This window comes from Quercus lobata, chromosome 6 (genome assembly GCF_001633185.2).
Source record: "Quercus lobata isolate SW786 chromosome 6, ValleyOak3.0 Primary Assembly, whole genome shotgun sequence".
NCBI lineage: Eukaryota > Viridiplantae > Streptophyta > Magnoliopsida > Fagales > Fagaceae > Quercus > Quercus lobata.
This window is the reverse complement of record NC_044909.1, coordinates 48,476,350-48,541,021: the sequence shown is the minus strand read 5'-3', so window position 1 is coordinate 48,541,021 and position 64,672 is coordinate 48,476,350. Positions and strand designations below refer to the sequence as shown.

At 35.6% G+C, this 64,672-nt stretch overlaps 4 protein-coding genes and 1 long non-coding RNA gene across 9 annotated transcripts in view; 1 reads left to right on the top strand and 4 right to left on the bottom strand.

Annotated features, from left to right (window-relative positions):
- Nucleotides 1–4,863: 4,863 nt before the first annotated feature.
- LOC115995406 lies at nt 4,864–6,017 on the bottom strand. The gene is made up of 2 exons (XR_004093347.1): nt 5,488–6,017; nt 4,864–5,378 (listed from the first exon to the last, which is right to left on the bottom strand). It is a non-coding gene; the product is annotated as an uncharacterized LOC115995406 (long non-coding RNA).
- Nucleotides 6,018–23,328: 17,311 nt separating this feature from the next.
- Nucleotides 23,329–26,901, top strand: LOC115995435 (F-box protein FBW2-like). Of its 3 annotated transcripts, XM_031120005.1 has the most exons (4): nt 23,332–23,424; nt 23,687–23,745; nt 24,938–25,262; nt 26,048–26,901. In XM_031120005.1, the coding sequence occupies exons 3-4, from the start codon at nt 24,955–24,957 to the stop codon at nt 26,697–26,699; spliced, it is 960 nt and encodes a 319-aa protein (XP_030975865.1). In that variant the 5' UTR covers nt 23,332–23,424; nt 23,687–23,745; nt 24,938–24,954; the 3' UTR covers nt 26,700–26,901. The 3 variants fall into 3 exon arrangements, with proteins under 3 accessions (XP_030975867.1, XP_030975865.1, XP_030975866.1); XM_031120007.1 differs by lacking the exon at nt 23,687–23,745 and having other exon boundaries at nt 23,329–23,424; XM_031120006.1 differs by lacking the exons at nt 23,332–23,424; nt 23,687–23,745 and adding an exon at nt 23,766–24,630.
- Nucleotides 26,902–29,260: 2,359 nt separating this feature from the next.
- LOC115949671 lies at nt 29,261–38,334 on the bottom strand. 3 transcript variants are annotated; one of them, XM_031066961.1, is made up of 14 exons: nt 37,623–38,334; nt 37,450–37,515; nt 37,226–37,298; nt 36,586–36,731; nt 35,787–35,888; nt 35,264–35,335; nt 35,063–35,166; nt 34,742–34,823; nt 32,176–32,268; nt 31,557–31,621; nt 30,932–30,944; nt 30,755–30,835; nt 29,685–29,793; nt 29,261–29,591 (listed from the first exon to the last, which is right to left on the bottom strand). In XM_031066961.1, the coding sequence occupies exons 1-14, from the start codon at nt 37,743–37,745 to the stop codon at nt 29,494–29,496; spliced, it is 1,227 nt and encodes a 408-aa protein (XP_030922821.1). In that variant the 5' UTR covers nt 37,746–38,334; the 3' UTR covers nt 29,261–29,493. The 3 variants fall into 3 exon arrangements, with proteins under 3 accessions (XP_030922821.1, XP_030922820.1, XP_030922822.1); XM_031066960.1 differs by having other exon boundaries at nt 37,220–37,298; nt 37,623–38,333; XM_031066962.1 differs by lacking the exons at nt 37,226–37,298; nt 37,450–37,515; nt 37,623–38,334 and adding an exon at nt 37,169–37,202.
- A 14,205-nt stretch (nt 38,335–52,539) lies between these two features.
- Nucleotides 52,540–54,474, bottom strand: LOC115950407. Its single transcript, XM_031067612.1, has 2 exons — nt 53,572–54,474; nt 52,540–53,472 (listed from the first exon to the last, which is right to left on the bottom strand). Exons 1-2 carry the CDS (start codon nt 54,472–54,474, stop codon nt 52,540–52,542), a joined length of 1,836 nt encoding a protein of 611 aa, XP_030923472.1.
- Nucleotides 54,475–61,573: 7,099 nt separating this feature from the next.
- The window catches only part of LOC115949672, a 6,018-nt gene continuing 2,919 nt past the window's right edge, over nt 61,574–64,672 (bottom strand). Inside the window, exons 7-12 of the mRNA XM_031066963.1 lie at nt 63,374–63,466; nt 63,026–63,090; nt 62,627–62,639; nt 62,452–62,532; nt 61,991–62,099; nt 61,574–61,891 (exon numbers count right to left, since the gene is read on the bottom strand). Coding sequence (XP_030922823.1) covers nt 61,794–61,891; nt 61,991–62,099; nt 62,452–62,532; nt 62,627–62,639; nt 63,026–63,090; nt 63,374–63,466 — 459 coding nt within the window. The 3' untranslated portion in view covers nt 61,574–61,793. The remainder of the gene's footprint in view (nt 61,892–61,990; nt 62,100–62,451; nt 62,533–62,626; nt 62,640–63,025; nt 63,091–63,373; nt 63,467–64,672) is intronic.

Genomic DNA, 64,672 nt, shown 5'->3' with positions numbered 1-64,672 from the left:
TCAAGAAAAGAGGTAATATTAGGGAGAGGGTGGTGTTGTTATCTCAATGAGCTTGAAAATTATGTTGTGGAATGTCAGGTTTCTAAATGATGAAATACGAAATTGAATTTATATTTCATGACCAATGATAAGAAGTTTATAAGGTTATCATCACATTGATTGATTATATTTGGGGTTTGCTATGGCCTGATTGGATTGAAGGGAGAGGGGGGTGGAGGGGAGTATAATAAAGTTGGCCAACAATAGACTAATTTTTGACCAACTTTACTTTACTCTCATTTACTCTGCTTCCCTCCCCATCAATCCTAACGAACCATTAGGGCTTGGGGGGTTTTATTAATGTAAGATTGGAGGGTGGTTGAGAAGGTGGATGAGGTAGTGGGCAATTATCATGTTTCTTGCAAATTTAAGAATGTGGCAAATCAATTTGAATAGGCATTCACTTGAATTTATGGGAGAAAGGTTGATGGCAAAAGGAATAAGTTGTAGACAAAATGAGTCTTATTGGTTGGTGGGATACACCTTGGTGTGTAGATGGGGACTTCAATGTAATTTAATTTCCTACAGAAAGGGTAGGGCCTAATTCCTTTACTTCAGCAATTCATAATTTTTTTCTATTTTATTTCTACTCATGGATTGATAGATATTCTGTTAGAATAAGGCAACCTCACTTGGTCAAATACTCATGAGTTAGTCTCCATGTCTAAAATTGATAGATTTTTGTTCAAGCTTGATTGAGAGAAGTGTCACTCCTATCTAGTTCAATAAAGATTGTTTAGAATATGCTTAGACGACTTGCTTATCCTATTGGAATGTGGTAGCAATCAGAGGGGTAGAAGACCTTTCAAATTTGAAAATACGTGGCTAAAGGTAGAAGGATTTAAGGAAAGGGTCAAGGCATGGTGGAACTCTTATCAATTCCATGGTATTCCAAATTCTTAATCAACAAATTGGAAGCCTTGAAAGAGGATTAACGAAATGGAATGAGGATGAATTTGGCAATGTGATTTTTAAAAAGAATCAATTGACTATTGAACACAATGAATTGGACTCTATGGAGGAAATTAGGCATCTTAGTGATGAGGAGATGCAAAAACAGGTTCAGACGCAGGTTGAGCTTGAAAAAATATATTCTTATGTAGGAGATTAGTTGGAGGCAAAAATCAAGAGCCCTATGGTTGCAAGAAGGGGACAAGAACACTAAATTCTTTCACATATTAGCAAATTCACATTGTAAGAATGATACTATTAGTCATATGCTTATTGATAGGGTACTCATATGCTTATTGTTTAGTTCTATGCAAATTTATTCAAAGAGGATGCTTATAGGTGACCTCTCTTCTAGATGGATTACAATTTTCTTTTATCACCGCTGAGGATGCTTGTTAGTTAGATAAACCATTCGAGGAGGATATAATTCTAAATGTGGTAAAGGACACTACAAATGGTGATAAAGCCCTAGGACCGAATAGTTTTCCTTCGACTTTTTTCCAGAATTTTGGGACATAATGAAACAGATTTGTTGGCGATATTATAAGAATTCCATGGGCATGGGTGATTAATTTGAAAAGAGCCTAATGCAACATTTATATCCTTAATCCGCAGTTGGCAATGTTTTGAGAATTCCATGGGCATGGGTGATTTGAAAAAAGTCTAAATACAACATTTATATACGCAGGAAAAAAAAAAAAAAAAAAAAAAAAAAAAAAAAGCCATCAAACAAGTGGGTCAATTGGTCATATGGGTCTCATTTCAGCAGGTAGGATATGTAGAAATAATAATTTAGATACGTCAAATTAATATTTCTCAAAAAAAAAAAAAAAAAGATACGTCAAATTAATATTTTAATAAAATACTTGCCAATAGTGCACACTATTTACCATATAAACATTTTATGTAAGTGAGATGATGATAAAAACTAAATTGGCTGTAAGTTTTTTTTTATAGAAGGACCAACTTGAACACTAAGAAGATGCGAGGATCAAATTGAAAGCACCCCTTAATACAAGAACAAAAAATACAATTTTGCCAATACAAATTTGAGAGAGAGAGAGAGAGAGACCTCCGGGTTTATGCAGATGTTTTATGCTTTTCTAAATAACTTATTGATGGTAATTGGGTTTGATTACCAGTTATGTATTAAAGAAAAAAAAAAGTAAAATCAATTTATTTACATTAATTACAATTTACAAGTTCTCTCTCTCTCTCTCAACATTAGGGCAGTAAACGAGCTGGACTTTGTCAAGTAGTACATGTTCAAACTTGACTTGTTAGAAAAAGTCATAAGCTCAAACTTGGCTTGAACTCATGACAAGCCTAAGAATAGTGTTTGAGATTGAGCTAGTGGGAAAGCTAAAAAGCTTGAGTTTAGCTTGGTTTGGCTTAATTAATTAGTCAAGTCAAACTCAAACTTAATATCAAACTCAAATTCAAGCAGAGGCCAAGCTTTTGAGATTGAGATCTAAAAAAATTATATTATCAAATACTTAAATCTCTAAAATTAAGAAAAAAAAAATAGTATACTCATTTTATCATATATCAAGTCCTACTTATGATTAGTCATTATTCAAATTAAAATTTTACATGATTAAATTCATTTATTCATCATTCCCTATCTATAGTTTCAGCAATTATTCAAAATACAATTTTTACATTTACGTCAAAAAGTGAAGAACAGGAAAAATACTTGTTTGTAACTATTATAAATAAATAAAAAATGCTAATATATTTCATAACTTTACTTTAGATGATTGATAGAAAATGATAATATGTGGCCAACTTAATTAATTAATTTATTTTTAAATGTAACTATAATCTTAAGTGGTTCTTTATCAATTTAGAAGGTAGGAAAATATTAAGGTAATAAGTAGTTGTTTCATGTTGATCATGTCATTATTAAGATATATGTAATGAGTATATTTAGCTAATACATATAAGCTTATAAATGAGTTTATGCTTGAATTGTGTTGTATCAAACCTAATAACTCACAAGCTTGTTCGTAAACAAATTTTTTTGCTTGGACTCAGTTTGTTTATTAAACAAATTAACATGGACAAACTTTTTATCAAGTCGAACCCAAATTGTTCATGATCGGTTTGGTTCATTTATACTCTTACTCAACTTTTACATCCTACCTCTCAGCGTGGCAACAGACTGCACCTTACCCTTCCCTTCGTATAAATAATTACTGTATATTTCTATACAAAGCCTTGTCGATGGAGAGGGTTGTCCGTTGTCCTTCTCTTCTCTTTTGTTAATAAAATACATTTTTTTAGAAGAATCGGCCAGCCAGAATCGAAGGTCTAGTTGTTTTCATCTTGGAATCGAGTTTAGTCCTGGAACTATATATTAATCTCTCTACACCTAAAACTTTGGTGCCCTAGCCTCTAGGTGTAACTAGAATGCTAGATTCCTCAACTGTAGAGGTACTTCTCATTTCCTCACCCTCTTTGATCCCAATAAAAACACAAAGGCCAAAAAACTAAAAATCTGTTTAATGTTGAAACAAATCTTAGGATTGCTATTACATACGTTAAGGTTGGAATCTGTCAAGTCCAAACTCACACCCAAGTCTAGTTTTAGGGAACAAAACCAGATAGTTCAACTTCAAACTAGAGCAGCAGTGTCACCAGTTGGTAACAGTACAGTGCATGTTGGAGATTATTAATAAGGAAAGAATTTATTTAACCATTCATGTCTGGAATCATTATTACCAAACCCAAAAACAAACAAAAAATTAAAATTATCACCAAAATAACCTTCAACAGTTCGACATCACCACTTAGGTGCTGAGGTATTTTCGTCATTTCAATTGGGATTGCTACAGTAAGCAGAAGATATGACTTTATGATAGAGGATCCTGGTACACTGACATAGGTGAAGACTTATAACAAAATATAAATATAAAAAATACATAGATGATGGGCCATGTAAAATCCCTAGAAGATAGAGGAAGAGAATAACAACAAAAACGTTTGGAATCTAGCTAGTAGCTAGGGACAGCAAGACGAGTAATAAAAGCAAAAAATTATCACTTACAAGCAATCACTTACAAGCAATAGCAACCATAAGATCTCCTTGCAAAATAAATACTAAATCCAAAAATAAATAAATAAAGAGACGCATGAATAAAATTTTAAAAAGTGACACAATTTTTATTTTAAAAAAATTTCCATTAATAAAATATTATTTTTACATGAAAATTTTTTACAAAATTAATAAAAATATTTTTATAATGATATTGAAAGAAAACTTACCCGAAATTATAATGCTTAAATAAAGTTATATAAAACTATAAGATTTAAATCAAAAATTTTAGAAACATGGAGGTTTAAATAAAACATTTTGAAAGTTTGTAGTTTAAATAAAACACACCAAAAACACTAAAGTTTAAATTTTGTTTCATATTCTTTAAAATTTGTTAGATAGTATTAATAGTACATACAAAGTGAAAGAGGATTTTATAGATATTACAAATTTTATTCCATAAACTTAACAAACTAATACCTTATCAATTAAAAAAAAACGTAACTCATTTTGGTTTAATTTATTTTTGAAATCTACCCATTACAATTATTGTCATGTTAATTTGTAAAAGTTATTTAATAAAATTTGAAGGATTTCCTACCATTAAAACTTGCTAACTTCTTGACAAATTTGTGAAAAATAAAATACTAAAATTATTACAAATTTTACTACAAATTGAGATGGTAAAATTCGATTGGTAACACTCATAATAAAAAAAATATCCTCAAAAAAGGGCACCCGTACAAATTTTAGAAAAAAAAGTTTAAAAACACAACGACAACAACAATAAGAGGGGGAAAAAGAAGAAGAAAGAAGAGTAGGAGGAAGGAAGGAGAAAACAAATTAAAGCGTACAATACTTAGTCAGATTAAGGTCTGTAGCGATTTCTGTACAAATTACAATGTATAAAATTTCAGTGTATACAATTAATGCTGACACCATATTGACGTAGCTAGCCTATTAATTTCTAAATAAATGGAATTTCGGGGATCCTCTAAACAAAATGAAAAATTCATAAGAAAAACCCAAAAAGATGAGGATCAATGACATGTTACAATTAAACCTAACACCATTAAACTTTGGCTTTGCGACTTCATTTGTCTAGCTAGGGGTTGAAAAGGTGGTTTTGGCAGCTGCATTTCCAACCCAAGGGCTTGTAATTGGTTCGAGGTGATGGATCAAAGATCTCCATGGGAGTGGTTCGAGCCAAACGAGTCAAACCTGGTTGGACCGGGAGTCTGCTTGGCATGGTAGGCACTTGGACCGCCATGCATGGATGGCACTTTTTACACTTGTTGTGGCAGCTCGGAGGGGTCGAACCCAGCCTGTTTTTCTCCTCAAATAACAAGCCCTACAGACAGCACCCAATTCCATTCTAATTATAATCAAACAAAGAAACATGTTGACCCCATAAAATCATAGCTGGCACAAAAAACTAACACTAACTTTTCATGACTTACCCTATTAGAACTTGGAGGCTGTTGTTGCTGATTAGAGCAAGAGACTGGAGAGAGATTATTATATAGAACCATGATGATAATAACTAATGAAGTAGTGGTGCAGAGAAGATAAGAATTAAGTGAATTCATTATGGTCATGAAAGAATATCATGTCACCATGAAGTCATGCATGCCTAACCAAAGCAAGAAAACTAGAAACTATAATAAAAGCCCAAGTGCTTGTCCTGCAGAAACCACCACTACCAGAAGCAACCAGACCCAGATCGAGTGAGATATGAAGTTATGACTTTTCAAATTTTATTTTTTTTCTCTCTCTTTTCAATGGGACTGAACTGAATAAGTGAGAATATGAAATATCTCTGTATCAAGCAAGGGACGGTGCATAAATTAGGGGGTGGGGTGGGTGGTATGTGTAAACAGAAGGGACACTGACAAAGGTACAGATTGCAGCAGACAATGAAAGTAACAATGCGAAAGAGAGAAACAAATTCTGAGAATCCACATCAGAAACAAGGGCCCTTGAGCTTGACTCACAATCCTATCAAGCCTGGCTTCTTTTCTTTTATTTTTTCGGTAGCTGGATAGAAAGCTAAAGGATTGTATTTTACTCGTCAGTATGGGTAAAATTGAAAAAAGTCATGGTAGTAGTTAAAATGGGCATTTATTATGGCAGGCTCACTTTTGTTTGTTTCAGTGTTCAGAATTCAGAACATTTTCATTTGGGTTTGACTGCGACTGATCTAACAAATATAGAGCGAGAAACAGGATGAGAAATTTTATCAGTCAAACGGTGTGTGTTTGGTGTGTCTAGCTTTTAATTTACTTTGCTTTAAAAACACCTTTTCTTATGCATTTTTATAGGTTTTTTGGATTAAATACAGTCAATAGGGTAAAATGAGTATTGGTAATTGCTTAAAATTATATTATTATCTTAGTTATCACATTTACTTGTGTTTATTCCTAACGCTTACATGTAAATATGAGAATTTGTTAGTTTTTTTTAAAAAAATAAACACTACTCTTATAACAGATATGCAGGCAAGAGAATTCAATGGTCAAAATCAATTGAAAAATGGTTTTTGAAGCATTTAACAAGTCAAAGATATGTGAAAATTAAAAGGTAAGAGATAAATTAAACAAAGTTGGAAAAAACCCTAATATGAAAATATTATGAGCAATTTTGGTATTTTGGCCATATCTCTTTACTCCGATGTTGGATTGACTTGATTCTTATTGCCACAAAAATTAGACTCGTAGATCTACAACTTTGTAGTTTACCATAACTTCAAAATCGACCTTTTTGAAGGCCAAAGCTAATTTGGAAGTTGACTCATCATTGAAAAACATGATTTAACCTTCTTTTTTTCTTTTTCTTTTTTTTGGGATCATGTGTTTCAGAGTTTTGGAGGTTATAAATATTAAGAGTATATAAGAGCAAACATGCTTTTTGGCTCCTAGAAAACCTTTTTTACATATTATTATTTAGAAATTTTATTTTCTATGGAAGTTTAAAAACTTAAGTTAGGGTTAAGGGTGAATCCTTAATATTGTAAGTTGTTCACTTATCAATCCGAACATGTTTTTAATGTTTTAATTATTGAAATCAATTGTTCTATTTTCATAATTATTCTATTAGATTGATGTTTAGTTCATAATTCTTTCATAAATCGGTTCTTGAATCTTCTTATTTTTAGAATAGAGTCTTATAATCTCTCCAGCAAAATATTGTAATATTTTTGGATATTACTTTTGTCATAGCATTGCTTCTAAGATATGTGATGTTCCTAAGTTTTTCTAACAAAATTATTCTTTTTTAGACTAATTCTTTGGAAAAATTAATTGATAGAATCAACCAAAGAGAGTGTTAATAATAAAGCTTATTTCTAAATCTTTCAATCGGGTAGTTTATTATTTTACTTGCTCATTTGTGTGCTAAAATTGGATTGGTACATAATGGATGCTTAATGATATTGGTGGACAAACCCTAACATCCTAGTGATTTTAAATATTAAATTTTACCAAACAACTTTCAGTCATATTTTTCTATATATTATTGGTACTTTTGACATGTTATTGTTTTCCTTTTCTCCATGGAATGACAAACTTGGCTATACTATACTTTTCGTCTCAAAATTGGATGACATCAAGTATTTTTTTTGATGAAGACATCAAGTATTATTTGTTTTTTTTTTTAAGAACCATTAAATTTAATCATGTAATTTATTAATCAATGCAGCAATATAAATAGATTTAATTAATAAACTTAGGATTCATCATCTAAAAAAAATCAAGGTTTTTAAATTAACAAAATTTTATCATATCCAAAAGTCTTTTTTTTAGAAAGATATTCAAAGTCTCAAAATTATTTCTAATTTTCAAAATGCCTTTATTTTGGAAGGCTAGTTTCGGACAATGTCATGGTTGCATTAATTAGCATATAAGACCAAGAATTACATTAAAAACAAAATGAGGGGAAGGCTAATCTATACGGCTTTAAAGCTAGATATGAGTAAGGCGTATGATGGGTTGAAATGGGGTTAACTGATTAAATTATGTGAAAGATGGTGCTTTGTAGCAAGTTGGAAAAGTTCATAATGGGGACAACAACAATTAAGTGCTCTATTATAACTAACGGGGACCAAAGGGTACATTACCCTATCTTAGGGTTTGATGCAAATTAAAGGAACCAATTTTCTCTTATTTATATGTTTGCAGGGCTTGTCTAGTCTTATACAATAGGTTGAGAGGAATGGGTACTTACACAAGGTTTCTGTCGATAGGGGGACCAAAACTACCCCACCTATTTTTTTTTTGCATATAATTCCGTGTTATTATATAGGGTAACAATAATGGAAGGGGAAATGATCCAAGTCATTCTCAAAGAGTACAAAGAGGCCTTAGGAAAATAATCAAATTGAGACAAGACTTTCCCTATTCTTTAGTAAGAATACATATCAAGAGGTGAAGGAGCAAATTAAAGCCAATTTACAAGTTGAGGTGATACGTCAACATGATAAATATCTTGAATTACCCTCTTTGATTGACTCCTCGAGTAAAAAGCTTTTGCTAAGATAAAGGAAGGGTCTAGAAGAAGATGCAGGGATGAAAGTGAAATCTACTCTCCAGAATAAGCTCTAATCAAGGCAATTATTCAAACTATTCCCACGCATGCAATAAGTAGTTTCAAGTTTCCCATTACTTGTATGCAGGGGCGAAGGGAGGGGGGAGGGGGCAGGTGCCCCCTCTGAACTTTCAAAAAATTTCACTAATAATATTATAATGAACTAAAATGCCTTATTTGCCCTCAAACACAAAAAACTAAAAACAAAAAAAAAATAATTATTAGTTCACAGTACCTTTTCTCAGTAGACTTCTCTTCCTACTATAATTCTAATATATAAAACCAATGGATCCCACTTAGTAATGATTTAAAAAAAAAAAAAAAAAAATTGAATAGGATAGGAGTTTGAACACACTATAAAGTAGCTTGATGGACTTTTAAAAACAAAAACGTACAACTATAATATAAAACCATGGGTCCCACTTGGTAATTATTAAAAAAAAATATTTCATATCCATTAGTTTACTCATTAGTGACTTTGACATTGATCTTACTAGTTGCAACAACTATTGTTGAAATAGCTTTTTCAGCAATAAACATAATTAAAAATCGATTATGCAATCGAATAGGAAATCAGTGGATGAATGATTGCTTAGTCACATATATTGAGAAAGATATATTCAAGACTATTGAGTCTGAAAAAATCATACAGCGGTTTCAAAATATGAAAAATCGTTGAAGGCAATTGAGTAAAATAAGCTAGGTGTGAAAAAATAAATTAGAGTTTACATTTTATGTTAGATTTTGTATAACAATTACATTATTATATAGTAGTTTATTTATTTTGTTATTAATATTGATTAATTTTTTTAGATTAATTTTTTACTTTCAATCTTGTCTTTTAATCTTACCCCCCTGACCTAAATTCCTGGCTACACCACTGCTTGTCTGTAATGAGCTAATGAGGATGGAAAGTCAATTATGGTGAAAGAATGGAATGGTGGGGAGTGGTACACATTGAGTGAGGAGGGACAACTTGTGTCAACCAAAATCTAAAGTTGGAATGGGCTTTCAAGACCTACATGCTTTCAATATGGCACTATTGACAAAACAAGGTTGGAGAACTATGCATAAAGCCTACAATCTATTACTTTGAAGTTGAGTGAGCTAACAAATGACGAGTTAGGAGAGTGGGAAAGCGGGAGAGGTTGGAAGAAATCTTTCTTCCCCAAGATGTGGATTTTATCACTTCAATGACTATTAGTAACTCACTGCCTCCAAATCAACTCGTATGCACTGAGAATACAAGAGGAGTTCTAACAGTAGTTACAGTACACAATGCGTACGTACCATGTTTCCGTGCGTGACAAATTAATGGAACAAGAATGTTAGGGAAAGCTCAAACACTAAAAATCGTCAACGCCTTTAGAGCTGTCTTTAGTGATGCCCTGTACCAAGAAAAGTGAAGGTTTTCATGTAGAGAGCTGCATGGATGATTATCAACAATTAATCAATAAATTAATTTGTACAATACTTAACCCAACAAAACTTACTTAATTAGTAAAGTCTATCATCGAATAAAGGATTTGAGATTAAATCTTATCTATAATAAAAAGAAATCTATGGATATCTTGTTAAAGGTGCTTTTTGTCTCACTTTTAAGCAAATAAATTGATCTATCTCCATCACATATTTTTATGTAATTTTAATCTAATTAAATATTGCTTATTTCCACTAGTTTATTTACATGATGTGAGATGAAAAGTTAAATACTTGAAAGTTATATTATTTAAAATAAAATTGAGATAAAAAGTAGTGCATGACCCATAAACAAAAATTAATTAAAGCAAAAATCTAGTTTTTAATCGATTGTCAAAACACATATTTAGTGTCTATTTAAGAACAACTTATTTAGTTTTTTTACTGAAAGTATACTTATATCTTAAAAATTTTGAAAAAAAATACAAAAAAATATAAAAAAAAAAAATTTTAAAAACTGTACATAAAAGTTAAAAAATAAAACTAAACTTATAAATCGATGCCAAACTCACTATTAAATGCTAGCTTATTTGTTGATTAAAAAGTGTGGGAAAAAACATTTTAAGGAAATATATATTTTTAATACTTTAAACACTTTTTATGTCACCGATTTTATAAACAAGGCAACATAAAATCATTGCATTTTTTCTCCTAAAAAAAAAAGAAAGAAAGAAGAAGAAGAAGAAATAAAGCTATTTCATAACCACGATGGCGATGCCTGATGAAGAATTAATACGTAGAAACTTGTCTGCCATAAATATAATACCTGGGTATTCAGAGCATTCCTTTGTTGCTATTACACTTTTCCATGTTTGCTGATTTGATGCGGTGATTTTTACAGATGGCAGTTAGTCAAAGCTGCCAAATGCCAACAAATTGAAAAATGAGAGTACCAGTGACAGTGGTGACTGGTGAGTGACCCAACGTAACACGTTTTTCCAGTGAAAAAAATTAATATTAAAAATATAAAGGACAAGAAACAAAGACCACGCAACAAAGTCAATAAAGTTTTTACGATAAATTAAAAAAAGTTATTAAAATAATTAATTCTTTTTTATAAATTTTTTAAAAAAATAATTTATTAATATATATATATATATATTTTTTTTTTTTGAGAATCTTATTAATATATACTTAAGAGTACGCGTCAGTAAAACCTTTATCTTTTATAGTTTTGTCATTTCTTCACGGGCCATATAAGTAACAGTAAGTCCAAAGGCATAATATTAAAAAATTAAAAATAATAAGTTGTTATTTGTTATTCATCAGTTATTAAAAAAAAAGGCACAAATAGTTTAGATGATAATTCATAGAAATTTGTTAATTCAACTAATAAGAAAATAGTTAAGTCTGTCCAATTACTCAATTAAGCGATACTCATCAAACTTCACAGGAAAACAAAAGCAAATCGTTAAATTATTGACTATTTTTGTTTTTCAATTTATTTGATTATTCTACTATTAACTTTGTTAAGTTGATCCTGAACCATTAATTTATTTTAAATTTTCATAATTAATTTAATTTTATCTATATATTTGCTCTCCATAGACTTAACAAAAAGATAATCAAAGTTATAGTTGATTTGATTAAACGTTAATGGATGAAATTGAAACAATTAATAGTTCATGAGTGGAATTAAACTTTGTTTAATAGTTATAGCACCAAAGAACAAATTAGTAATTTACTTTTAAAAAAATGAACAGAAAAAAAAAAAGGTTTTAGGACATAAGTTAGTAAGTTATTTTAGAAGAAAAAAAAATTAGAAGAAAGTTAAAAAGTTCACTTTTTTAATAATTTTTTTAATTTCTCATACAAATTCATAAAAAGTTTCTTGAAAGAAAAAATTAACAAAACAAATTAAAAGGGGTAAAAGAGATTTTTTTTTCCTCTTTTGAGGTTTCCATTAGTAAAAGGGACATCAATTCCACTTATACGTGTGTTTAGTTCCAATTTAAAAAATAAACTTATTTTATTATTTAATTTATTTTTATTACTATTCATAAGTCTTACTGTACTTTTTTATACTATTCATGAATTTTGCGATATTATTTCATCTAAATTTTATCTTTATCTACCAAAATATTTTCAATTCCTACAAAATAATCAAGCCTAAGCAAACCCACGTACCTTCCAAAAATTTTCTGTCTTTTACTATTACCCCGTAAAAATATTGTTTTCTATGTCTCTGACTTTTCTTTTTAAGAAGTGTTTGATTGTAATTTGTATTGTAGCGCTTTTTGAGTGTCAATGCGTCATAGATACATATTACATACAGCACTTATGACTGCGAATCTGATGGTACACATCTTCACATGATGAAAATCGATAATCTTTTGCGGTGGGGATGCGATGACAGGCATTCCCACTGTACATAATAAGTGGACCAACAAACTTTAAGGGCTTCTTCGACCTGGAGAAGGCACAGGCATAAGAGCATTCCATAATTTTTTTTTTTTTTTTTAATTACACATTTATTTAGCCCGAAAATCACCCACATTACTCAAGTAAAAAATTTGTAAATTTTTTAAGTTGCTACAGTAATTTTATAAATATACACAATTACCGTAGCTTTGTATTTCATTATTTAAAAATTTTCTTCTCTCACCTCTTGCTTTCACTAAATTCTCTCTCTCTCTATATGAAAATAATTTTAAAAAATGATGAAAATAATTATTTAAATAAAATAGAATGTAGAATAGATAATTGGATGTGAGTGTTTTTTTTAAAAGTGGTTGTATAAAATAGAAAATGTAGGTTCTTATAATAAAATTAACAATAATTTTTGTATGAATTGATACAAATACTACATAATTTTGTTAAATTTAGTATTTTTTTTTTATTGGTAGTTGATGAGACTAACTTTAACAAAAGAATAATTCATTGATTGACTCGTTATGTGGATGTTTTTTTTTTTTTTGGCTAAAAGGAAATATTTCATTAAAACTGAAAAAACAAGAACATCTTTCAACCAAGCATCTACAGAAGGAGGGAGAGAAGAACTATGGCTAGAACATGGGCCACCAAGTTTGCTTCCCTTTTGATCCATTATGGCTAATTGTCAATTAAAAAAAATTATGCATAATTAATGCCCTAAGCCTTGGCTCAGTTTCAATTTAACAGTTATCTTCCCATGTCCAGAAAAATTTCTCACTTCTTTCCTTTTTTATTTTTAGATTTTTTATTTTTTATTTTTTCCCTATCTTGTATTGTATCCACTATCCTTGATAAAAGTTTTTCATTTTGTCTTTCTTATAATCCCTCTTCCTAGGCCATGCAAATAAGACACCAATTTTTAAAAGAGGATGTAAAAGCACAAGGCCCACCAGCTGTGGAAATGGACCACACTTTGCGTGAGTCTCACTACAAAAATTTTGTGGTACCTAAAATTTTCTTTGACTTTCTTGATGTCTATCATTTTTATTAAAAAAAATCTTGAAATTTTAAGATTTTTAATTGCAGGTGCGACAATCTAGGAAGGATACGACTCATAGTAATATGATTGAGAGGGATTTATTCTCATTTTGTGGAGGAGGTATATCATGCAACGTAATATGCCATCAGTCGCCAAGGGTAGCAAATTTTGTTGCTAAAGGGTGTGGGTAAGAGAAATAAATGATATTAGGACGTGGCTTTGTTTTTTGTCATTAAATTTTTTATAAGTCGCATGTGGTTCATCCCACTAAAAATAAAAGAAAATTGGAGGATTTTTAATAAGAAGGGAGTCGGACTCTATATATATCCACTATGTAAATCTATATGTTTTTAGAGGAATGCATGAGATAACTATTGTATGTTTTGGGAAATTTAGATCTCAAGGTAGGAGCAAGCCTCACGACCAAAGCATGAATTAAAAAATTGTATAATTCAAGATTAAGAAATATACATCCATTTGGGGATGCTTAAGTAGTGGATTCAATAAACTTGAAGGAAGTACCGTAAACTCAAAAGACCTAAGTTCTATACACTAAACTATCGAATATCGATCAATTGAATTTCTAGGGTGTCTTATGAGCAGATAGTGAAATAATCTAGACAAAGACTCGGATACCACTTCTTTATAAAAGGAAAAGAAAAAAGAAATACATTGACATCTAAAACTAAAAGAATACCTAAAATTAAAACAAACATTTATCTAGTATTAAATAAAATAAAAATACACAAAATATTTTTATCTTAATACATTTTAAACCGATCATCTATAAAAATTGAAGTCAACTAATGTTCTTTAGAAACTGTATATATTCTTTAAAAAATTGTAAAATCTTGGGGCCCCTGATCTGTTAGAAGTTCTGTCACAGTCTTAGAGAACGAATCTCTTCAAATTTGTTGCACTCAGGATATGGGTTTATAATTTAAGCTTATTGGGGCTAGTCAGAAGGATACATACGGCTCTTGTAGATATGGAAGGTGAAGAATCATCAATGCCCCACGTATTTGTACTTTTCTTGTCGATATTTGCATTATTTATAACTTTATAAGCAGTATCCCAGTACCAAAATTAATAAAGACCAGATTCAGCAAAGAGTAGCAAGATCAAACTCAAAGTGGACTCTAATTAGTTCAATTAGTAAAGTTTTTTATGGTTTGAATAAGAGATCTATGTTTAATCTTCGTCTAAACTAAAAACCGATTGGTATATTGGTTTAATAATAAAGAGCTATCATCAATATCAGACGAAATAAATTAAAAGTCTAAAAAAAATAAATAAATAAATAAAAAGATCAAAATTGGACCTTTAGGGTGAGCCTGGGAGGCTGGGACCATTATAGATAAGCCATTGGTGCCATAGAATGGTGGTCTGGCCCAGTAAGTAAACTTGTACAAGAGAAAATTCCAGCACGCCGAGTTCACTTGGATTATTAGCTGTGGCTGTGAAACCTCATTGGGGCCCTTGTTTACAATTAAAGAGGTGGAGCCATAATAGGACCGGTACTTGGCCAATAAAATTGCAAAAAGGAAGAAACTTGTGAATTTATCAATGGTGAGTGGTCCAGTTACTGAAGAGTTGTTCTGTCTAGTTTGATTGGGATTTAACATAACTGTTTTGTAAGCTCGTCTAGGTCCTTCCTATTATTCGTTTTTTTTTTTTTTTTTTTTTAATTTTTTTTTTATTTTATTATAAGAATTTGGTGTTAGAATAATGTGGCCAAACATGATATTTTATGCGGTCTCTATTATCAATAATTAATTATTCAAAATTTCTTATGAAATTTTGCAATATTTTTATGATATAAAATATTGGAATATGTCTACTTGATATTGTAGACTAAGATTATGAATCATTTCATTATAGTTCTTAACTTGACCATATCCATCATGATGCGACCTATTTTAATAGATACATTGTTGGACCATGATAGAAAGGAGGTGTAAGTTAAAATTGCTCAAACTATGGAAGACAATAAGGCTAGTCTTTCTATGGTTTGTACATAATAATCTCGGAAGTCCTTTCCTAATGAGATTCATGCACGTTGAGTGTTGGCCTTAATAAATTTATCGTGTCATTGCCAGTAACTCGGCATCCTATAAGAGATGTTGTCATTATAATGATTCTGGATATAAACAATAGATGAATCCATGTGTTAGTATGGAGTTACAAAAGTAATGCCACGTTAATGAACTTATTCATTAATGAATCTAATTAATAAAGTTGTTTATTAATGAATGTAACATATATGTTACATGAATTGTTATTACAATAGAAAGGATTTTATAGCTAATCATGTCCTTTCTGAATATTATAAATATTGTCAATGCCATACTTACAAGGAGTGTGAGAAGAGGAAAAAAAGCTTTTATTAATCCTGACCAGCTGGAGAGAGCATCCTAATTACTTGTGAGGTCCTTGAATAATATAATTTAGTATGTAAATTTCTCACATTTTATTGTTGATTTTTATTACATATGCACATGATATAATTGATAATTGATAGATGTATCATATTTGTTTCTATTGAATTATTACTTTTTAAGTATAATTCTTACATTTGGATCATCACACATTTCACTTCATTTTAGAACACATGTGCGCACATGTATACATCTTGAGTAGGGGAGGGAGATTCTGAACTTAGATATCTATGTTGAAACTTGAAAGCACTAGAAAGAACCAATTGACCTAAAAATACCAATTTTAGACTTTACGTAATTCAATTTGAGAGAAAAAAAAAGGGGTCAAACTCTATCTTTTTCTTTTTTTTTTTCTTTTTGTTGAGGAACACTCTTTTGATAGACTAAACATTAACCCGTTTGGTAGCAGTTTTCAGTATTGTGAAAATACCTTTTTGAGTGTTATAGAAATACGTGTAAAAAATGTTATTGTTATTTAAATACTGAAAATTATTGTTAAAAAGCGAGTGCCAAACAGCCCTAAATTATTAATTTTATTATTTATGATAGTCTAACCTTGTGCGCCCATGTATGTCAAAAGCCACTAATGGAGCGACTTATACGAAGGGAGGAGATTTTTCATTAGTGACTACTACATCCAAACAACACTGGGTGATTTATTATCCTCTCCGCATCAAAGAGAGACAATCTATCCAAAAAAAAAAAGGATATAATAAATGAGAGAGAGAGAGAGAGAGAGATATGAAAAATAAACATAGAGAGTGAACAGAACAAAATGGTCAAAAACAGTGTTGTTTGCATATAATAGGTGCTAATGAACATTTTTCTTTCGTCATATGAGTTACTCCATTAGTGGCTTTTAATAAATATAGACGGAAGGTTTGGCTGTCATGACTTATAAAGCTTGGACCAAACTTTTAATTTAACAAAGAGTTGGGGTTTTAATTTATCACAAAGAATAAACTCTAGGACTTTTTTGGGACCTCACACACACATATGGATAAAATACTATGAAGAAGAGATTAAAATTTGAGTTAAATTTTTTTGACAACACTATAATAATTCTTTTTTTTCTTTTCCCTTTTTCCCTTTCATTTTTTTCAAAAATAAAACAACAAAAGAGAAAAAGATAGAAGAAAGAAAGACTGTACTAAAGAAGCTATTGCTAGACTAACTACTAAAGTCTAAAGAGACCTTTCCAAGTTTCCACTTCATAAAGCCAGGCTAATTGGGCGTTTTTATTCAGGATTTCAAGTGGCAATACAAAAAGAAGAACAAAAAGTGAGAGCTTAATTAGGGGCAAGGTAAAGAGTCAAATCAATCAAACTTGACGACAGGTAGAAGTAAAACAAAATTAGGATTTGGTAAGAAAAGAAGCAACACTATGCATAACCATGACTGACCAACAACAACCTAGCTCTTTTAAGAGCATTCCCATCAATAATTGCAAAAAATTTAGTATTTATAGGATCTATTTAGATAGAACTTATTTTACTAAAACTGAAAATACTGTAATAAAATAATTTTTAAATGTGTGAATAATACTGTGAGACTCATTTTTAATGAAAAAATTATTGAAAAGTGTAATTTGTGAATCCGTAAACAGTGCACGTATACATTGTTTACTGTGGAAAGTCAACATTTGCGGTTACTGTTCAATGAATAGTAACCACATTACTCCAAAACGCGTGAAAACAAAAAAAAAAAAAAAAACAAAACAAAAACGCAACTTCAGAAATGCAACGCAATAGACGTGGAACCCAAACACACACATAATCTCAAAACACTTTTTTTTTTTTTTTTTTTTTTTTTATACAAGATAGAAATTCTACTCTAACTTAGAGTGAGTTTGGTTCAGCATTTTGTAAAAGTGTATAATGAAAAAGTAGAGTTTTGTTAAAAGTGCATAATGAAAAAGTAAAGTTTCAAAAAACTGAGTGTTTGGCTAGCACTTATAAAAGTGACAGTTTGAGGGATAAATTACCAAAAAGGACAATGTATATATAAGAGAATTTATTTCATACTTTTTTTTTTTTTTTTTTATGTGAGTTTGTTTCATACTTAAATCAATTACTTTATCATACTTAAATCAATTTTTTTCTTTCTAAAAAAATTATTTTTTTCTCACCAATATTAGCTAATAATAACCTACCACTTAAGATTTATTATAAAAGTATTGTGAAAATATTGTGATAAAAATTTATACTAATTTTAATTTTAACATACTATTAAAATTATTTTTTTCTCTTTCTAAACAAATTATTTTTTTCTCACCAATATTAGCTAATAATAACCTACCTTAAGATTTATTGTGAAAACATTGTGAAAATATTGTGATATAATTTCTTTTCTTTTTTTCTCTCTTTTTTTTCTCTCTACACACGTGGGCTCTCCTTCCTTTTTTTTTTTCTTTTTTTTCCCTCTTTTTTTCTCCTCCAGACACATACCCACACTTTTTTCTTTTTTCTTTTTTTCCTTCTTTCCTCTTTTATTCTCTACCATACCACTTCCTCAGTCCAGAACATTCCACGGACAGCTCTCCTTCTTTTCTTTTTTTTCCTCTTAGCACTTCAAAACAAACGAAAGAATTTTTTTTCCTCAGTCCTTCTCTTTCCAGGTTTTTTTTTTTTTTTCCTTCGTTCGTTCCACAGTGAGCTAATTGAACTCATCTGTCGTTTGTTCCAGAACTCATCCTTCTTCTTTTTCTATTTTTTTTTTCTTGTTCTTGATTAGTTGTTGTTTCTGATTTTAGATTTGTCAAATCGGCTTCTATTTTTTTTTTCTTGATCTTTTGAAGCGAAGGCATTATTGAATGAAAGAGATGCTGGGTCGGTAAATCTGTATCCCATTCTTCAAGTATAGTCTTGTTTGATCACAGATCGGCAGGTGATCCGTCCTTTCTCCCCCCCCACCTTTTTTTCATCAGTCTTCTTGATCCGCCAGAGGGTCTTGATCTGCTGTTGTTCTAATTTTCTTGTTGTTGTTGTTGATCTGCTGTTGATCCGAAAGAGTTGTTGTTCTAATTTTTTTTTCTGTTCTTGATCTGTTGTTGTTGTTGTTTTGGTTTTAGATTTGTTGTTTAATAGAGGGTAATTTGGTAATTTCTTGTGAGCCCAACGGATATATCAAAACGCCCAATTCACGTTTTGATTTATTGACCTCAAGAGGTCCATAAATTTTGCGCGTTTTGAACGCTATTTTTGACTGAGTCCAAAATGCAGCTTTTATTAAAAAGTTGCGTTTTGGGCTAAGCCAAACGCAATTTTTCTTCAACTTTTTCTAATATGCGCGTTTTCAGCTTCTAAAAGTGCAAATAAACGCACACTTAATCTAAGTGTATATGTGTATGAGACTCCCTTCTGAAAATTTGAACCCCAACCTTTGCCCCTATACCTTATAAGCATTTATACTTATGGAGTGACCATCGCACCAAAGGTGTACAGTGGTCGATTTTTTCAATTTTAATACCTCATCTTACAATACACCAATCAAAACTTCTATTTTTTTTACAACTTCATTTAAATATTATTTCTTTATAATTTTTTATTCCTTTTTTTTTTTCATCCTCTCTCTTTGGTCTCACTATCTCTCTCTCGCCCTCTCTCCCTCTCAATCTCAGTATCTCTCCCTCTCGGTCTCACTTTCTCAACCCAGCAATCATACCCACCACAATTCCAACGACCACCACAACGATCAGAGACCGAAACTGATCAAGTCGATGACCCATGCCAATGAGATCAACCAAGTCGATGACCCACGCCGGTCACGTTGATGATCCACAAATGCAGACCCACAAACCCATACCCATGAACTCAAACCCACAAACCCAAACCCACAAAATCGCCAGAAAACATTAGACCACGACCCAAAACGCCAAATCCATAACCCACAAAACCACTGCCGAATCTATCATCAAATCACAAACTTAAAAAAAAAAAAAAAAAAAAAAAAAAAAACCCATTGTGATAGAGATCGACTTGGCTTGATGCTTCGGCCTGGGCTTCGTTGGAGAGGGAGGCCAAGACGTCAAGCAGAGGGAGAGAAAGAGTAGAGAAATGGTTGGCTCAAAGTAAGAATGAGAGACGGAAGAAAATAAAATGAGAAAGAAATAATAAGAAGAAAAGAAAGTGGGCCCCACTGAATAAAAAATAATATAAGTTTTACAATTGGTGAACAGTGCGGTCTCAAATATGAGATTACACTGTTCATCAATGCCAATTATTATGGCATTTAAAACACTTGATGGAGGTGGTTTTTTAGAGTTTGGTGTGTCAAATGCCAAATATTTGGCATTTGATACACTTGATGAAAATGCTCTTACTCAATCCAAGAGATGTTATTACAAAGTTTTTCCCAATCATGAGCAAACTCTTATATTTCCTTAAATCCACAAGTTAAGATGACAAAAATTCCTTGTTCCATTTAATCTACCTTGCTCTGCACAAGTTTTCATTAAGGCAAGTTTTGCTTTCCTAGCCATGTCTTGCATCGCCAAGCCATGAATATGTATACATATTTTTATTTAATTTTCTTTTTCATGCATACCTTAATTATAACTTTTAAAAAATAACTTTTATTACCATCTCTAAAACACTTTTTTTTTTTTTTTTTTTTATCTGTTGCTCTTAGCACTCTCATGATTGTCCCTCATTTTTTCTTTCATCTCTACCTTTTTAATATTGAAGTTACCTCACTAAAGATGACAAAATACCTCTGAATATTCAAATAGTGTGTAAAACACTTTGAACGTTTAAACCCTCAATTTACAAATTACCAATTCAAGCTTATAATCAAAAAATGTATGTGCGGAATATGAACATAAACTTAAAACAGAATTGATAAAACAATCTAAATGAAATAAAATTACAACCACAGTAGAAATTAAATGGCAAAGATTAAGGGAAGAGAGATGCAAACATAAAGACAATACAGCGATGTGTTATCGAAGAGGAAACCGAAGTGATCGGCGTAAAACCTCTTCACCGCCCTCCAAGCAGTCAATAATCCACTAGAGAATGAAGTTGAGATACATAAACAGCAGAATACCCTCCAAGCCTAATCTACCCAATGTACCTAAGCCCTCCAAGTTTCTTGCTCTAACGAGGTTACGTCGAACCTTTGTCTTATTTAGGTTACCGAATTCTGCTATAACCCATAGCATCAACTAATATCAATTGGTTTCTTCCTAACTGCTTTCCAAACACCAAACTGCCTCCTCACATATATGGGTATGGCGAGAAAAGGTTTTGAATAATGTACTTCTCAAGAATGTAACTATGGAGAGGGTGAGAGTAAAGGAATTTGAAGAATCAAAAGATAAAGATTGTGGATAAGTCAATCTTTTTTTTCTCTAAGGTTTTTCTCTCAAAATTCTCTCTGAAAGCTCTCCACAATATGTGGGTATAAGGGGTATTTATATTGGTGTGTTTTTGGAATGCGAAATGTTGGTTTTTCCCAAACAGAGTGGTCTGGCGACTTGGCCTCTCAACTGGATTGAGTCGCGAGTTCAAGTCGCGAACTAACTGTTTAGCCAGCCTTGGACTTTTGTCTTGTAGTGCAACAGTTGGCGTGACACTTCAACTCCTCTGCATGCTTCACATGTGTGCCTCTTTGGCGACTTGCCAATTGTGAACCAGTCGTGAGATCCAGTCGCGAGGCCCTGCTGAGTTGCACACTTCTGAGCTTTTCTTCACACTCTCTCACACACTACTCTTACATGATTCCCACCTAAATACAGGGTTTCTAAATTTTGAATTACAAGCAAATTTGACACGGAATAAAGCCAACAAAATGATTGATTAAATTCAACCTTACAACCTCCAACTTGCCCTACCACAAAAGCACATTTCTCTTGCCATGTATAAGTTTTCACTTTTTCTCACTCAAAAGAATGGACAAAGTGGGAATGAAGCACCATCGATCTAATCCTACCCTGCTTAGCCACCTTATTGCCATCCTTATCTAGAATTTACTTACTAATTAATATAATATTATGATAGGTCTAATATGTCTTTTTTTTTTTAAGTCTAAATTTAAAATTATATATATATAGAAATTAACCAACAATAAAAATTTAGATAAAGTTTTCCTTCAAATTAGTTTGAAATTTTTTTCTTAAATCTATATTAAACTAGTTTGAAAAAAAATCTTCTCCAACTTACAAAATATAAGGTTAATTTTAGGAAAAATTAACCCTATATTTTGTCATATATAAGGAATTCCTAAAATTAACCCTATATTTCTCATAAAAAAAAAACCCTATATTTTCTCATACGTAAGGAACGAATTGGCCCATGCAGAGATAGAAAAGAAAAAAAAATTGTGGTAAATTTTTTATGATAAAATTAGAAGGGTATATATGCATCTTGCAATTATACGAAACTATACCCTAAATTACACTTTGCATCATAAACTTTTTGAATGCATGTTTTGCAACCTACACTTTGCACATCGACGTTAAGTTGCCATTAATTTGGATGAAAATATAAAATTTAGAGTGCAAAGTGTAATAAAAAGTATAGTTTATGGTGGTAAAGTGTAATTTATTCTTTAGTTTTAATAAATTGAGAAAATGGGCAATTAAATCATTTCACATTATATCATGTTTTTCCATCCAAGTTAACGGTAAACTTAACGTTGATATGCAAAATATAATAAGGGTCATAGTTTAAGGTGCTAAACGTGTATTCGAAAAGTTTAGGGTATAAAGTGTAATATGAGGATAGTTTAAAATGGTAAAATGTAATTTCTTCTTCATTTTTAATGGATTGAGAAAATGAACGATCGAGTCCTTTTACATTATGTCATACTCTTTCATAAAGTGTAAAATATATATTTAAAAAGTTTAGGCCTTGATTGGTACGCGAGTTTAAACACATGTTTTCAATTTTTAAACAACATTATATTTATTTTCACACATTTTTTCACTTAAACATATTTTTAAAAAATATTAAAAACTATTGTTTAAACATACGTACCTAACCTACTCTTAGGGTCCGTTTAAATACAAATTATTTTTGTTGAAACTGAAAATACTGTAGTAAAATAATTTTTTAATACGTAAATAGTACTGTGAGACTCGTGAACTGTACGTGAATAGTATATTTTATCTCTGCACAATAAACCCATGATATATTACTATTCACGTACTGGAAAAAAAAAAAAAAAAAAAAAGGGTGCCAGAAAGCGTAAACTTTAATCATAAACGGTTATCTAAACCATCCGTTAGAGTACAAATTTAATATAGAAATAGTTTAGAATAGTAAAATATTATTTTTCCTGCCTTTAAAGGGTGCAGACCGTGCAGTGAAGTAAGAGTAGGGATAAAACTTCAAAACACTAGAGAAATGGTGAAATATACTACGCTTCATTTATGATTTACCCCCCCACCCCCGGGCGCCAAGTACAAAGTGACGCAAAAAGTACATGCAAAATCTCTGAAAGGCTCAACTCTCCAAGCTGGTTTCAGTTTTCACTCACACAAATCGGTACACAGTTTTTTTTTTTTTTTTTACAGTCACGCTCACGCCACAACACTCAACACTCACATGATTTCCTTTTCCCATTCAATTATTTAACTTTTCTTTTACGCTTCTTCTTCTTCTTCTTCTCTCTCTCTCTCTCTCTCCTTCTCTGTCGTCCTGACTCCTGACTCGTATTGGCTTCTCCTTCTTGTTCTTTCTAGTGTTGTCTTCTATTCTCACACCTCACCTCTTTATTCCTTTTTTTTTTTTTTTTTTTTTTTAATAGCTTTCATGCCCCTCTAAAAAACCGGCCTCTTTTCAAGTTTCTAAGAATACCCATTACCGGTAAGCCTTCAAAGTCTTCATTTTTTTTTTCGTTTGTGTGTTTAACTTTCTTCATTTTCCTTTTTCTATTACTACTTTTGCTGTTCGTGCATACATGCATGCTGTTGATGAACACAGACTCAGAAACAGAGTTACTTTTATTAATCTTTGGATTTGCTTGGATGTTTTGCCTTTATGTTGTGTTCCACTTCCAATTGGGCGTTCTTTTCTTTTTCTTTTTTTTATTAACTCGTGCTTTCGTTTAAGAATGGTTCACCTTAACAGTTCCTTCACTAATTTGTTTACAAATTTTGTTTTTGGCATAATTGAACACTTGGGCATGTTAATTTTATTTATTTATTTGACTCTTATTGAAAGTTGAGCTGTAACTCTCCTTTGGTTAATTGTACCTATCATCTATCAACATTTATGTATATATTTTCTAAAAAAAGGTACCTATCCCACCCTGAACTAGTCATTTGCTATGTACGGTTTAAACTTTTTTTTTGGCAAAAAACACGAGATTAACTTGCAACCCCACTATCCAAATTTCAAAATCAAAATTGAAATTAACAAATTATTGTACTTCTTGGGGTGGAAATTGCAAATTAATAAGAATTAATCTATTAATTATTACGTATTAATGAACCTCACCACCCAACCAACTCACTTATGTGATAATTTTAATATAATTTTGGATACTAGGATGACACTGCAAATTGATCTTGAATTAAGATGTTGATTGCAAAATGTTGTAGTTTAAAGTTGACACTGTAAATGACCCCCATATTTTATGGTGGATAGCTTTAAATTTAATTAACCATTTTTCTTTTGACTCGTTCAAAATCAGCCTTGGTTATTTGGAAATGGAGTTTGTCAATTCTGTAGAATTTACTTCCTTTCTGGGTATGGATCATTAAGCATGTTGCTTGAGGGAAGGAATTTGCTTGATTTGCTTCCCTGCCTTCTTTCAGTCTTCTTATATGGAAATGACTGGAAGAAGGGAAAGGAAGTTCCTTGATTTGCATCACTATTCTTTTTCCTGTTTTCTCAAATTATTTCTCTTTTCTAGTTTTTAACCTTGTAATGATGATTATAGTAGCAATGGTGGGTTTTTTTTAATATTTTACTGTGTTTCCTGATATATCCCAACAAAAATTCCTGAAGACCATAATTTGGGAATCCATTTCCTGATCAATCTTTACAATGGCAGGACCAAAGGGAAACTAGATGGAGGAGGACTGTGAGTTTCGACACTGGGATGAGCTAATCCCTGATGCACTTGGGCTAATATTCAAAAATCTTTCACTTCAAGAGATTCTTACTGTGATCCCAAGGGTTTGCAAGTCATGGGGTAAAGCTGTTAGAGGGCCTTACTGCTGGCAGGAGATAGACATTGAGCAATGGAGCGAACTTCGCCGCCCTGAGACCCTTGATCGAATGCTTCAGATGCTTATCACATGGAGTTCTGGTTCACTCCGCAAGCTATGTGTCTCCGGCCTCCCTTGTGATCAGAGTCTTTCCTTCATTGCAGATCAGTGAGTAGTCTTTGCTTCACTGCAGATCAGTTAGTATAACAATATCATGTCATAATTAGTTTTCCCTGTTAGGAATACTGTGCTAAATCTTTTTGAAGAATCTTGTTAAGAAATAGTATTTTGCTTTGTGAAGTCTGAATTATGTGAGGAGAATATATAAAAGAATGGTCCCGTTGGGAATCCCATGATTGGTGGGACAATGGTAGTGAGACATCAACTACAACATGATCATAGGAGGAGATAAAGTTGGCCTAATTATATAATATGATTTGTTTAGTGTTACAGTGATGGTAGTTGCAATCAATTAGGTCAGGAAGTGAATGTATTCAATATTAACTTCTTTTACGGATAAATTGATCCATGGATTTATATCTAGTGATCTTGGTTTACACTTTCCCGGTACATACACAAGGATAAAACTGGCTATGCTTTCTGGAGCAATATGTTGGATGAACTGGGCAGGACAAGTTTGCTAGAGAATTGCACCTTTAGTGACTATTTAAAAAAAAAAAAAAAAAAAAATTTTGAACTGCCTTAAATCTTAATCAAGTTCCTTGATTTCTTAAAGAATTTTGAGGTTTTAACTCCCGAATTAGTGAGGTTAAACCAGTTCTGATATTCAAAGTTTCTCATTTAGCAACCACTTTTTATATTGAATTTTAAATAGAATAATTATCTCAACTTTCATAATATTTCTGTTCATGTAGCTTTTTTTTTTTCCCCTCATGAATTTGATGCTTTGGTCATTTCGATAGTTTCAATCCTCATTTTTTCTTGGTTGATAGTGCCAAATCTCTTCAGACTTTGCAGCTGCCACGAAGTGAAATAGGCAATGAGATAGTGGAACAGGTTGCTTGGAGGCTCTCTACCATCACTTTCTTGGATATAAGCCACTGCAGAAACATTGGAGCCCCTGCCCTTGAGGCAATCGGAAAGCACTGTAAATCTCTTACTAGGTTGCGAAGAACGATGCACCCATTAGAGCTAATTGACAAGCTCAGTCAAGATGATGAGGCCCTTGTAATAGCAGCCACAATGCCAAAACTCAGGCATCTTGAACTGGCCTATCTGCTAATCAGTACAGAAAGTGTGCTCAAGATACTCTCAAGCTGTCCTGAGCTTGAGTTTTTGGATGTACGTGGGTGTTGGAATGTAATACTTGATGAGAAGATTGTCAAAAAATTCTCTGGGGTAAAGGTGATTGGACCACCTCCCACAGACTGTTGTAAGATGACTGGCTGGGATGATTGTTCAAATTCAGGTTCCTCTCGCTATTTGTCGTGGGACTTTGTGGCCGGTGAAATAGATGATGATTATTATGAAGATATGTCAGATGCAGCTTGGGAAGACGACCAAAGTATGGAAGAGGTAGAATTGAGGTTCTATGATGGTTTCGATTTCAATAATGCTTTGTTTGATTGGCCACATTCTCCTTGAGGTTTGCTTGTGTGAAAGTGCTTGATGGAGTGTTTTTTTTTTTAATGGCATTTAAAGGTTCTACCATTTCTCTGGATTATGCTATAAGAACTGTTGCTGTTACTATCACTTCGCTACTACTTTTATTCTGTAAGAAACTTTTATGTGCATCTAAGGTTTGTATGCATAATAATTCAAGTGAAACTGTGAGGCCTTCTATCCATTTCTTTTTTCTCTTAGTTTATAAACATAGTAAGGTCTTTTTCTTTCGGTTGAATACCGAGTAAGCAACTTTCATTATGTGGAGACATTTTGGATGCCCCTGTGCATGCTCGTTGCTGTTACAACCAAGGTTGTCAAAATCAAGATTCTACGTAGGATCTTGAGAGGTAAGTGGGTTCGTAAATCGTAAGATCGGATCGTGGATGGTAAGATCCTACATTATTTTAGAAAAAAACAAAAAATACACATTAGTATGTTAAATAATCATATAAATTATACATTTATTGATGTAATTACCATACATCAGTACAACAATTTGTAAGCATCATTTAAAGAGGCAAAAAACCTCAAAATGTGGCACTTTATTGGAATATTTTTTATTTGTGTCCAATTGACACTCTCTCTACATTAGAGTGGAAAAACTTAGTCTATTGGGATTTTATTTTTCATTTAGGTTTAATTGAGTTTTTTGTCAAGTTAAAAAAGATTACAAGAAACCAAGGTCATTTGAGATCGTCAGAATCGTACGATCCTGAACGATCGCAAAAATTTTTGAAAGATCCAAATCGTTTTGGGCAGGTAGGATCGTAGAATTCAAATCGGGATTTTGACAACCATGGTTATAACTATTGCACTCTTAGGTTGCCTAACTTGAACTTGGAGCACTAATTTATGAAACCTCTCTCTCTCTCTCTCTCTCTCTCATATGCATATACCCGTACACATGACAAACCCGAAAATATATCATTACAAAACAATGACAACTTTTTCTATAACATATTGTTGATTTGATTCATCTATTCGAGTATACTTTTTTGAGCTTTATGTTGTTTTGAATTTAATTAATTCTTGAGAGATTCTGTTGGCTTGCAATGCACTAGCTACCCCCCTTCATGAGAGGGGGCGCCACATTTGTTCCTTATATACTCTCTTATTTGCTTTCTTAATAGCAATGCATTCTGACACTAATTGAGGATTGGGCTACTAGGTTGGCTCTAAAACTTGGATAACTAGGTTCAAATCATATCAGCATGTTGAAATTGGACTAAATTGTTAAATCCCCAAATTGCACCATAATTTTTGAGCAATTTTATTTACATCATATACTCTCATTTTGTTCTCTTAATAGTAATGCATTCTGACACTAATTGAGGATTGGGCTGTCAGATTGGCTCTAAAACTTGGATAATTACTTAATTAGTTCAAATGATATCAACATGTTCCCCAAATTGCACCAGAATTTTAAAGCCTAATTGCAGTCTTTTGCATTCGTCGTGGAACTTTAAGATGGTCAATTTCAATTAAGTACACTGATTTTGCAGTCTCCAAAATAGATTGATTTTCTTAATAGTTTCATGACTATTCTCATTATTAAATGGAAATCAGAATTTCAGTTCCCCTTTTTCTACGTGTGAAATTTCACTCACTGAGAAGCTTCCCTGTTGTACACTTTTGTTTCTTGTTTTATCTGGGTCCCAAATTAGATGCCTTTTGGATAGGAGTCAGTGAGTCATTGTACAAAGGAACAATAGCTTTAACTTTTGGTTTGACACTTCCTTATCTACATCATACATTCATACCTGACAAGAATGTGAAATGATTTAAGTTGTGCATTGTTTTGTTTCGTTTCTAGCTTTGCCTTTTTCCTCTTATTTTTTTATTTTTATAGGGGCTGAGAATTATCTTTTGGACCTGTTATATGTAACAGTTGTCTTACAGTCACAGCGTGCCCACAGATACGTGCGGCTCATGTTGTGAGACACCCATTACATATTGATATAGCAAGTGCATAAGACACCCAGAGCTGTTTGGTTGTCGTAATAAACTCAAGCAGGTCCATTTTATAAAGGTTTAAACATGTGCGCGCGCGCACACTTTCATACACAAACGTTAAAAACAACTGAAATCGTGTCTTGAAAACGAGATTTCAAACTGTACAGACGTGTAATTAACACTACCCTTTTATAAAGGGGGTGAGTCCTTCTACATGATATAAGACATGTCAAGAAGAGAAAAGACAAAGGCACACCCGACTAAAGACAAATGACAGTTCAAAGAACCAGAAAGATTGTAAAAGTTAAAGTCTGTTCAGTCCTCTTCCAACTGGACCTTTGTTTTTTTCCTGGGCATAATATACTCTTTATAAATTGGTTTCCTTTCTCTCTTTTTTAAGAACTACAAATTAGTTAAAAGGCAAGGAACTACCAGACTTAGTATTAGCACAAACTTCTTTATGTCTCCTACAAATGACAATCATTTTATTGTCGTCCTCTGCTTATCCAGTCATTTTTGAGGAGCCAAATTAAGAAATTCATAGGTATTTTACTTTCTTTTTACCTCATCTAATCCTGCACTTCCACTTGGCTAAATCTAGACACAACCATTGCATTAAAAGGGGGCCAGTGATGTGCACATTGTTTTTACAAGAACTACCCATAAATCAGAGTAGAAATAAGAGATGGAAAAAAATATAACATAATATGGACACACAAGGGTTAAAATTGCACGTTGCATCAATCAAATAGTAAAAATCAATAGATTTCAGCCTTCTTTTTATTCAACCACTTGTCAAGTGTCAACCAGATACCTCTATTCATTTAGAATTTTGGAAGTTAGATCGATATAATTCCTCATCTACAATCACAGGCGGTATGCTCCACGTTCCAAGTATATGTCCAGATATCTTCCCACCTAAAGAAGATTAAAGTTGCAGATAAATCATGTTCACAAAGGGGCAATTTGATAAATTTTATATTATAAAAAGCCTTCCGAGTCGCAAACCACCTTCTTTAGTGGCTTCTTCACATCTTTTCTGGTAGTTCAAGGATAGTTGGGGATCCAAGGTTTTCAGTAGACTCTCATACTTCTGCTCAGCCTCAGTAATGTATCTTGCCTGTGGAGAGAATATAATATATATATATATATATATATATAAGTTTACCCAAACGATTGCTATCATTGAAGAGTTACAACATAAATTCACTTGGTAGAATCATTCACTTGATAATAAATGGTTCCAAAAGTAAAGGACAGTTACATTATTACCAATAATATATATATATATATATATATATATTAAAAGGATAAAACTTCATTCTCTGATCGGTCCAATCAAGCATCTAGTGTCACCTCTAGGGAAACCCACTTAAAAGTAATGGATATATTTAGGATATGTGGACCAAATGGCAAAGGAATACTTGAGTTGTACTTATTTATAAAAATAAAAAATAAAAGGAAGAGGAAAAGAAAGAAAGAAAAATCAGAACTAGGGCCATCCCTTTCGGCAAATTTTAGAAATGTATTAGAGCACATCACTAACTTCTGTTAGTTGTTCTTTTGATTAAGATATGCAAATTTGTTTTCAAAAAAATTACTTTTCAAACGAACAAGGGGGAAAAGGAAGGGTGGGGGGAAAGAAAAAAGAGAAAGGAACAGCTCAATTCCAGTGAAGAGTTTAAGAGCTTCCTGGTCACAATTCTACAAATAAAGTTTTTGAAGATAACTAGAGCAACATGAGAAAGTTACAGAAACATCAAGGCAGTAAATCAGCAATCAACCAAGAGAAAAAAAAAGGCCTCCTTGGAACAAGATGATAACTACTTTTCTTGGTAGGAATCATAGGTAATTTATTATTCAAGAAATAAGAAAAGCCAAGTATGTTGATCACCTCTAGAGAACCTAGTTCATTTTCAACATAATGCATTGTAAATAAAAATCAAGGTTGATGATTGAGAAATAATCTCTATGCTCTGTGAGTTCATAACTTGTGTGGAAAATATTAAAAGAAAATTACAGACAAGCATGACACTCCATGTCGCAACAAAGAACATAGCTGAATTTCCTGGCATACTCACCAGCATAATTGGGGCTCTTGAAGCTCCATATATTCTGACAAACATGCGCAAAACATTGAAACTATTCTCTAGTACATCATCCTACATGGAAAACCATAGTTTATCAAGTAAGATTTGGATTAATTAAAATGAGATCAGGTAATAGTTGGGAACCATGATGATGATAAATGAACTGACCTCATAGTCAAACCTACACATTTTGTGTCACCTCAGTATTGAGTAAAACAGGCATCTTGCTTGCCACAATAATTTCAACATCAAAAAGTAATAGCATTAGTCATCTCAATGAAAACAAAATAAATAAGCATTTGCCCAATAAAGCAGTAAATCCTTGAGTACTCTGCACTACTTGGGCAACCTCAATAGATTAAAAGCACATGCAGATTCACATGTAGGCATGTAGCCAGGCATGAGCAGAACCACATAGAAGCTTGGGGGGCCATCCCCTGCCCCTCCCAAACTTCCCAAGAATTAGATTTTCACCCTTGAATTTACTTAGAATTTTTAAAATATATATGGTTCCCCCTGGCCCCTCTAAACTCTTCATATTTCTCGTATGACACTTTTAAATTGGTTAGGTTCTATATTTTTTGTTATTTTGCCCCCGTATTTCTGCCCCTGGCCAGGCACAGTTCCTGCATCCCACACCTCAAGCAGTGTACTGTTCTTTGACTCAGAAATACAGATCATTCAGAAAAGAGAAAGAACTGGTACCAATTATTAGGTGAAAAATTGACCACTAAAACATTCTGTGTAGAATTAGAACAAATGCATGGAAAGACATGAAAAGAGAAGTACTTACAAATCATCAGATACCTCCACTAGGAATTCTGACACAGAGAGAAATTCCATATGCAAATCATTGACCTTCAAAACAGCTTCAAAGAAAACACAATTTAACCCATGATTCTTGCTACAAAGACTAGAAGAAAAATGGAAGACATATTATGTCAAAAGTGCAAGAACTGCATCATGCTGTTAGACAACAACAATTACAGCAAAATATCACTGTTAAATTTAGAATTTGAGTTTGATTTTTGGTGCACAAAAATTGAAGGTGAAGACTGAAGGGTAACCACAATGCTTAAGCATTTTGTCAAATATTTCAGTAATTGAGAGATTCTTAAAGACCTGAAAAAAACTTGGTTGTTATATATTGACATCATGCCATGGTCACTTCAAAAGTCTAAACAAAGGAGGACCAAAAAAGAGCTCCTAACTTACATCTTAGGAAGGAAAATATTGGTATTATTTCTTGACATCAGATTGTTGTTACTTTATTCTATGTAAGCATGGAAGGATAACAAAGTGTAACTTACATCTAGGAAGGAGAAGAGCTACAATTATTTTGGTTTCTAAATTGTAGATGAAAAAAAGAAGACAGAAGACAGAAGTATATGAAAAAGTTAACAATAATTTACCTTTTCTCCTCTCAACTGATATAGAAGAAGATTTAGAATTCGATAATCAAATGATTTTAGGTGAATCGCCCTTATCACATCTTCAACAGAGATCTGAGTAGCAAAAATTCAATCAAACTCTAAAACGAAAATTCTGGTCATGCCTATTATCTATTGCATAATAATTCCCTTGAATTAGAGAAAGAATTCTAAGAAAGAAATTTAAAGAGTTCAGAAATTTGGAATTATTATTCAATGCCTCATATTAATGTGAGGAGACAAACATGAGAAATTGCATAACAATTTCCTTCCATGAGGAGCTAACTAAAGCTATAACAAATACAAACAAAATAAATGAAATTGCAAATTCACAGTAGATATAGTCTCTATTAACTCACAGAAAAAACAATATATTATATTATTTTTTTTGGCTTTTGAGCATGGATATTTCTTTCTGGTCCAAGTATATCTTGTTTTTACTACAAATTATTTTCCTTGGTTAACAATAATTGTAGTATTGCCAATATTCAGGGGGTTTCTTAATTGATACAATTTCCCTTTGCATTAAATGCACCAGATTTCAATGTCATTGGTGCTAATACATATATGAAACCATATTTCTTTTATTTCATCAAAAATCTCAATTTATTAAACACAAAGTTCTCAAAACAGTGTCCAATTTAATTTATAGATTCTCTAAAATTCTTGGTAAGTAGATTTCAGCAGCAGACATAGTTTGAATAAATATAATTGATATGGATAGCAATCTGCTATTCACTTTTGTGTGTCCCAAACAAATCTCTTTTGTTCTGTAGGTCTTCAACTATAAATTGAGGTATTGATATAATTGAATTTAAAATATAATACTTGATTGAAAGCTTAGCAATAGATGTTCAAAGTTGTCCACTTATGGAATTATAGTTGTCATCTTTTTTGTCTCTTTCCATTCCAATGATTACCTTCTTCAAGCTACTCTCCCCCCACCAACCTTCTTTATTTGAAGCATTATTGTGTGTGTTAATTTTAATAAATTTCTTGGAAGTCCAATGGTTTCTTATAAAAAATTCCTTGTTCTCTTATTCTAAACCTTCAAACTCCTAAGGAAATATAGAATTAATTGGTAACAGACAATCCAAGTTTCATACACTTAAAGTAATTCCCTCACACCAATATGCTAAATGAGGATAAAGGAATTATCCTCCTTCCCCCCCATCCCTCCCTTCATATGATTTTTATTAACCTAGAGAAAGCATATGATAGGGTCCCTAGAGAGGTTATGTGGGGGGTTTTGGAAAAGAAAGTAGTCCCTCTAAAGAACATTAAGTTGATTAAGGATAAATATGACAAAGATGTAACTAGAGTGAAAACAAGTGGAGGCATCACAAGTGAGTTTCCTATCACTATAGTGAATATAGGTTTGATCAAGGACTAGCATTAAGCCCTAATCTCTTTGCATTGGTGATGGATAAGTTCACTAAATTGATTCAGGAGAAATTCCCTTGGTGTATGTTTTTTGCAAGTGATATAGTTTTAATGGATGAAAGTCATCAAACTAGTAATGGACTTAATGCCAAGTTAAAAATTTGGCAAGACGATCTAGAACTTAAAGGCTCTTAATTAACTAGGATTAAGACAAAGCACATGGAATGTAAGTTTAGTAAAAGTATAAAGGGATTGTAAGATGCGATGGTCAAGAGATACCAAAGAGAGAGCTTTTGAAATCTTGAATCAATACTTCATAAAAATTGAGAGATTGGAGAGGATATAAATCATAGGTTAAGAGTGGGATAGATGAAGTGAAGAAGCGCATTAGTCACTTGAAATGGTTTGGCAATATATATATATATATATATATATATTTAAGTAATTGTAATTTATTAAATTTGGAAAAGTGTATACAGGAAGTATACAGAGATTTGAACAATAGAAAGAAACAAAAGGTAAGTCTTGGTTGTTGTTGTTCGTTCATATTTTGATGAGTAAAAATGGAACTAAATAGGTAAAGAAAACCAAAAGCTGTTTGGTCATAAAACCATCTAGGGGCACAAAATAGGCAAATTAATTGAACTGCTTCTTATGCCAGAAAGCCTTATATGTTCATGCAAGATTTAGCAGCTTTACAAAGAGACCAAATTTGCAGATGGAGCCCATTTTCTTAGAGCCAAGGGCATAATTTACTATGGAGACCAGGTTCTTAAAAAGCTCCTGGTGTCTAGAGGAGTCTTAGAAAATAATGCCTCTTGTTCCCTGTTGAGTTCTATAATCTATACCCCACATTATCCAAAAAGTATAATATAAAAAATAAGAATTAATAGAGTTACAGGTTTGCCTAAGTTCAGAACTGATAGACTTCATAAACTCAAATAATGAGTAACTTGAGGCACCATCTTATGTTTGCAAATGACTTACCACAAGTTATTATTAAAATAAAAATAAATTTAAATTAAGAATTTTTTTCCATTTTCATTAAAATGTCTGTCAATTTCCAAAAACATTTTTAGGATCATACAAAAGCAACATACTACTTAGTTAATAATAATAATGACTATATTAATTTAGGCAAAAAGGACCATGACGATAGACGAACCTTCTCTTGGCTCATTAGTGCATGACAGAGCTTTCTTTCTAGAGCCCAATACTCTTCTCCACACTTCAATTCATCTCTTATCCTACAAATTAATCAGAAATTGAAACAAAATATTTCAAATCAAACTTCAGGGGTATGTTTGGAATGGAGGGAGATGGATGAGGAGAGGGGAAGGTAGCCGAAATATTCTAAAAATTAGCACATTCCAGCCACCTTCCACTCTCCTCTCCTCTGCTCTCTGCCCATCACCCTCCAACCAAACATGAGGGAAATGTTCTTCATTTGTTTAAATAAAATTGTGTAGCAAGAAAGCAAGTGTACCTCTCTATCAAAATACCGAGACACTCAAGTAGGCCCACCAGTGGTCTGAAAGGGTCGCTTTTAAATGTATCTGTGAACTGAGTAATCAACCTCTGATGTCCATCCTGTATCTCAAATGGAATTACATTGACCAAGTGAAAGTTAATTCGAATGATAGAAGATGCTTTTAGTGAGGTTCCAAAGAATTAGTTGACATATCACCTTGCATCCTCTTTCTGAAACAGAGGCTCCACTGGTTGGTAGATGCAATATCTTTTCATTCAAACTATCCAGCTGCATCATCAAAACCATTAATGTTAAGGAAGCAAATAGACAATAGCTAAAGTTTAAAGATTAACTCATCAAAATAATGCAGATCACACTGTGATTCAATCACATTTGAACATGTTCTAAGGTAATTTCATTACTCCAAAAGGTTACTATTTTCTGAAAGCAAGTATTGACTGGGAAGAAACAGAAGGTGAAAGACTCATTCCCAATTTTTTTTTCCTTGTGCAAGTAATTTCAATAGAAAGACATTGTAAGGTTACTATTTTTTGAAAGCAAGTATTGACTGGGAAGAAACAGAAGGGGAAAGACTCATTCCCAAATTTTTTTTCCTTGTGCAAGTAATTCAATAGAAAGACATTGTTTTAGAAGCCCCATTAACCAGTTCAACAAAATTTCTTTTATGTTTCCCCTCTTCAAAAGATAACTGAACATTACATTTCTTCCAGAGTGTTACCTGATAAATAAAACTTTCTGTGAATGAAAGCACAGGTAAATGTTTGAATAATGACTGTGGCTTGTTTACATCCATCCCATGAAACATAAAATAGGATCTGCACTGCAAAATGGATATGCATTACCTCAAAAAACAATTAGATATGTATTAATTTTTCCAGCAGGCATACAAGTATATTTGTCAAATAAAAGAAGGGAGACACGGGGCATTTATCCACAAGATTGTGTGTTCAAGTCTACATTACAGACAATAATAACCAATAAGGATGATAAATAATATAATAACAATGTTTTCATTAGCATTACAAACTGATGAAGTCAAGATTTCCACCTGTGATAGGTGATTAAATCAAAGAAATGATGCAACAACAAAAAAGAATTTTGTGAAAAAAAAGTTTCATTAAATGAATATAACCATGGAGAGCACTAGAGCACCTCTCTTTTCACTTTTGTCAATGACTTGGTTTTTTTTTTTTTTTTTTCAATTTCTCTTTCAACGAGTCTACACAAGCTAGTAACTTTACAGATTATGAACTAATAAAAAACTTGGCCATATTATTTGAACCTTTAAACACTCGAGTTCACCCGCATAATTGTATGTGTAGGAGAATTAAACTAAAGGATAGATATGAGGTGGGGCACGATAAAATCTCGCCCCATAAAGAGAAAAAAAAATAATGTATGTTTTAGGAAGCGTTTCAAACAAAGTTAATTGAGTAGCATAAGAACATAACAAGAAAGTATTTGAAGCTGAATGTAAACTACAACCTTAGCCTGCAAAGTAATAAACAAGTACTTACAAAATCCTCAAGGGTAGAATTTGCTCGTTGCATTGCATCCAAACCAACCATAGCCATGCCTTCAAAATTAGTTTGCAACATACCAGAATACGTCTCATTCTCACAATCAAGCTGCATAGAATTATCAACAACATTTTGACAAGGGCCTGCAAAGACAGTGGAAACTTTAATCAACATATGAATTTATATGAAACCAATGTCACAAAGATATTCAATTTTTCAGCACGAGGAAAAAAAAAATCAAAATGACATATAGATAAACCACTGAAATTTATCATTGTTATTAAACATCTCAGCTGATATTTCAAGTTCAAAAAATCATATAGACTGCAGGGGCAAGGATATGGTGTCACAAGTTCATGGTCTCCATTTTGTTGAGTCAAGAAATAACATGCTCGAAAATGAAAATGGCATCAATTTTCCATATTACTAAGAACCGAAAGCAGGGATAATGCAAAATATTTTTTTTAACCCATTGTAAGTTTTCAAAGACCCTTTCAGTCTATAACAACAAATCAACCAAATACAGATTGTGCACAAATGCAATACTAAAAGATTGTCAAATAGAGCGTCGGATATCTACATGGAAAGCAATTAAGCATTCAAACAAAGTATATCCACAGCATGAGCAAACCATTACGCTCATCTTCTGCTTCTGTTATGCTTTCCTTAGTAATCAAGAGCGAAGCTTCCTCCAGAAATGCAACCGAAATCTGGCAATGTGCGTTTGGATTAGCATTTTCTTGATTTAAAAAAAAAAAAATTGTGGAAAAGTTAACAAAAGTAGAATTGTAACTAGAAAAAGAAGTTTGTGCATAAATAAATAAGGTTAGGTAATCGAAACTCAAACAAACAGTGACTCACCTTTGGCATATGTGTGGAGACCAAAGTGCACTTGTTGTCCATGTCAAGTTCTCCACACGGTTGTACCTTGAATCGTCGGGAATATTATACAGTGCGTAGTGTTAGGTTCGGGGAAAGAAAAAGATTGCGATTTTGGGAAGCGAAACAAACCTAGAAGTTGAGTGTGAGATTACCAAGAGGAGAATGAGATTGGCGAGGAAGCGATTGGAGTCGGGATCGGAAGAGGTCGATATAGCACGAGACTCCATGAATTTGAGCGTTCTCTGTACTTGTTCTAGCTTCCTTAGTTCTTCCATTTTTTTGGGGTTTGGTTGCACACTGTTACTTGCGAATGCGAGTGTCGTTTACTGGTGGACAGGTTCAAATTATAGTTTAAAACTATCATTTTTTTTTTTTTTTAAATTTTTTTTAACAAAAGAAGGGCACCACGGGTATCATTGCCTGCTCACTTAAACGTGGATTCTATGGCATGGACCATCAAAACTGTTTGGGATTATCTATGTGTGCACAGAATCTTAAACTGAAGCGCCACGATTTGAACCACAACCCTCAGACTCGCAAAAGTAACGGTTCAAGGGACTCCTACCATAGACTCCCACCCCTCCGCGATAAAACTCTCTTTATTTTGGTAAAAAATAAAAGAAAAAAGATTTGTTGGGAAATACTTGGCACTTCAAATTAAAAATTGAAATGAACAAAATTAGGTTTGATCTAGGGAGTCTTTTGGTTGAATATTGCAAAAAACTGAGTTCATTGGTGATATAAGCACTGTTCAAAGTTATTTGAGACAATGAGGAAAGATGGTGAATTTCGGCAACATTGTTGCCGAAATTGCAAGAAAAAGTATGAGAGAGAGGGAAGATAAGTGATATGATGGAGGAGGGAGAAAAAATTGAATTTCAGAAATGAGATTACCAAAATTCTTGTTGCCCCAAGCTCTGCCTGTGAAGTGTCCTAGGTGCCATGCTAGGTGGAGTGCTTGAAAGGGAATATGAATTGTGGCAACCAAGTTGCCGAAATCTTGGGGAGAAATTGAACAAAAAAAAAAGTGGCAATTGATTTGTGGCAATGGCATTGCTGAAATGGAGGGAAAAAAAATTGTGGCAATGGAATAGCTGAAATGGAAGAGAAAAAAAATGTGGCAATTGACTTGTGGCAATGTTGTTGCCAAAATGGAAGGAAAAGAAAAAAAAAACTGTGGCAATGGAGTTGCCGAAAATTTGAGGAGAGAGAGAGAGAGAGAGAGAATTGTCTGAATAAAAAAAAATTTAAAATTCTTATTCTAAAAAGTACACATTATTCTTATTCTTTCCGTAGTTTTTTTTTTACCAAAGCAGTTTGGTTTGTGTGTATGTCATGTTCTTTCATTTCATATTGTAAAAGTACCCTATGAAACAAATAATGATAGATTCAAGTACATTGATTCTTATCAATATTAGTGCAGTATTTTGTTTGTGTAAATAATTTGTTATCAATATTAGTGCAGTATTATTGAAAAAGCTAAAATAATAACCTGGTACATATGGGTAGCCGCCTTTGGTGTCGTGAATAAGTGACCATGTTGATGGTACCATGTTGTGTAGTCCACACCTAAATGGAAATTGTCATCCCCAACTACATTTTCAGCTCACTCATTCCAAAGTCGATAGTATTGTGCATGCTGCCTACGCCAATTGACACCGAACTTTCCTATCAACTTTACATAATGCACAAATTTATCGAAATTGTCAGTAGGCCACTTTGGACATCTTTGTAACAACCAAATTGTTGCATGACTCTTTCTAGATGGTAATACTCCACAATTTAGAAGCACAGCAATGGCGCTGTTGTAGTCCATATATGTTTTTCTGCAAAACACCATGGATGCAAATAATTATCGTACGGTGTCCAAACAACCTGCAATTCCAATTACACTAACTATGTTATAATAGACAATAATATAACTAGTAAATTAACTATTGATGCATTGTGACAACATATATTACCTGTTCATTATTATGTGTGTCATGATTGGAACGGTACGCACGTAGAACATGCATTGGTGTGTGAGTAAAAGTTCTCTTGGTTGCCCACCTATACACAATTAATGATTGCCATTGATTTTAGGGTTTGAAAGTATCAAGGATAAATGCTACAGTATACAATGTTGTATAGAAATAGAAAATAAATATTATACCTGCATCTGTATGGGTCATCACCATTTTAATTCGTTGGATCTATTGGAATTGGGGTCAAATATGGAAGATGCTCCCAGGTCTATAATTGTAATATGAAATAGGGCCCGCCAGCTTCATGCTCTTTTTAATAGCAGTAGTACGCAACTCTTTATAAAGAAAAGAAAGTGTGGCACTACCCCAGCTATATTCCCCAGCTACACCAAAGTCCGCTAATAGCTGGAGAAAGTAGCAATGCAATCTACTTTGGCTCTTATTTCCAAATAGTAAAGCCAAAACCTAAAATATGTATGCCCTAGCATACTGTTAGGTTGTTACAGCATTGGCACCCTCTGGTAGGTTTGAGAATGTATTCCTTACCCAGGTTATTTTAAGGCCACCATAATCCAATGTTGTTGCAGGTGATGTCACTCCAAGTAAATTTTGACAAATTGTTCCACAGTTCAAATTATTGTGCCCGCACACTGCATTGCCATCAATAGGCAATCCTGTAATGATTGCTATATCCTGTAGAGTGATCGACATTTCACAAGTAGGTAGATGAAATGCATGGGTTTCAGATCGCCACCGCTCCACCAAAAAAGTGATAAAACCCCCATCAATATGTATATGTGGTAGGCGGGTAACATAGTATAGTCTACATTGATGCAAATATGGGGTGATAAGCTCGCCTAACTACGGGGAAGGGGGATGCAAACGGTTGGGGTCGCACTCGTAAGGTGGAAACACGAATTTTTTTAAAAAATGTTCAATGTTATATTGCTAATGTTGAAATTATTTTCATGTAAATTGAATAGTTGTAGATATTATTAGGACATTAATAAATTTTGATATTGCAATGTACATTGCCTTCCATTGAATCACTAGAGATGTGCTATTGTTTTTGGGTTAGCAGAGAATGATCGAATGACCCAGGCTCCATTTCAAATATATCCTACATTAAATGTTACAATGAGTTAAACCATGCAACATCCATTATCTCTATATTAGTAGGAAATTGTCTATAAATCAAACTAAATTAACCATTTTTTTTTTTTTTTGGACTGAGATAACCTCTATGACATTAATGAATTGACAATAAAGTACTATTAAGATCTTGGTCAACCCTAAATTAAATAGAATATAATAAATTAATCATAATCATACTCATACTCATAATTGGAATGGAATCAACCCTAATTATCATATTCTTAAATTCATACACACATAATACAAAAGTATAGTGTAAGTGAAGATGCGTTTTCACAGTATCTTTAATATATAAATACTGAGATTAAAAAATTATAATATTTGAAGGTATATTTTTTACAAACCATCTATATAAAAAATTACAAACTAAGAAAATAATTTCCAATTAAATTAGGGGGCCAAGAAGCTTACTACAATTGCGATACGAGGTGAAGGAATGTAGGAATTATAGAGTGATACTTGCATGAAAAAAAAGAAAGAAAAAAAAAAACACAATCAGATAATCATAAATATCTTCTAAAAAATATAATCCTAAATAAAAACAAAAGAAAAATAATAAAATTAATATATAGTGACTACTACAGTTTTTTATGCTAAATATTAAATATAACTTACAATACTTGTAGTTCATAATAAAATTGAAAGAAACTCAAATAAAGGATTTATGAAGCAAATTTTTTAATCATAATAATAATAATAGTTTTAGCAAAAATAATTATGGGGCCAAAAAATTTGACAACCGCGGCCCACTTTATACTAAACCCAAGGCCCATGCCGAGGAGGAAAAAATGGCCGAAGACGAACAAAGAAAGCCCAAATAGCCTAAAAACGTTGCTGAGGACGATCCTGTTCTCGGCATCCCAAATCCTAAGAGGAAAGAATGGCACGCCGGCAAAGGCAGCCTCCCAGAGCGCCCCTATAAAAAGGACAAGTACAGTAGGATACCCATGAGAGTATGGTGTAGGAACAATTCAAGGAGAAACTGTCACCTCCGCATTGAATACACCCAACTAACGTTCTGACCGCATTAATGGGGAAATGACCCCTGAACAGTGCAGTCTTGGTTGCCGCAACTCACAGAGGGTTTGGGAAGATGGCTGATGGGACGAGCACTTGAGTGATGACCTGTATGACCAACAGATGAAGGGCCAAGATCGACTGGAAAGAAATATATAATGTGAGAGATCCTCCAAGAATGGGGGATCGAAAGAGAGACAAAAAGAAAAAGAAAAAAAGAAAAAGAAGAAGAAGGAGAAGACAGTAGCAATCTGCATGATTTTGGAGACCTCTGTAACCTAGTACTGAAGAAAGTAGAAGAAACACTAAGTTCATCAGACGAAGCGCCCGAGGACAAAATTTCATGCTTTAGTCTATATTCTTGTTATTCAATCCATACATAACCATGTCTAGTTGTTGTAATCTTGACTAAGACCTAGTTCTTAAACTCATTCTTTATAAATTTATTTTATTGAGCTAGTTGGGCTTGAAGCCACTCATCCAACCGAAGAAGTGCTCGAACCCAGTCCCTACAATAATCATACACACAATAATTAATATTAACTATAATATAACCATATATAATATTTACAATATAATAGAGTATAATATTTATAAAGCATATAATTAATTTTCATTTCCCAACCTGTAACCGCCCTAAAAAGTAAAGATTCAAGAAACTTAACAAATTTTTATACCAACTAAACTTTAAAGAAAAAGAAACACAAATGTACGATTTATTGTACTAAATAAAAATAATAATAATACACATACCCATCTTTATTATAAACCAACAAACATATTACGCAATATATTTCTTCCAAGTAAAAGATGTAATAATTGATAATAACAAAGTAAAATTGATTATAAAAAGATCACACTAATACAATTTATTACAATTTTTGTGGTCGTATACTAATAATAATATTAAATAATTTCAAAATTTACAAAACACATATATAAATTTAATTAGAGAGTTGAGATGCTTACCACAATTGTGATACCAACCGAAAGAATGAAAATTATAGAGTGATACTTGCACACAAAAAAAAAAAAAAAAAAAAAAAAAAAAAAAAAACACAATCAGATAATAATAAATAAACACAAAATAAAAACAATACTGAAAATGCTTGTAGTCCTAACCATAAAAAATTCATTAATCTAAAATTTGAATAATAACAACAACAACAATCATAACATAATCATAGGCATACAAACAATATTAACTACAACAATACATAATATTTTACAATGTTTTAGCTTCTAATATTTACAAAGTATATATTTATACAATAATAATAAATTTTTTAATTTCTAGAGTTGTAAGTTAATAAGCAAAGCAAAAAAACTTACATAAACCCAAAACTTACAATCCTTAGTTGTGCACACTAAGAGTGCGTTTGGATTGGGCGTTTTCGCCCAATCCTGCGTCTGCGTTTTTCATTTTTTTTTTTTTTTTTTTCACGCGTTTTGGGTTTGCGGCTACTGTTCATGCACTGTTCAATGAACAGTAGCCGCAAACTTTGACTTTTCAAATTTTTTTGACCAATCACAGCACATCGTGTACTATTCACGGACCCACAAATTTCACTTTTCAGCAACTTTTTCATTAAAAATGGGTCCCACGATACTATTCACACATTTAAAAATTATTTCACTACAGTGTTTTTCAGTTTTCAGTTTTCAGCTGTATCCAAACGGACCCTAAAGCAAAGTAGAAGAGTTACTGAACAATCAGAGGATGTAACTTTGTGAGGAGATGCAATCCTTTAGTGAGGGTACTTGCTTTGTGAGGAGATGTAATCCTTTAGTAAGGGTACTTGCCTTTTATTATGAAGAAGAGAAATGAAAAGACAAAAAAGAATCCATGACATAGATTTTACGTGTGATATCAGTAGGTTAGGTTATATTGGGAATGATCAATGAATATATTCTTAAGTACTTTGGAGAATAAGAATTATAGGAAGAGGTGAGATGATTGGCTGATTGACTCCTCCAATTTTCAGTGCCACAAAATTTTTTCTTTTTCCTCATTTTTCCAAATAACTTTAAACAGTACATATTTCACCAATAAACTCAGTTTTTTGCAATATTCAACCAAAAGACTCTTGATCGAGGGGTGGACCTTTATTTGAATTTATGTGTTTTGGGGATTTTAGTTTGAAGTGGTTGGCTTATATTTATGTGTGAGTTGGACCAGGTGTTTATTGAGGTTTGATTGTAAAAGGGCTTGGGCTAGGCATTTCCGGATTGGACCTTTTTCAGAGAGTGGGCTGAGCCTGAGTGTTAAATTAAACTTAGGCCAGCTGGGTGCTAATTGTGAGTGGGCTTGAGAGTTGGTTTTGAATGAAAACGGGCTAGCTGGGTTTGTGTGATGGACTTAAGACTAGCATGGTCTAACCAGGTATGGGCTTGACAGAGGGTAGAGTATCAACTAAAACGGGTCAAATCAAATACGATCCACATATCATTTATCAGTAAACCCCCTTCCCTTCTAGACCCAACTCCCGAGCCTCATCTCTCTGAAGCTCTGCTCGTGGCTGACCACCAGGGTGTTTTTGTGGGTTTCTTATTTCTATAATCCATATTTAACGCTTAATTTTTTTTTTGTTTCATTTACCTATGATTCTCGATTCAAAGTGGTACATTGCATAGATATAATACTAATTTATAGAAATTTTTTACGTCTATCATCCTGCACTTTTACGTGGCTAAGAGTATCTTCAACAAATTCATCACATTTTTATACTGTTTGGAAAATAAACAGTGACTTTTACTTATATCTACCAACTTTTTCAAATACAATTTCCAACAAATTCTCTATCCCATTCTCTATCTCATTTAAATATTATTTCTTCATTCATTATTTATTCTTTTTTTAACAATTACACATCTTTCAACATTTTTTTATTCAACACCTGATTGTTATAATAGAAAAAAATATTTGAAAAAAGAACTATAGGGTGTTGGTTTTGAGCGCTCTTCCTATTGGACGAAAGGTCTCAAGCCCAATTGGCCCAATACAATGAATTTTTAGAGAGTGGGCCTAAGAACTAGGTGTTAGTCTAAACCACAATCACTATACACAGTTGGGTGTGGGCGGACCAATGAGAAAATGGATTTGAGTTTGAAATGTTGTCCCTGGGTGTTTCGTCCGAGGAGCTTGATATTCTTCTTCTTCCACTTTCAGTACTAGGTTCTCGTAGTTCTTCAAGACCATGCAAATTGCTGCTGTTTTCTCCTTTTTCTCTCTTCCTGTCCCTTTTTCGTGATCCCCCATTCTTGGGGGCTCTTTCTCATTATATATTTCTTTCCGGTCGATCTTGACTCTCCATCTATTGATTGTGCAGGCCATTACTCGAGTGCTCGTCCTATCAGCCACCTCCCTACACCCTCTGTGAGTTGCGACAACCAAGGCCATACTGTTCAGGGGTCCCTTTATCATTAATGAGGCTAGGACGTTAGTTGGGCGCATTAAATGCGAATGTGACAACTTTTCCTTGAACTGCTCCTACACCATACCTCCGTGTGCGTCCTACTGTACTCGTCCTTTCTTCGGGGGACGCTTTGGGAGGCTGCCTTTGATGGCGTGCCGTTCTCTCCTACTGGAGTCTGGAATGTCGAGGACGGAATCGTCCTCGGCAACATTTCTAGGCCATTTGGATTTTCATCGTATGTCCTCGGACATTTCTCTCCTCGGCGTGGGCCTTGGCCTAGCACAAAGTGGCCCAGGGTCGCCAAGTTCTCTGGCCCCACAATAGCCCCTCGAAATCCTGCTATCCGGATCCTCGGACGGAGAGGAGGGTTTTGGTAACATCAGGCTTTTGTTATAGCTTGTCATGTCCTGTCCTTCATTAATGCTAGAGTCTTTTCGTATGCCCGAGACACGTTCCTGGCGCCTTGGTATATGAAGCGTGCCTTTAATGAATGCTAGCAGCTTCATGCTCCTCACGTTCAATGGTGCGATGGTGATTTTGACGGCTGAGATTTCCTCACCTTTATGGGCGGGAAAATCCGTATAGTTATTTTTAATGGAAGGTATAAATTCCCATTTGAACAGACTTGTCTCTTTACTTTTGCACTTAAGAGTTCCTACGCATATGTCCTGAGTTTAGTCAAACTTCCAGCCAAATTCAAGTTTCTTTCCAGCATAAAGAGCCTGCCCGAGGAGTTTATCCTCATTTCCGTAAGTTTTCTTTGCTCTTCAACTTATGCTTTCCCTCTTCTAAGTTTATCTTTCTCTTGTTCCTCTCCTTCTTTCGTCATCCCCTGAGTTTCTTTGGCAGTTTCTAGAAATGGGTAAATTAAAAAAGTTGGTTGAGACCGAAGAGGCGATGGAAAAATTCATCGCCGATTATAGGATACCCCCCAATGTGGGTTTGAGGTACTGTGAGTAAGGGGAGTGGCACTTTAGGAGAAAAACGGGTGAGGTGGTGATCCCCATACTTGCCTTTATAGAGGGGGGCATGAGAATCTCCATGGGGCCAGTGATGAGAGATTATCTTAGGCACTTCCGATTAGCCCCCACCTAGTGTGCTGCTAACGTGTTTAGGATCTTGGGTTGTGTGGATGCCTTAAACGAGAAAATGGGGCTAAGGCTAACTCACCACAATGTGAACAGGTGCTACAACCTCCAATTCCTGAAAGGCAAGTCCTACTATTTGAAGACGAGGGATGATAGGGTTCGGCTTATTCAGTGCCTCCCCGAGTCCAGCAAAGGGTTAAATAAGGACTTCCTCATCATATCTGGGGAGTGGCACAATGGCCTCCCTTGCCCTACGGTGGAGGGGGAGCTAGGTGGGGTATCTAGAGTGGGAGAGGGATGATCCCCCTCTTTTATTTTTTTGCCATCATGATTTGCACGGTTTGGTTACTGATGTGAATACGCCTTCTTTTTGCAGATCCATACGCCTCTCAGCGGCACTTCCATCTGACCAACAAGGAGGATTTGGAGACTATTCTCAGGGCAGCGGTCTTTGTAAACGAGGCGGACAACCAAGTCTGGGCCGCTCACAAGATCTTGGGATACGATCCTATCCAGAGGTCATTCGCCGATCCGAAGTACGTGATTAGAGCAAACGATCCCCGACTTCAGAGAATCACTGTAGTTGAGCACGGGTTTCTGATTCCCGAGGGGCCTCCTGTTCCAGAGGGCATCCCGTTGGCCGGCTCTTCTTCATCTCACCAAGCGGCGGAAGCCGAGAGTGGTTCGGGTTTGCTCGAAGAAGGATTCGGTGCGTTTGACCAGGCTAGTTCGCCCGCGGATCCTGTTGGTGACTTGGGTGACCCCGACCTTTCCGATGAGGATTTCTTGCTAGCGAGGACATCCTCTCAGGCAGAGATGGGTCTTAAAAGGAAACCACAGTCAAGCCTGCTCGACCTAATTGAGGGCCAGCCGGGGAAGGAAGCACCAGGGAGGTCGTAATCCAAGCCTCCCCCTCCTCCGCCACAGCCTCAACTTGTTCAAACTAGGTCTTCCCCTGCTCGTTCGTGGACACTATCTCCCCGGCCCAAACACCCTACTTCCCCTCAATCGACTTTACCTCCTCGGCCTAAGCCCACCGACTTAAAGAGGAAGAGGAGTTCCAAGGGCAAAGAGCCGATGGATGAAGGGAAGTCTCATATGCCTCAAGAGGAGGGCGAAGCCCTGCGAGCTCAAAAGCAGCTAAAGATTGGGCCTCAAGGCCAAGGCAAGAAGATTAATGCTCAGTCTACGCCTGAGGCTTGGCTCCCTGCCCCAATACTTCACGGGGAGCCATTAATGGAAAACGCCTCCCTAAGGGACTTTCGAGGCAGCGAAGGCGCTTACGTGGCCGACGCATTGGAGAGGGCTCTGCTCCTCCCCACTGACATGAAAGAGCTGAAGAATATGAGGAGTCAGGAGGTCTTCCTCAGCATGAAGAGGTACTTGGCCATGGTAAAGCTTCTGATACTTGTGACTCTGTCAATTTTTGTTCCTCAATTTCCCATTCACAGTGTGTTTGTTCCAATTGGCAGGCTATCCAGGCCACTTATAGGTTGGAGGATGAGGCTAAGGGGCAGAGCAGGTCCTTGGAGACCGAACGTAATAAGCGTCTGGATGCTGCTCGCACCCTTAAGAGCTCCGAGGTTGACCTCATTAAGGCCAAAAAGGATCTGAAGGAGATGACCAGGCAGAAGGACAGCGCTGAAGCAGGCCTGTCTGGAGCCCAGAAGCAGGCTGAGGCCCAGATGAAGTGCCAGTGCCTACTTGAAGCTGAAGATCAACTGAGGATTGCAAAGGAGCAGATTGATGATTTAAAGAAGAAGTCGTCTGAGGCAGAGATGGCTAGGGGCGTTGCGGAATGGGCCAGGGATGAAGCTCTAAGGGCTAAAACGGAGGCTGAATTTGCCAAGACGGAGGCGGAGACCTCCAAGGACAAAGCTGAGGAAGAGGCTTATGAGGCAGGGGTGGCTGATACCCAGGCCGTTCTTAAGGCTCAAATCCCTAGGGTATGCCGGCTTTACTGCTTCCAGGTCTGGAATGAAGCCCTTAAACAAGCTGGGGTGGAGGCTTCGTTTGATCTGTGGAAAACGGAGAAGGTGTACTATCCCCCGGCCATTCGTGAGACTAGCTCTGGGACGGCGAGTGCTCCGGAGGGGGTTGAGGTTGCCAAGCCTGAGGCTGCCCTGACCGTGTCCCCTGCTAACAAGCCGGCCAAGGGTGGCGAGCTTCCTAAGGTGACAGAAACGGGTGGGAGTTCTAACCCTGAAGCGCCCCAGGAGGCTGCGGGGTCCGTAGTCGGTGCTCAGGACCCTCACGCCAATGAGCCACCTCTCTTGATTCAGCCCCTTCAGTCCATTTCCCTGGCTGATGTCACCCAGGGTCCCGAGGCCAATCCTGCTTAGCTTCCCAAGGAAGGGGATGTCTCCCAGGATTTCGAGGCCAATCCTGCTCGGCTTCCCAAGGAAAGGGCAAAAATAAAGTTGAAGAAGTAAAGACTCCGGCCACCTTTTGTGTTGGTTTTCTTTTCAGCTTAGTTTTTAGTTAATTTGCTTCTGTTTTAGGAGTCTTGGAATTCATTTGTAACTGAATTTTTCGACTATATATATGAAATTCCTTTCTTCTTTTCCCTTTTGAATCATGTGTTTATTGCCTTTGCCGATATTACTATTACTGCAAAATTTCGTAGCATGTGAATTAGTTATCCTAACAGATGTGAACGGTTGTGCACGTAATATATTTGAAGTTAGATCCCTCAATATTGCCTTACCGGTATCATGGGGACGTTTAGTTTGTGTCTACCCATATCTCTAGGGTGCTAAGTGTATAATCCGAGGTGTCGAGCGTATGCTTAGGCCGTATCTACAGCTTTTACAAATCTTGTAGTGACTAGTTTCCCCATAGGCTTGTGTCCGAGGACCATACAGACCTTGGTTCTGTCTAGCACTTAGATTTTCTTGGAGTGACTAGTTTCCCCATAGGCTTGAGTCCGAGGACCATGCAAGACCTTAGTTCTGTCTAGCACTTAGATTTTCTTAGGAGTGACTAGTTTCCACATAGGCTTGAGTCCGAGGACCATGCAAGGCCTTAGTTTTTTCTAACACTTAGATTATTGCCAGAATGCGAGACGTGTAATCAAGATGGACTTAAAATCTGAACTGGGCAAATGCTTTTATTAATATTAATACCTTCTCAAGTTATTTACATTCCATGGATGGGGTACAGCTTTTTCATCTAAGTCTTCTAGGTAGTATGCTCCTATCCCGGCAACTGAAGTAATCCGGTATGGTCCTTCCCAGTTGGGTCCGAGCTTTCCCCATGATGGGTTTCTTGCGGCACCCACAACTTTCCTTAGCACTAAGTCCCCTGGTGCTAGTGGTCTAAGCTTCACGTTGGCATCATATCCCTGTTTGAGCTTCTGATGGTAATAGGCCAGTTGGACCATTGCCTTTTCTCTTCGTTCATCGATTAAATCTAGGTTCTTCCCTAGTAGTTCGTCATTACTATCCGAGGTGAATGAACTCATCCTCAGAGTCGGGAAGTTTGCCTCTATGGGGATAACGGCCTCGGCCCCATAGGTCATGGCAAAAGGCGTCTCCCCTGTCGACCACCGTGGCGTAGTTCGATAGGTCCATAGGACGTGAGGCAACTCTTCCACCTATATTCCTTTGGCTTCATCCAGTCTCTTCTTAAGTCCGTTAACTATGACCTTGTTGACAGCCTCGGCTTGCCCTTTTCCCTGAGGATAGGCTGGGGTTGAGTACCTGTTAGTGATCCCCAACTCGCAGCAGTATCTTCTGAAGGCCTTGCTGTCAAACTGGAGTCCATTGTCTAAGATGAGGGTGCGAGGGACTCCGAATCGTGTGACAATGTTTCTCCAAATGAACTTCTTAGCATCCACGTCTTTGATGTTGGCCAGAGGCTCGGCTTCGACCCACTTGGTGAAGTAATCTGTACCGACCAGTAGGTATCTCTTATTTTCTGTTGCCTTTAGGAAGGGTCCTACGATATCCAGGCCCCACTGGACGAACGACCACGGACTGGACAGAGGATTGAGGGCCCCGCCAGGTTGATGAATATTCGGGGCGAACCTTTGGCACTAGTCGCACTTTTTAACATACTCCAGGGCTTCTTTCTGCATCCCCGGCCACCAGTACCCCTGGGTAAGGGCTCGGTGTGACAGAGATCTTCCCCCTGTATGGCTCTCGCAGATCCCTTCGTGCAGCTCTTCAAGCAGCAGTTCTGATGCCTCAGGGTGGACGCATAGTAAATATGGCCCAGAATATGAGCGTTTGTACAATTTGTGGTCCTCAGACAACCAGAACCGAGGAGCTTTTCTTCGTATCTTCTCCACCTCCGACTTTTCCTCGGGCAAGACGTCATCTTTGAGGAACCTCATGATAGGGTCCATCCAGCTAGGGTCCACTCTGACTTCATGAACATGGACCATGCCTTTGACCACTTCATTCATTCTGTCCAGATGCTCGACGAGAATAATTCAAGGCAGGTCCCCTGCCGAGGAGGTGGCAAGTGTGGCCAGCGAATCTGCATGAGTGTTTCTGCTTCTGGGGACGTGCGACAGGCTGAAAAAGTTGAAGCCCAACTGTAAGCGTTTGACCCGACTTAGGTACTCTTGCATCCTTGCATCTCTTGCCTCTAATTCCCTCTTTACCTGGCCCACTACCAGTCTCGAATCCGAGAACATCTCCACTGTCTTTCCTCCCATTTTCTATATCATGGCAATTCCTTGTAGCAGGGCTTCATACTCGACTTCGTTGTTCGTGGTTGAGAACCCAAGTCTAAGGGACTTCTCTATGATGGCTTACTCGGGAGATATTAGGACTAGCCCCACTCCAGATCCCCTTTGATTTGCCGCGCCATTAATGTACACCTTCCAACATGAGGGTCCTGGTGTAGAGATCACTCCAACCGATTTTCTATCCATGTTCTGTTCCTCTGCCACTGTTTCTCCTGGGGGTTCAGCGAATTCGGCCATTAAGTCTGCCAGGACCTGGCCCTTTATAGAGGTCTGGCGCATGTATTTGATGTCAAAACTCCCAAAATTGTGCTCCATATGGCAATCCTTCCAGTTTAGTCAGCGGTTCGCAGTACAGACTTCAAGAGTAGTTGGGTTAGAACAGCCATTGTGTGGGCCTTGAAATAATGGGGAAGCTTTTGCGTGGCGTGGACCACAACCAGTATGGCTTTCTCCAGGGGTAGGTATCTGTCCTTGGCTTCATGCAGCGACTTACTCACGTAATAGACTGGCTTTTGAATGCCATTGTCGTCCCGTATTAGCACCAAGCTCACAGCATGAGGGGCTATAGCAATGTATGCGTACAAAACTTCATCGGCCTCGGGACTGGACATGATAGGTGGCTGGGATAGGTAATCTTTGAGTTGCTGGAAAGCCACCACACAGTCTTTGGACCACTCAAACCCCTTCCACTTATTGATCAAGAGATAGAACGGCCTACATCTATCTACCGATCTGGAAATGAATCGATTGAGGGCTGCGATCATCCCAGTAAGCTTTTGGACCTCCTTTGCATTTTGTGGTGGTTTCAAGTCGTTTATGGCCTTGATCTGGTCTGGGTTAACCTCGATTCCCCTATGGGTAACCATATAGCCCAAAAACTTACCTGACCCCACGCCAAATGAGCACTTGGAAGCATTTAGGCGCAGCTTATGTTTCCTCAGGACACCAAAGGTGCTGCCGAGGTCCCTTAAATGCTCGGACACCACTTTACTCTTCGCCACCATGTCATTGACATAGATTTCGATGTTCTTGCCCAGCTGTGGTTCGAACATTCTTGTCATCATTCTTTGATAAGTTGATCCCGCATTCTTCAGGCCAAATGGCATTACCTTGTAGTGGTAATTTCTGATTGGTGTTACGAAGGCCGTTTTCTCCTAATCCCCCCGTGTTAGTGGTATTTGGTGGTAGCCTTGAAAGGCGTCTAAGAAACTCATCCGAGGATGGCCTGCTGTTGCGTCCACTAACTGGTCTATCCGAGGCATTAGGAATGGGTCCTTAGGGCACACCTTATTTAGGTCTGTGAAGTCCATGTAGACCCGCCATTTCCCACTTTTCTTCTTGACCACCACCATGTTGGCCAGCCATTCGGGGTAAAAGACTTCTTTGATAGCCCTAGCACGTTTGAGCTTCGCCACTTCGTCTCTAATCGCGTCGGCATGCTCTTTTGACGAGCGACGGGGTGGTTGTTTCTTGGGAATGATGACCGGGTTGACATTGAGGTGATGGCAGATAAAGGCTGGGTCGATCTCGGGGGCGTCGCAGGCATCCCATGCAAATACGTCAATATTCCTTTTAAGGAACTCGATCAGCTTCTCTTTCTCTTGGAGAGGCAGCCAAGCCCCTACTCGGAAGAACTTCTTCGGGTCATCACTAATAACCACCTCTTCCAGGTCTTCGCATTTCGCCTCCCCGGCAATTGTGTTAGGGGGCAAAACCGGGGTTTTTAGTTGCTATAAATTCTCTTCAGCGGAGGTCGAGGACTCCGAGTCAAATCGATGCGAGACGGCTACCACGCATTGCCTCGCTATGGGTTGGCAACCACGGATTTCTAGGACTTGGTCTCCTGACGAGAATTTCACCTTCTGGTGCAACGAGGAAGCAACAGCCCCTAGGGTATGGAGCCAGGGCCTACCGACAATGGCTGTATAGGGAGAGTAAGTGTCCACCACGACGAAGTTCACTTCCACTACTTCCGGGCCGGTCTGGATGGGCAGCCTAATCATGCCCATTAAGGTGACAAGCTTCCCGTCGAAGCTCATCAGAGGGGAGTTGTAGGGCATCAAGTCCTCCGGCTTTAACCCCAGCCCCTTGTATAGGTCGAGGTACATAACCTCAGCCGCGCTACCGCCATCCACCATTACTCTTTTCACATCGTAGTCCCTGATTCGGAGGGTGATTAGCAGGGCATCGTCGTGGGGTTGGATGGTCTCGATCTTATCTTCCTTCGAAAAGCTCAAAACGGGGTAGAAGCTCATCCTGACCCTCTTCGACCTTGGTTGGGACTCCTCGGCAGGCAGTTCAGCCACTGATAACACTCGTGCAGGGCGTGTGCCTGTTCTCCCTGGCCCAGCCACGATTACGCTGATCGTTCCTACGGGTGGCCTCAGGGCAGCACCCCTTCTGGCCTCCTGATGGCCTTGATAACCACTGGAATGATGCAGAAGGTGTTTCAGCCCCCCTTCCCGGACTAGCTGGTCTAGGTGGTTCCAAAGGTTCTTGCAGTTCTCCGTAGTATGGCCATGGTCTTGGTGGTATTGGCAATAAAGTTTCTGATCGCGTTTCGAGGGTTTTCCCGCCATCTTATTCGGCCACCTAAAGTATGGCTCGTTCTTGATTTTCTCCAAAACCCGATGCACTGGTTCTCGGAATACGGCATTGATAGTCTATGCATTGTTTGTTCCGGGTTGCCCTACAAAGTCCCTCTTCGGGCGATTGTTGCGATACCGGTCCGACCTGAAATCCCTCCTCTCGTGAGGGATAACCTTCTCTTTTCCTCTTCCCTGTAACTGGTCTTCCTCCACTCGCTTGTACTTGTCGATCCGATCCATCAGTTGACACATACTGGTGGCGGGCTTGCTAGTCAGAGACTTCCGTAAGTCGTGATCGGTTGGGAGACTATTTTTGAAAGTGATAATGGCGACATCGTCAAAGTTGTCTTCCATTTCATTATACGTCTCCCAATATCTGTCCGAGTAGGCCTTTAAGGTTTCTCCGTCATGCATGGATAACGATAACAAAGCGCTCAAAGGCCGAGGGGTTCTGCGGTTCATAACGAAGCGGGAGCCAAAAGCTTGGGTCAACTGCCTGTACGAGTCGATGGAGTTCGTCTTCAAACCATTAAACCACCTCATCGCCGCTGGTCCCAAGTTGGACGGGAAGACCTTGCAGATCAGTGCCTCGTTCCTAGAATGGACAACCATCCTTTGGTTGAACTGGCTCACATGCTCCACCAGGTCTGTTCTACCGTCGTAATTGGCGAAAGTTGGCTGCTGGAACCATAAAGGGAGTATGGCCCCTTCTATGTGGTGCGTGAAAGGTGACTTGGAGAGTTGATCCAGTGCCTTGCTCATGACGTCGTTTCCCAAGCCCCTAGGAGATGGGCTTCTGCGCCTACACCTCCGGTAGTGTTCTTCTTCGTGGGAGAAGGTCTCGCTTGGGGGAGTCCTCGATCTTCGCCTGTAGTCGTCGTCATTTTCATCATCGGAGGGCGCATCAAGTTTGGAACGAGATTGCCTTTGCTGTGCATGGTACAGCTTTCTTTTCAAATCGTTTATCTCTCGCTGCATGGACTGCTTATCGTTTTGTTTCTGAGACATATGGCTCCTGACTTCCTCCTGTTGCAGGGCCCGATTGTTATTTTGTCTCTGAAGCACTTGGCTACCCATGCGAGAGTAGCTCCTGTTGGTTTAGTCGGTGTTTACGCTTCCCTCTCGAAACCTTCCGTTCTCTTCATTTCGGTCGCGCTCAAGGTTGGGGAAGTTACCCTGTTGTTGGGATCTGGCTGGTTCGAGTTGATAGGAGCCTGCCTGATGAGGGCCTGATCCTACCATGCCGGATTGTTGTCCTTACTAACACACAAGTTCTTTCCACAGACGGCGCCAATTGTAGGGTGTTTGTTTTGAGCACTCTTCCTATTAGACGAAAGGTCTCAAGCCCAACTGGCCCAATACAATAAATTTTTAGAGAGTGGGCCTAAGAATTAGGTGTTAGTCTAAACCACAATCACTATACACAGTTGGGTGTGGGCGGACCAATGAGAAAATGGATTTAAGTTTGAAATGTTATCCCTGGGTGTTTCGTCCGAAGAGCTGACCCTGCCTGATGAGGGCCTGACCCTACCATGCCGGATCGTTGTCCTTACTAACACACAAGTTCTTCCCACAGACGACGCCAATTGTAGGGTGTTGGTTTTGAGCGCTCTTCCTATTAGACGAAAGGTCTCAAGCCCAATTGGCCCAATACAATGAATTTTTAGAGAGTGGGCCTAAGAACTAGGTGTTAGTCTAAACAACAATCACTATACACAGTTGGGTGTGGGCGGACCAATGAGAAAATGGATTTTAGTTTGAAATTTTATCCCTGGGTGTTTCGTCCGAAGAGCTTGATATTCTTCTTCTTCCACTTTCAGTACTAGGTTCCCGTAGTTCTTCAAGACCATGCAGACTGCTACTGTTTTCTCCTTTTTCTCTCTTCCTGTCCCTTTTTCGTGATCCCCCATTCTTGAGGGGTTTTTCTCATTATATATTTCTTTCCGGTCGATCTTGACCCTCCACCTGTTGATTGTGCAGGCCATTACTCGAATGCTCGTTCCATCAGCCACCTTCCCACACCCTTTGTGAGTTGTGGCAACTAAGGCCATACTGTTCAAGGGTCCCTTCATCATTAATGCGGAGGTGACAACTTTTCCTTGAACTGCTCCTACACCATACCCCCGTGTATGTCCTACTGTACTCGTCATTTCTTCAAGGGACGCTTTGGGAGGCTGCCTTTGATGGCGTGCTGTTCTCTCCTACTGGAGTCTGGAATGCCGAGGGCGGAATCGTCCTCGGCAACATTTCTAGGCCATTTGGATTTTCATCGTATGTTCTCAGACATTTCTCTCCTCGGCGCGGGCCTTGGCCTAGCACAAAGTGGGCCAGGGTCGCCAAGTTCTCTGGCCCCGTAAGAACAATAGCCCATTAGACTTGACGAGCTACTGTTCATGAGCCAAAATTTTTTTTTGGTATAGAGAATTCATTGGAGTGGCTTTTTTTGGTCTCATTCTCTATTATAGAGAATATTTTACTTTTGCATAGACCATTGGAGATGCTCTAAGTGACGAGTGGTCTTTGGTGGGTTCTGCGATGATGTGCAAATTACAAGGCATACCCATAACATCATAGTGGAAATAAGAGGGGGAAAAACTGATACGTACTAACACAAAAGTTTTTTTTTTTTTTTTTTTTTAAAAAAATAAAGTAACTTTGCATTAAGAAGAAAGAGAAATTCAATTAATCTTGAGATCAACACAAAGGGGTTTAAATCAAAGTTTTGAATATTTTTTGGATTGGTCATTGAAACACAATGTTTGGTACCGATGTTTCTCAAAAAAATAAAAAATAAAATACTCCTTATAAAATAAATACTATAAGAACTATATAATTTATGTCATCTCATTAATTACTCAATATAAAAAGGATTATAACGTGGAAAAGAATCAAGAAAAGTAATCAATTCATTTCATATACTCATCTAAGAATTATTCTTAAAAGAAAAATAAATATAAAAAATTTGAACTAACCCAATTAAAAATTGAAATGCACACGATTAGGTTTAATTTCGGGGTGGAAATAAAATTACAAACCAAACTTAAAAAAAAAATATATATATATATATATATATTGTAAGGACACAATTTGTAACGACCCATAATAATATTGGATTCGCACGTAAAAAGGCCCAAACAATATCATTTATAGAGCGTGGGTTTGAAAGGTTAGGCCTTGGTCACCGGACGGGGGTTTGTCGTGGTGTTTATACAGAATGAAAATGTGTTCACTCGAGGAGTCTTTCTCCTTGAGGCGGTCTGGGAGGCTCTGGTTCTTGGCCTTTTCCCCCCCCCCCTTCATCTCTGGGGTCTCTACTCTTATTTATACTACATATTTTCTTTCATCTCTACTCTACACGTGGATAGTTGATGGTTTATGCTGATACTTGTCCCATCAGCCCCCTCTAGAAGTCTTCTGGGGTGGTTGTAGGGCTGCATTAATACTGTGCAGATGTCACTTCCTCATTAATGCGGCCAGGGGGTGACAGTAGCTTTTCCCAAGATATTTTGGGATTCTTCTCTGTCTTTTGTTCTTGCAAGGCTTATCCATATTTCCAGAACTTCATGGATCGCACCCCTAGATGGCAAGCATCCTTTATGGACCTCGGCCTTGGCTAGCCGAGGACAAATTCATCCTCGGCACAAACTCCTAGGCCATTATGTTCAATATTTTCTTCCTTATCTACTAGTATGGGTTTCCTTAGCTATACTTACCCATCCCTGGACAGCCCCTTATCATCGGCTTGGACCTTAAGCCCAAAACCCAATTGTATGATCTGGGCCCATGACCCCACAATAGCCCCTCAAAACTCTGGTTTTTTCCTCTCATCAGAGGAAAAAGGTGGGGTTTTGAATTCTTAAGAGTTAATTCTGCTTTGATCCTTTGATTTACACCCGGGGGAGTGCCGTTTCACGCGCCCCATATTTGTACTGTAAATTGCTCCTTTCAAAGCTACTAATCTAAGGAGTTGGTTATAATTTTGGGTCTGTCTTGACACTTATAGAAAGATGTTATGTGTGTTAATTTTCTCAAAATCTGTGGTCCGAGAACTCATGCATAGCTAAGATTCTTCTTAGCAGGAGATATGAGAGACCTGACATAGCTAAGGCTCTGTATAACGCTTAGCAGGAGATCCGATGGGATCCGACATAGCTAAGGTTCTTAGCAGGAGGTTTGAGGGACCCGACATAGCTAAGGCTCTGTTTAGCGTAGGTTTGAGTCCGAAGACCATGCAAGACCTTGGTTCTGTCCAAAACTTAGATATTTTTTTAAGTAGTTGGTTTCCCCATAGGTTTGAGTCCGAGGACCATACAATACCTTGGTTCTGTCCAAAACTTAGATATTTTCTTTAAGTAGTTGGTTTCCCCATAGGTTTGAGTCCGAGGACCATGCAAGACCTTGGTTCTGTCCAAAACTTAGATATTTTCTTTAAGTAGTTGGTTTCCCCATAGGTTTGAGTCCGAGGACCATACAATACCTTGGTTCTGTCCAAAACTTAGATATTTTCTTTAAGTAGTTGGTTTCCCCATAGGTTTGAGTCCGAGGACCATATAATACATTGGTTCTGTCCAAAACTTAGATATTTTCTTTAAATAGTTGATTTTCCCATATGTTTGAGTCCGAGGACCATACAATACCTTGGTTCTGTCCAAAACTTAGCTTTTTAAGTAGTTGGTTTCTCCATAGGTTTGAGTCCGAGGACCATGCAATATCTTGGTTCTGTCCAAAACTTAGTTTTTTAAGTAGTTGGTTTCCCCATAGGTTTGAGTCCGAGGACCATGCAATACCTTGGTTCTGTCCAAAACTTAGCTTTTTAAGTAGTTGGGGGAATTAACCCCTCGGCTATGGCGTGGATCATTGGTTTAGGGGAATTAGCTCTTCGGCCAAGCCCCTAGAACCATCAGCGCTACTGACGCTTCGAAGCGTAGCCCCTAGTGAAGAAATGTAGCCCCTAATGAAACTTTACGCTAGAACACTATAACCGGCTGTTGGAAATGACGGGGGGACTGTCTCAACCCACCGCCTGTGCCAACACACAAGCCTTTCCCACAGACGGCGCCAATTGTAAGGACACGGTTTGTAACGACCCATAATAATGTTGAGTTCGCACGTAAAAAGGCCCAAACAATATCACTTATAGAGCATGGGTTTGAAAAGCTAGACCTTGGTCACAAGATAGTGGTATTCCGTGGTGTTCATACATAATTAAATCGTATTCGCTCTAGGAGTTTTTCTCCTAGAGGCGGGCTGGGAGGCTCTAGTTCTTGGCATTTTCCCCCCCTTCATCTCTGGGGTCTCTACTCTTATTTATACTACATATTTTCTTTCATCTCTACCCTACACGTGGATAGTTGATGGTTTATGCTGATACTTGTCCCATCAGCCCCCTTTAGAAGTCTTCTGGGGTGGTTGTAGGGCTGCATTAATACTGTGCAGATGTCATTTCCTCATTAATGCGGTCAGGGGGTGACAGTAGCTTTTCCCAAGATATTTTGGGATTCTTCTCTGTCTTTTGTTCTTGCAAGGCTTCTCCATATTTCCAGAACTTCATGGATCGTACCCCTAGATGGCAAGCATCCTTTATGGACCTCGGCCTTGGCTAGCCGAGGACAAATTCATCCTTGGCACAAACTCCTAGGCCATTATGTTCAATATTGTTTTCCTTATCCACTAGTATAGGTTTCCTTGGCTATACTTACCCATCCCCGGACAGCCCCTTATCCTCGGCTTAGACCTTAAGCCCAAAACCCAATTGTATGATCTGGGCCCATGACCCCACATATATATATCAACACAACCCCATTTTTTTTTTTTATTATACACAACCCAAGTTTTATAATAGTTGAAGGTGAGTTTAGTTCAACTTTTTGATATTGTACTTTTTGAAAAAGTTGGGGTTTCAAAAATTGCGGCATGAAAGTGGATTTTTTTGAAAAAGTTGAGTATTTGGTAAAAGCTTTTTAATGAAATGTTTTGTAAAATAAACAATTTATTGTAGGGTAGTTTAAAAAGTATGTAAAAAAAAAAAAAAAAATATGTTCTTATACTAAAATAGATATGAATTTGTGGATTCTAGTTAACTCAATTAGTAAAGTTTCTGATGGTTGAATAAGAGATTTAAAGTTCAATATCCGCCTACATAAAAAACCGATTAGTGTCTTGATCTGATGATAAAGAGTATTATCAAAAGCGGACGTCATAAGTTAAAACTCTCTTTAAAAAAAAAGATATAAATTTTTGCACGAGCTGGTGCAAATGCTCTTTCCTTTCTTCAAAACGTTAATGTTAATTAGTTGAATCGCATTTCTATGAACACTTTTTTTTTCAAGACCTTAGCGCAAGACGTTTCATACCTCTTTAGCTTTTCTTTTGTCTCCCTCACTCTCTCTCACGGGCGACTCACCCTAACTTGTAAAAAAAAATAATTATTATATATAAATTTTTAAAAAAAATTATGATTTCTTAATCCTTAAAAAAATTTGCGACCAACCTAAATTTTTTAAGCTCAACATAATTACATTTTGGACAAATTTTGGCAACAAACTTGGTTGTAGACTAAGGTTACAACTCCACTCAAAATTTTTTTATTGGATATGAATTTTGACAAATGCACCATTGGATTACATTTTCTCTTATATCCTCCATAGTTGCAAAATTTCAAAAAGATTAAAAATCAATAAATATGTCATCAATCAAAATTTTAAATTTCTAGTTTTGTAGTCTAAAATTATACACAAAAATAAGTTTATGGATTGAATAGTTAATAACAAGCGATTGGCATGAAATTTGACATGTGTTTTAAGAATATGAAGAACATGCAATTCAACGATTAAATTTTCAAAATATGTAACCATGCTAATTTGTTTAGTGAGAATTGTAGTCTTAGGCTAAAATTAAATTTGTAGTCAAATTGTGTCCTTAAATTTTGGCCACTTTAACAATATATTAGATCCTTGCAAACAAAGAAAAAGCCCAAATTTTTTTATTTAAATAAAATTTTGATTGAGATGTAGCTTGCAGCATTAATAATGAGATTATTATGCGACGATTTCAAGATAAGAAAATTCGTAGAAGGAAATTGTAAGATTTTATGTATTTGCGTGTTTTTTTTTTTTTATATCAATATATTTAGTTTTTTTTTATTAGATTTTGTATAGTTTAAATTTCTTAATGACCACCCTAAAAAAAAATTACTTGAGCCGCCACTGCTCTCTAGAGCTCCAACCACTTGTATCCACGGTGGAGTGGATGATTTTGATAGTTTGCTTGTGAAATTCTCACGTTGGAGTTTGGATTTTTCTCCTTAAACATAAGGTGATAATCTTTTCTTATTTAGAGTTGTAAAAAAATGGGCTAATTGCCACAGCAATTAGTTGTTCATCAGCCCGATATTTGATGAGGTTTTTGTTCTGTAAAATTTGTTTGTCCTTAATTTGCTTTCGCAAATCCTCTCCTCCCATCGACTTAAAAGAGATTAGAGTGGAAACCTGGGGAAAAAAAAAATTAAAATAGATTAACACAAAAGGGTTTAAATCAAAGTTTTGAATACTGTTTTGGATTGATCACTAAAATAATAATTTGATATCGGAGTACTATTTTGGAATAAATTAAAATTTTGAACTAGCCTAATTAAAAATTGAAATGCACCCTGATTATGTTTTTGATTTAGGGGTGGAAAAATTACCAAAAACCAAGTCCCAAAAAAAAAAAATCAATTAAGTCAATGTTCTATTCTAGGCTAAAATAGAACAAAGTTTCTCACTAAAATAGTTTGGAGAAACGTACTTTAAACTTTTCATATATCTCTTTTTTTGCTATAAATTTTGAAAATGTAACTGTTTAATTTCATGTTCCTTAATTTCTTAACATACATATCAAATTTCGTTCAAGTTGGATGTTATTTATTATTCGACCAATAAACATTTTTTTATATACAATTTTAAATCACAAAAACTTGAAATTTTAACATTTGTTTAATGACATAGCAATTGATTTTTGATATTCTTGAAATTTTGCAAGTATGAATATGCAATCTAACGTTTAGATTTTCAAAATTTACACTCAATATAAAAAATATATGATGAGTTTCAAGAGTTTCTCTCCAAACTAGTATGGAGAAAAACTTTATTTGCTAAAATAAAGTTTTCAAATGGAATGATTGGAATAGGCCAAAATGTCCAGAACACCTTGGTACTCTTGTAGGGTATTTGAGCCTATATGGAACAGGGAGTTACAATGCACCGAATTACGTACCGGTAAGATAAATACCAGTTGGTAATGAACATAATTCAAAAACATGGGCGAAAATCGCAAATTACATCAATCAGATGGTAAAAGTCTAGAGATTTCACCCCTTTTTATTCAACCATGAACCATCTCTACCCAGATATGTCTGTTCATTTAGAATTTGTGAAATTAGAGCGATATAATTCCTCATCTACAATCACATTAGGCATGCTCCATGTTCGAAGATCTTGTCCATATATCTTCCCACCTAAAGAAAATTCAAATTACAGATAAATTATGTTAAGAGAAGAAAGATAGTCAATTTAATTAATTTTATATTATCAAAGCGTCCAGATTCGGAAACCACCTTCTTCAATGACTTCATCACGTCTTTTCTGGTAATTCAAAGCTAGTTGGGGATCCAAGGTTTTCAATAAACTGTCATACTTCTGCTCAGCCTCAGTAATGTATTTCACCTGAGGGGGGAAAATAAAAGTTTACCAAAAAGATTGCTATAAGTGAAGACTTTAGATTGCTAGGAAAAAACTTTTTGATTAAAACTAGAGCAACATGAGCAAGGTAACATTCATAATTTAGTACTCAAGAAATCAGTGCAGCCAAGTATGTTGATCACCTAAAGACAACCTAGTAAGTTTTCAAGATAATGCACTGTAAATAAAAATCAAAGTTGATGGCAGAGATATAATCCCAATATACTGTAATTTCAAAATTGCGTGGAAATAAATATTCAAAGTGATTTATAGACAAGTGTGTTGATGCTCCATGTAGCAATGGAGTGTGCCTAGCTGAACTTCTTGGCATACTCACCAGCATAGTTGGGGCTCTTGAAGCTCCATATATTTTGACGAACATACGCAAAACATTGAAACTGTTCTTTAGTACATCATCCTGCATGGAAAACCATAGTTTATGGAGTAAGATTTGGATTAATTAAAATGAGAACAAAATAGTTAGAAACCATGACGATGATAAAAGAACTGACCTCATAGTCAATCCTACACATTTTATGTCACCTCAGTATTGAGTAAAACTAGCATCACACTTGCCGCAATATTTCAACATTGAAAAGTAATAGCATTAGTTATCTCACTGAAAACATAACAAATAAGCATTTTCCTGAAAATGCAGCAAAATTTTTAGTAATCTACTCTACTTGAGCAACCTAAATAGACTGAAAGCAAATGTAGATTCAGATGTAGGGAAGTAGCCGGGCATAGTTCCATCATCTCAAGTGGTGTACTGTTCTTTGACACAGAAATAGAGATCATATAGAAAAGAGAAAGAGCTGATACCAATTATAGGGTAAAATATTGTCCACTAAAACTTTCCACAAGGAATTAGAAAAAAATGCATGGAAAGAAATGAAAAGAGAAGTACTTACAGATCATCGGATACCTCCACCAGGAATTCTACGACTGATAGAAATTCCATATGCAAATCATTAACCTTCAAAACAGCTCAAAGAAAACACAATTTAATTTATGAAATATGCTTGCTCCAAAGACTTGAAGAACAATGGAAGACATATTACATCAGAAGTGTAATAGCTGCATCACACTAAAAATTACAGGATAATATCAATTTTGTTGGACAGAAATTAGAAGGGCAACCACACTGCTTTAAGCATTTTGGAAAATATTTCAGCAATTGAGAGATTGTAACCTGAGAATATATATATATATATATATATATAAAGAAAGAAGTAAATGAACAGATAATAGTTATTCACCTTTTCTCCTCTCAACTGATATAGAAGAAGATTTAGAATTCGATAATCAGATGATTTTAGATGAATTGCCCTCATCACATCTTCAATGGAGATCTGGGTAGGAAAAATTCAACCAAAATCTAAAATGAAAAATTTTGGCCATGCCTACTAATCTCTGTGATATAAGTCCTTCAAATTTTAGAGAGAATACAAAGAAAGCATTTCCACAAGTTTAGAAATTTGGAAGTATTAGATTCACAATACCTATATTAAAGTGACGAGACAACAAGAGAAATAGCATAACAATTTCAGTCCATGGGGAACTAATTTACAGAATCATAAATACAAACAAAAAAAAATGAAATGGCAAATTGAGTGTATATGGACTCTATTTTCACACACACACACACACACATATACAAGATACAGTTGGACCAAAAACAATCTGTGCTAGAAAACGAAAATCTCTCTCTCTTTCTCTCTCCAACTGTATCATGTTTTTACTAAGAACTTTTTCCATGGTTAACAATAGTTGTAGTTTTGCCAATATTCAAGGGGGTTCTTTAATTGATAAAATTTCTCATTGCATTAAATGCACCATATCTCAATGTCACTGACACAAATATATATTTGAAACCATATTTATCTCTCTCTTTTTTGCATGAAAGATCTCAGTTCGCTAATCACAAAGTTCTCAAAATATCATCCAATTTAATTTATCCATTCTCTAAAATAATTGGTATGTAATTTTGAGCAGCAGGCACATTATTTTTGAATTGATATTATATGCATAGCAATCTGCTATTCACTTTTGTGTGTCCCAAACAACTCTCCTCTGTTCTATAGGCATTCAGAAATAAATTGAAGTATTGATACAATGCGAAATTAAAATATAATACCTGATTGAAAGCTTAGCAATAGTATGAAATGTTTAAAGTTGTTTAGGGAATTTTTAATTGTCAATGCCAAAAATATCTTCCCCCTTCTGTTTGTGTGTGTGTGTCTTAATTTTATAGAAAAATCTTGGAAGTCCAAAGATTTCTTTGAAAAAAAATTGCCTTGTGGTTCTCTTGTCCTTAAACATTGAACTCCTCATGTAGGGCATGCACAAAATGTAAACAATTGATTTAAAATAAATAATCCAAGTTCCATACACTTAAGGTAAAGCCCTTACACCAATATCCTAAATAAAGATAAAGAAATTAACCTCTTTTCTCATTCATTCTTTCATTTTTTTTCCTAACTTTTTTTTTAGAATCTTTTTTCCTCAACTTTTGTACATATTTTGATGAGTAAAAAGTAAAAACGGAATTAAGCATG

Bases quoted from the DNA above. Each gene is read 5' to 3' on its own strand.
- LOC115995435 (XM_031120007.1), top strand. From the start codon at position 24,955: ATGGAGGAGGACTGTGAGTTTCGACACTGGGATGAGCTAATCCCTGAT. The intron at 25,263-26,047 runs GTGAGTAGTCTT...CTTGGTTGATAG, and splicing joins CTTTCCTTCATTGCAGATCA to TGCCAAATCTCTTCAGACTT.
- LOC115949671 (XM_031066960.1), bottom strand. From the start codon at position 37,745: ATGGAAGAACTAAGGAAGCTAGAACAAGTACAGAGAACGCTCAAATTC. The intron at 37,516-37,622 runs GTAATCTCACAC...CGACGATTCAAG, and splicing joins CCAATCTCATTCTCCTCTTG to GTACAACCGTGTGGAGAACT. The intron at 29,592-29,684 runs GTGGTTTGCGAC...AATCTTCTTTAG, and splicing joins TGAAGAAGCCACTAAAGAAG to GTGGGAAGATATCTGGACAT.
- LOC115950407 (XM_031067612.1), bottom strand. From the start codon at position 54,474: ATGGGTAGCCAAGTGCTTCAGAGACAAAATAACAATCGGGCCCTGCAA. The intron at 53,473-53,571 runs GTTATCCCTCAC...AACAATGCATAG, and splicing joins AGGGAAGAGGAAAAGAGAAG to ACTATCAATGCCGTATTCCG.